At 55.2% G+C, this 63,561-nt stretch overlaps 5 protein-coding genes and 1 long non-coding RNA gene across 22 annotated transcripts; 3 read left to right on the top strand and 3 right to left on the bottom strand.

Moving 5' to 3' along the window:
- The first annotated feature begins 8,685 nt into the window (after window positions 1-8,685).
- CD164L2 (CD164 molecule like 2) lies at window positions 8,686-16,707 on the top strand. 8 transcript variants are annotated; one of them, XM_086330685.1, is made up of 6 exons: window positions 8,686-8,861; window positions 9,278-9,445; window positions 9,546-9,617; window positions 10,105-10,149; window positions 11,667-11,811; window positions 16,060-16,707. In XM_086330685.1, the coding sequence occupies exons 1-6, from the start codon at window positions 8,774-8,776 to the stop codon at window positions 16,208-16,210; spliced, it is 669 nt and encodes a 222-aa protein (XP_086186811.1). In that variant the 5' UTR covers window positions 8,686-8,773; the 3' UTR covers window positions 16,211-16,707. The 8 variants fall into 8 exon arrangements, with proteins under 8 accessions (XP_086186811.1, XP_086186844.1, XP_086186835.1 ...); XM_086330718.1 differs by lacking the exon at window positions 16,060-16,707 and adding an exon at window positions 12,562-12,695; XM_086330709.1 differs by lacking the exon at window positions 16,060-16,707 and adding an exon at window positions 12,370-12,695.
- Window positions 16,708-16,713: 6 nt separating this feature from the next.
- Window positions 16,714-22,192, top strand: FCN3 (ficolin 3). The gene is given in 8 exon segments (XM_086372377.1): window positions 16,714-17,264; window positions 17,571-17,666; window positions 17,994-18,037; window positions 18,728-18,853; window positions 20,534-20,642; window positions 20,755-20,788; window positions 20,790-20,887; window positions 21,716-22,192. Coding segments are annotated over 8 exon segments (1,134 nt in total). The 5' UTR covers window positions 16,714-16,855; the 3' UTR covers window positions 21,934-22,192.
- Window positions 22,193-23,193: 1,001 nt separating this feature from the next.
- On the top strand, window positions 23,194-36,736 carry MAP3K6 (mitogen-activated protein kinase kinase kinase 6). Of its 5 annotated transcripts, none has more exons than XM_086330617.1 (29): window positions 23,194-24,194; window positions 26,415-26,554; window positions 26,642-26,665; window positions 26,946-27,136; window positions 27,252-27,420; window positions 27,734-27,840; window positions 28,238-28,408; window positions 28,511-28,623; window positions 29,033-29,192; window positions 29,392-29,554; window positions 29,631-29,750; window positions 29,859-29,908; window positions 29,992-30,087; window positions 30,246-30,333; window positions 30,416-30,549; window positions 30,938-31,065; window positions 31,307-31,443; window positions 32,065-32,170; window positions 32,702-32,859; window positions 32,962-33,154; window positions 33,258-33,396; window positions 33,668-33,827; window positions 33,983-34,159; window positions 34,654-34,759; window positions 35,026-35,197; window positions 35,284-35,396; window positions 35,490-35,563; window positions 36,124-36,200; window positions 36,424-36,736. In XM_086330617.1, exons 1-29 carry the CDS (start codon window positions 23,852-23,854, stop codon window positions 36,512-36,514), a joined length of 3,900 nt encoding a protein of 1,299 aa, XP_086186743.1. In that variant the 5' UTR covers window positions 23,194-23,851; the 3' UTR covers window positions 36,515-36,736. The 5 variants fall into 5 exon arrangements, 4 of the variants coding, with proteins under 4 accessions (XP_086186743.1, XP_086186736.1, XP_086186725.1 ...); XM_086330610.1 differs by having other exon boundaries at window positions 23,474-24,194; window positions 36,503-36,736; XM_086330628.1 differs by lacking the exon at window positions 23,194-24,194 and adding an exon at window positions 24,311-24,414 and having other exon boundaries at window positions 36,503-36,736.
- LOC147377482 (uncharacterized) lies at window positions 33,504-34,707 on the bottom strand. The gene is made up of 2 exons (XR_015138497.1): window positions 34,579-34,707; window positions 33,504-34,227 (listed from the first exon to the last, which is right to left on the bottom strand). It is a non-coding gene; the product is annotated as an uncharacterized LOC147377482 (long non-coding RNA).
- A 153-nt stretch (window positions 36,737-36,889) lies between the features above and the next one.
- SYTL1 (synaptotagmin like 1) lies at window positions 36,890-45,768 on the bottom strand. Of its 2 annotated transcripts, none has more exons than XM_086330650.1 (15): window positions 45,611-45,768; window positions 43,279-43,507; window positions 42,108-42,307; window positions 41,887-41,959; window positions 41,766-41,811; window positions 41,256-41,340; window positions 40,550-40,635; window positions 40,274-40,387; window positions 39,897-40,063; window positions 39,534-39,630; window positions 38,822-38,980; window positions 38,467-38,545; window positions 38,249-38,348; window positions 37,329-37,534; window positions 36,890-37,119 (listed from the first exon to the last, which is right to left on the bottom strand). In XM_086330650.1, the coding sequence occupies exons 2-15, from the start codon at window positions 43,467-43,469 to the stop codon at window positions 36,980-36,982; spliced, it is 1,743 nt and encodes a 580-aa protein (XP_086186776.1). In that variant the 5' UTR covers window positions 43,470-43,507; window positions 45,611-45,768; the 3' UTR covers window positions 36,890-36,979. The 2 variants fall into 2 exon arrangements, with proteins under 2 accessions (XP_086186776.1, XP_086186786.1); XM_086330660.1 differs by lacking the exon at window positions 45,611-45,768 and adding an exon at window positions 44,582-44,739.
- A 3,079-nt stretch (window positions 45,769-48,847) lies between these two features.
- On the bottom strand, window positions 48,848-62,555 carry TMEM222 (transmembrane protein 222). 5 transcript variants are annotated; one of them, XM_086330563.1, is made up of 6 exons: window positions 59,491-62,555; window positions 54,133-54,217; window positions 52,825-52,856; window positions 51,234-51,330; window positions 51,003-51,133; window positions 48,848-49,912 (listed from the first exon to the last, which is right to left on the bottom strand). In XM_086330563.1, exons 1-6 carry the CDS (start codon window positions 59,685-59,687, stop codon window positions 49,825-49,827), a joined length of 630 nt encoding a protein of 209 aa, XP_086186689.1. In that variant the 5' UTR covers window positions 59,688-62,555; the 3' UTR covers window positions 48,848-49,824. The 5 variants fall into 5 exon arrangements, 4 of the variants coding, with proteins under 4 accessions (XP_086186689.1, XP_086186684.1, XP_086186708.1 ...); XM_086330558.1 differs by lacking the exon at window positions 52,825-52,856 and having other exon boundaries at window positions 59,491-60,429; XM_086330582.1 differs by lacking the exons at window positions 54,133-54,217; window positions 59,491-62,555 and adding an exon at window positions 53,798-53,947.
- Between the last annotated feature and the right edge of the window lie 1,006 nt (window positions 62,556-63,561).

Genomic DNA, 63,561 nt, shown 5'->3' with positions numbered 1-63,561 from the left:
AATCAACCAGGCCTGTGGGATGGGGCTAGGGGGCAGGGACCAGGTGAAGGCCCAGATCCCAGGCCCCACCACTTATCCTCCCAGCACAGAACCACTGAAGTGTCACAGGGAGAAGGAGGGGGCAGGCCAGTGGCAGGGTACATGGGGAGGTCAGGGCTGGGGAAGATACTGTACTTCAGGTTGGACATGGTGAGTTTGGGGTGGTTAGCAGGTGGTGTGGTCAGCAGTTAGATTGGGTGAATATCTTAGGCTCTTTGGGCCTGTTTTCTCTAGAGACAGGGACTTCCCAATTGGTCCAGTGGCTAAGATGCTGCATAGCCAATGCAGAGGGTTGGGGTTTGATCCCTGGTCAGGTGAACTAGATCCCACGTGCTGCAACTAAAGAGTTTGCATGCCGCAACTAACAAGACCCAGCACAGTCAAATAAATAAAAGTTAAGAAAAAGACCACGTTAGTATCTTCTGCATGGGATTGTTGGGAGGGGCCTGGCACATTGTCAGCACTGGCTGTGCTGGCTGCAGGAGGACACCCGGGAGGCTTGGGTGTGCGGCGAGGGAGCAGAGAGGAGGAGCTTCAGGGAAACCCACCAGTGAGAGTACAGACTGCGGGAAAGAAGCTTCCTGCTCCTGGGCTTTGCCTGGCTCTTCCCTCTGCCCAGAACCCCTTTACTCCATTCGAGAGCCTCTGTGGCCAAGTCAATATCTTCCAGAGCAGGCTTTCCCAACATCTACCCTAGACGACCACTCCCGCTTCCATCATTCTCTCTGTGCTTTCCTTTATTTATCATTTTTTAGAGCACTTAGCACTCCTGAAATTATAAATTTATTGTTTTAAGAGAAAAGACATGTCAGCCCCACCAGGATATAAAAGCTCCACGAGGGTACAGACTTTGTTCTGGTCTGTGCTGGAGAACAAAGCCTGGCATGCAGGAAGTGTTCAATAAATACTTGCTGACTGGATGACTGGACAAAAAGCAACATCCAAGAAAGGGAAGGAAAACACGGAGGGAGTAGTAATATGCACAGTGTCGAGGAAAGTGGGGCATCAAAGAGAATATAAGGACATCTGCCCCCAGGAACCCAGATGTTCACTTTCTCCCCTGTCAGAGCCAGGTCCCAACAACTGTCCAATTGGTCTCAGAGAGGCTGCTGGGAGGTTGGCATGAGACGGTGTATGAGAGGGAATCCCTTTGTGGTCCGGTGGTTAGGACTCCACATTTCCACTGCAGGGGGCATAAGTTCGATTCCTGGTCAGGGAACTAAGATCCTGCAAGCCATGTGGCTCACACACACACACACACACACACACACACACAAATAGAGAGGGGAGATGTATGAGAGACCATCTTCTCTTTTGAGTGGCAGTGGTCTTTTTTTATTTTGCATAGTTTATTAATCCTCTCATGAAACATCTGTACAATCACCACAAATCAAGTCACTGCAGGATCTTTAATCCTTCCTTCTGCCAGCACCTACATTGGTCTTTGTGATCCCCCAAGCTCCTTCATTCTGTCCTTCAGTTCTTTTTCTTCTCGGGCAGCCCATGTCTTGCAAGGTGGTGTTGGTTTATTTTTCTTTGCATAACCCAAGGAATCATAAATCACATCCAAGCCAGTTGTCACCACCAAAATGGGTTCTGACTCCAAATATAAAGATGACATCTGGTGTGGTCTTGTATACTTTGGCTGCTGCTGCTGCTGCTGCTAAGTCGCTTCAGTCGTGTCCGACTCTGTGCAACCCCATAGATGGCAGCCCACCAGGCTCCCCTGTCCCTGGGATTCTCCAGGCAAGAACACTGGAGTGGGTTGCCATTTCCTTCTCCAATGCATGAAAGTGAAAAGTGAAAGTGAAGTTGCTCAGTCGTGTCTGACTCTTAGCAACCCCATGGACTGCAGCCCATCAGGCTCCTCCGTCCATGGGATTTTCCAGGCAAGAGTACTGGAGTGGGGTGCCATTGCCTTCTCCATACTTTGGCTAGTTTTCCCCAAATTTCTGTCTTGGATACGGTTGCCCTTCCAGGGTGAAGAACATCAGTGACCACCTTTCCCCTGAAGTAGCTGGTTGGTCAGAATTTCCTGATCCAGAGAATCATGGTGTTGGTTCATGATGGAGGCGATCCTCAGCGAGCCAAAGAGGAAAAGAGTGGAGTGATATTTCTAACCATGAGGAACCCTGGAGACCTAAGAGACTCAAGTGAGGCTGTGGAGTTTCTTTTTTGCTTGTTTTGGGTTTTTGGCTGTGCCATGCAGCACGTAGGATCTCAGTTCCCCGACCAGGGACTGAACCTGCGTCCCCTGTAGTGGAAACACAGAGTCTTAACCACTGGACTGCCAGGGAAGTCTTAAGCTATGGATTTTCATGTGAGTACACTCTCTCGTGCTCCAAAACTGCCCCATGTCAACAGGACAATTGAGGCCATCACTGCCAACCAGGTCTGTTCCCCAAAGATCTGCTATCTAGAGGAAAAGGCAACCCTTTCTCTTCTCTCATCCTCAGGCCCACTTCCCTGTCTCCTTAATTCTGCTCGTCACTGACTTTCCCCTCCAGCCCTTCCCACCTACCAGGTGCCAGACCAGAGCCCAGTACGTACCATAATCCTACACCCCTATCTCATAGGTGAAGCCCAGAGAAGCCAGACGACTTGCCCAAATCACAGTGTCAATGGCAGAGCTGGGATCTGAAGCCACTCTATTTGGAACCAAATCCAGTGTGCCTTCATTCTAGCCTAGCTCTCTCCCCAGAAGGGGCTGGGGGTGAAATTTGACTAAGGTGGACAATACTTGTAGTTCCCCAGGTGACCACCAGATGGCTGTGAGCACTCACCTCCAGGTTACACTTCTTTCTTTCTTTCCCTCTACCAACCCTGTGGGCCTAGACTCTGGAGGGAAGTGTGTGAGAGAGACACAGACAGAAGCCCCCTGTCCAAGCTCCAAGAATCTGGCCATCATCAGTGTACACATTCTTAGCACAGACCCATTCATTCAGCCAATATTCACTGACACTTCCCCTGGGCTTGGGTTTGAGAGGGTGCTACAGACAGAGACGATGTGGCCATATCCCTGCATTTTCAACATTCAGTAAATATTTATCGAGTTTATTTACTATTTGCCAGGCATAGTTCTAGGCACAGAATATAGCAATGAACAGATATCTCCTCTTCATGGTGTTTCCATTCTAATGGGGAAATGGACAATCTACAAATAAACACTTAATATGATATTAAGTAGGGAACCCTTGAGGGTCTCACAGGCCAGTGAGACAGGCAAACATGTACACAGTCACAACATGGTACAGTGTGGTTATTTAATAAGCACCTGCTTAGCTTTTACGGGTGCAGGGAGTTAACTGTAGATGAAGGCAAACATGGTTTCTGCCTTCCTGGAACTTAATTATAGACTAGGAAACAACTGAGTAATTAAGTACATAGCTGATACATGTTCTGAAGGGAAAAGGAGACATCGTGATGTAGAATAACCAGGAGACCTGTTTTTAGTAGGGAGGTCAGGGGCAAGTCAATTGAAAAGAGAATAGAAGAGTTTCAAAGAGAGTAGAGCAGGTGCAAAGTCTTTCAAATCTTAAGAGATGCTGCTGTGAAAGTGCTGCACTTAATGTGCCAGCAAATTTGGAAAACTCAGCAGTGGCCACAGGAGTGGAGAAGGTCAATTTTCATTCCAATCCCAAAGAAGAGCAATGCCAAAGAATGTTCAAACTACTGGACAATTGCACTCATCTCACACGCTAACAAAGTAATGCTCAAACTTCTCCAAGCCAGGCTTCAACAGTACATGAACTGTGAACTTCCAGATGTTTAAGCTGGATTTAGAAAAGGCAGATGAACCAGAGATCAAACTGCCATCTGTTGGATCATCAAAAAAGCAAGAGAATTCCAGAAACACATCTACTTCTGCTTTATTGACTACACCAAAGCCTTTGACTGTGTAGATCACAACAAACTGTGGAAAATTCTTCAAGAGATGAGGATACCAGACCACCTGACCTGCCTCCTGAGAAATCTGTATGCAGATCAAGAAGCAATCGTTAGAACCGGACATGGAACAACAGACTGGTTCCAAATTGGGGAAGAAGTATGTCAAGGCTGTATATTATCACCCTGCTCATTTAACTTATATACAGAGTACATCATGCGAAATACCAGGTTGGATGAAGCACAAGCTGGAATCAACATTGCTGGGAGAAATATCAATAACCTCAGATACGCAGATGACACCACCCTTATGGCAGAAAGTGAAGAAGAACTAAACAGCCTCTTGATGAAAGTGAAAGAGAGTGAAAAACTTGGCTTGAAACTCAACATTCAAAAAACTAAAATCATGGTATCCAATCCCATCACTCATGGCAAATAGATGGGGAAACAATGGAAATAGTAACAGACTTTATTTTCCTGGACTCCAAAATCACTGCAGATGGTGACTGCAGCCATGAAATTAAAAGATACTTGCTCCTTGGAAGAAAAGTTATGACCAACCTAGACATCATATTAAAAAGCAGAGACATTACTTTGTCAACAAAGGTCCATCTAGTCAAGGCTATGGTTTTTCCAGTAGTCGTGTATGGATGTGAGAGTTGGACTATAAAGAAAGCTGAGCGGAGAAGAATTGATGCTTTTGAACTGTAGTGTTGGAGAAGACGCGTGAGAGTCCTTGGACTGCAAAGAGATCCAACCAGTCCATCCTAAAGGAGATCAGTCCTGGATGTTCATTGGAAGCACTGATGCTGAAGCTGAAACTCCAGTACTTTGGCCACCTGATGCAAAGAACTGACACCTTGGAAAAGACCTTGATGCTGGGAAAGATTGAAGGTGGGAGGAAAAGGGGACGACAGAGGATGAGATGGTTGGATGGCATCACTGACTTGATGGACATGAGTTTGAGCAAGCTCTGGGAGTTGGTGATGGACAGGGAAGCCTGGCTTGCTTCAGTCCATTGGGTCACAAAGCGTCAGACATGATTGAGTGACTGAACTGAACTGAAAGTCTTATGAGGAAAGGGTTGATTGTTTGAGGGACAGAGAAGAAGCTAGTGTGTCTGGACCAAAGGAGCCAAGGGGAGAGGTAGGAGTTGAGCTCAGAGAGGCAGGCCGGGGAAAGATCATGTAAGTCTTGGAAAGTGGTTAGATGGAAGCCATCGGTGAGCTTAAACATGGAATAATATGATTTGATTCACATTTTCAAAGGATTGCTCTGGCTGCTGAGTGGAGAACAGACTATGGCAGAAGCAGAAGCCCTACCAGGAGGCCACTGCAGTCACCAAGGCAAGAGATTGGTGAGGCCTTGGGTGCAGGAGGACAGATGGGTTCGGATCTTCCAGCTGGGACAAGTGCCACAGCAGTTCAGCCTTGCTCCGTGACAGTCACCGAGGGCTTCCTGCAGGCAGTGGCCATTTAGTGTTGTCATGAAGGATTAGTTTGCCAGACACATGTAGTCTGGAGAGGAGGAGGACCCTCCAAGAGAGAAAACCACTACCAGATGAAGGCAAGGAGGTACAAACGATGCATGCTAGGGGGAAAGCTATTCTATTTTCTCAGAGGGTAAGATGTTGGGGTGAGCACAAGACTTCTGAGGCTTCCAGAGCTAGGAATCAAAGGGCTGTGAAAGCCAAGTTGAGTTGAAATTTGTTTCATGGTCAAATCCATGTTTTCAGGACAGCTCTGCACTGTGAGGGGTGAGCTGGGGAGAGGCCTGGAGACTGAGAGGAAGTGTGAGATCAGCAAAGGAAAGCTGAGGGAGCAGGACCCAGGAGCAGGATTTGCAGGACTTTAGTCTGGGGGCAAGACAGAGGGAGGGGGTGAGGATGAGACCAGGGTTTCCAATCAGCTGCCTGGTAAGATGAAAGGAGCCTCCCTGAGGGGAAAAGAGGGACTGGGCAATTTCCAGGGCCTGAGGCACAAACTCAAGTGGAGATGCCCTAGAAGCAGATGAACCCTCAGGAGGCACAGTGGAGGGCAGAGTAGCCTCTGGCCTCACTAGACCCTGGTCCACATCCTGACCCCCTCCATTATAACTGTGTGCCCCTGGGAAAGTGATTTTACCAGAGGCCTGCACATGGGAGATTACAAAACCCATGTTTAGAGGGTAGTTGTGGACATCAGAAAAGACCTGATAAGTTAAGCTGCTTCAGTTCAGTTCAGTTCAGTTCAGTCGCTCAGTTGTGTCCGACTCTTTGCTACCCCATGAATCGCAGCATGCCAGGCCTCCCTGTCCATTACCAACTCGTGGAGTTCACTCAGACTCACGTCCATCGAGTCAGTGATGCCATCCAGACATCTCATCCTCTGTTGTCCCCTTCTCCTCCTGCCCCCAATCCCTCCCAGCATCAGAGTCTTTTCCGCTTAGTAGAATGTAAATTCCGCTAGTAGTAAGTCATTAATAGTTGCTTTGTTGCTGTTCAGTCCCTAAGTCATGTCTGACTCTTTGAGACCCCACAGACTGTAGCCTGCCAGGCTCCTCTGTCCATGGGATTTATCCTGGCAGGAATACTGGAGTGGGTTGCCATTTCCTTCTCCAGGGGATCTTTCTGACCCAGGGATCGAACCTGGATCTCCTACATTGCAGGCAGATTCTTTACCACTGAACCACCTAACGATATATTATTACAGGTGTGGCAGCTGGGGAGCGAGCATTGGGCTGGAGATAGAGATATGGTACTTGTTGACTGAGATGACCCAGAAGAGGAGAGGAATAGGGCTCAGGACTGAACTGGGCCAGCAGTGATGAAGAGGGAGAAAGAAGAAAAGGAGAAGTAGAGAAGGGAGAGGGGAGGAGAGGGGAGAGGTGGGGAGGGGAAAGGGAAGAATGGAGGATGGGGCAGAGTGGAAGAGGAGCTGTCTTCTAAGGGACCTGAGAAGTGGCTGCAGAGGGAGAAAAGCCAGAAGACGGAGAGGGGAAGGTTGCAGAAAGACCACTTATCCCAGTACCAGTGAGATGGCTGGCTTGGCCAAAGTGTGTGGTGGGTCAGAGATAGATGCAGTGTATTGAGGGGCAGAAGAGAAGAAGATGCAACAGGTGAAGCGATACAGGCTGCCAGAGTCTGGGGGCCTGTTCTTCCCTCCTGGTTAAAGGATGAACTCTACAGAACCTCAGAAATCAGGAAATTTACCTCTCTTCAAATCTAGATTTTGCCACTAACTCTGTGACCTCTGACTCAGTTTAGTTCAGTTGCTCAGTTGTGTCTGACTCTTTGTGACCCCATGGACTACAGCACACCAGGCTTCCTGTCCATCACCAACCCCTGGAGCTTACTCAAACTCATGTCCATAGAGTCGGAGATGCCATCCAACCATCCAATGCTCTGTCAGCCCCTTCTCCTCCGGCCTTCAATCTTTCCCAGTATCAAGGTCTTTTCCAAGGAGTCAGTTCTTCCCATCAGGTGGCCAAAGTGTTGGAGTTTGAGCTTCAGCAACAGTCCTTCCAATGACTATTCAGGATTGATTTCCTTTAGGATGGACTGGTTGGATCTCCTTGCAGTCCAAGGGACTCTCAAGAGTCCTCTCCAACACCACAGTTCAAAAGCATCAGTTCTTCAGCACTCAGCTTTCTTTATAGTCCAACTCTCATGACTACTGGAAAAACCATAGCTTTGACTAGACAGACCTTTGTCAGTAAAGTAATGTCTCTGCTTTTTAATATGCTGTCTAGGTTGGTCATAACTTTTCTTCCAAGGAGCAAGTGTCTTTTAATCTCATGGCTGCAGTCACCATCTGCAGTGATGTTGGAGCCCAGAAAAATAGTTTGCCACTGTTTCCACTGTTTCTCCATCTATTTGCCATGAAGTGATGGGACTGGATGCCATGATCTTAGTTTTCTGAGTATGGAGCTTTAAGCCAACTTTTTCACTCTCCTCTTTCACTTTCATCAAGACCTTTTTAGTTCTTCACTTTCTGCTATAAGGGTGGTGTCATCTGCGTATCTGAGGTTATTGATATTTCTCCCATCAATATTGATTCCAGCTTGTGCTTCATCCAGCCCAGCATTTCTCATGATGTGCTCTGCATATAAGTTAAATAAGCAGGGTGACAATATACAGCCTTGACATACTCCTTCCCAATTTGGAACCAGTCTATTGTTCCATGTCCAGTTCTAACGATTGCTTCTTGACCTGCATACAGATTTCTTGGGAGACAGGTCAGGTGGTCTGGTATCCCCATCTCTTGAAAAATTTTCCACAGTTTGTTGTGATCCACACAAAGGCTTTGGCATAGTCAATAAAGCAGAAGTAGATGCTTTTCTGGAACTCTCTTGCTTTTTCGATGATCCAACGGATGTTGGCAATTTGATCTCTGGTTCCTCTGCCTTTTCTAAATCCAGCTTGAACATCTGTAAGTTCACAGTTCACGTACTGTTCAAGCCTGGCTTGGAGAATTTTGACCTCCGACTAGTCACACACCTTTTCTGAGCCTCAGTTTCCTCACCTGTGAAGTAGGGATAATAACGCAACAGAGTGTTCATGATCCAGCGAGGGAAGGGGACATCCAGGGACCTGGTCGGGTACTCGGAATAGTTCTGGACTCCGTCTTTTTTGCCAGAGCCCCGCCCCAGACCCCCACAAACCACGCCCCATCGGACCCCGCCCCAGACAACAAAGCCACGCCCTCTCACCGCGTCACTAGCCCCGCCCTGTCTGGGCCACGCCCACCTACCCTAGCGCAGGTTGCCCTGGTCTCGTTACCTACACCCCGGCGGAGCCGAATCCAGAGGGGCCACGCCACACCCGCTCTCCGCCGACCCCGACACCCCTCCAGGCCCCGCCTCCGAGCCCATGGCCGCGCCGGGACCCCGCGCCTTACGGGCTGCGCTCTGTGGCGGCTGCTGCTGCCTCCTCCTGTGTGCCCAGCTTGCTGTGGCTGGTAACGCGTGCCCTTCACCCAACTGCTTGCCAGGAGCAGTCTGGGCTTGGGGAGGGGGCGCGGGAGGGGACTTCTCACTTGTGTGCGGGGCTCCTGGGGTGGGTAGAAGGAGGCTCCGACTGTCTGTGGAGCCGTATATAAGGTTCCGGGTGTGAGGCAACTTCAGGTGTAGGGAAGTGAAGCGGCCCCAGGTGAATGGGATGGGGGTGGCTCCTGATATATGCAAAGGGAGGGTGCTCTGGTGAATGTCAGGGAGCTTCTAGGCGTGTGTGCCCATGTGTTTGTGGAAACTCCAGGCGTGCGGTGGGGCTTAGGGGATCCAGGTGAGTGTATGTGTGCAGGGGGGTGAGATCCGTAGTAGTGGGGAAGGGGAACGGTAACTTGGGTTCCAAGTGTTGCACCCACCTCACGCCCAGGTAAAGGTGCTCGAGGCTTTGGGCGGGGAGCCCTGCTCCGTGTGAACATCTGGCCAGCTGTCCGAGTGGCCTGCAAACAGCTGAAGCCCTGTGAACATTGTGTGGAGGGGAACCGAGCACACAACCTCTCCAGCTGTGTGTGGGAGCAGTGTCGGCCAGAGGAGCCAGGTATGGAGTTAGGCCCTCCCCAAGGTTAGTGCCCCCATTTCTGAACATCAGAGCCTTGGCCCCACTCCCTAAACCGCTTCCCTGCTCCTTCTCCCATCAGGACACTGCGTGGCTCAATCAGAGGTGGTCAAGGAAGGTTGCTCCATCTACAACCGCTCAGAGTCATGTCCAGGTAAGGGGGCTCCCTCTGGCCTAAGTCAAGCTGCGGGGAGGGGGCCGAGGGGTCCTCAGCCAGAGCCCGCCTCCAGTAGGGAATCGGCCTCTCCCCGAGAGAAGACTGTGCCCACAAGCACTGGGTCCAGCGTCAGTTCTGCCTTTAGCTCACTGAGATGTGGCTTCCCCTCTCTGGCCCGTTTCCTCCTCTGAAAATTGGTGCAGCTAGAGGATCTAGGACAAGCATGCAGAGGAACTGGAGGAACTAGCTCTTCTATTTTAAACCACAGTGAGGACTTTGGAAGCTCAGAAGGGAATGGGGGGAGGGCTTCCTGAAGGAGGCAGCGTCACAGATGATGATTAACGTAGAGATGGAGAGAGAGGGCTCCGCTGGTGGAAGGAACTGTATAAACTAAGGCTTAAGAGTGTGCCAGGTGGGCCTGAGATGGGGTCTTGATGGGAAGTGGCAGGGGTCTGGTTTAATTATGGATTTCCTGTCTCTTCAGCTGTGCACCACCACCCAACTCATGAACCGAAGACAGTCACAACAGGTAGGTACTATCTGGGGTAATGGAAGGATAAGAGGTGCATGGAAAAACAGCTGGGGTCAGGCACTGACGTGCTCTGTGACCTCAACCCTGTGATTTCTCCCTCTGAGCCTGTGTCCAACATCTGTAAAATGGGTTGAAGAATATCTCACAAAGTGAGGATTTTATGAGAGGGTGTATAGCACCTCATTCAGTTTCCAATGTATAGAAGGTGATCAAGAAATGATGGTTCCCATCCCTTTTCCCCAACCCCGGTTCTGAGAACTCAGGATGGCCCCCCTCAGGACCTGCTTGGTGCTGAGGGTGTATGTCAGGTTGCCAAGGAGATGTCCTCAGTGACTACCTACTGCAACCTCCAGGCCCAGAGAGGGTCACAAAGCAGGGTCCCAGCCGAACAGAGGCAAGAACCCCACCCTTTGGTTCCCACTGCCCCTCAGGGTCTGGAGGTCAGCAGGCTTGGCAAGGATGGCTGAAGAGGCTCTTGGTTAATTAAAGCCAGAAACATGATCTCAGGGGCTGAATTATTGATGGCTCCTCCTCCAGCTTGAGCCCCAGCTGGGTCTTGTGCAGCTTATTTCTTCCTTCTTCTGCTCCTCTTTCCCTAGTCCCCTTCTCTGGGGCTCCCTGAGCTGCTGCTGGGACCACCCTTCACATTCTCAGATTCCCCTTCTGGGGAAGTGGGATCCAGCCTCTGGGAAGTGGATCCAGCACCCAACTGGGCCCCTCTCACTGCCCTAGAATGCTCTTCTACCACCAGTCCTGCCCTGCTCTGGGCACCTGGCCCAGGGCCTGAAATCAAATCCCTGGTGGGAGTGGATGGCTAACGTGGCACAGCTGGGAGCCACCTAGATGTCCTGGCAACTGTGGGCCCTGAGGCGGGGGTGGGGGAAAGGGTTGGGGATGCCATGTAAGTCTGGCTCTGCCCTAACGGAGAGGTGACTGTCAGGCCTGGCATTCAGAGCCTGGTTAGTCCCTCCGACACATGTCATCGAGTCTTCATTTATCCCCTTGGTCGAGGGTGGGCCGCCACGTCTTCCTCTCCTCCTTCCCTCTCTCTGGACCCTGGGTGACTCCAGGGTCTCGGGACTTGGGAGTCCTGAAAGGAGACCACGGCATCTACACCTGGGCTTCGAAGCTCAAGACCCAAGGCGGAGAGGGACTGTGAGCTGAAAGTGGTGTGGACGCCCAAGTTCTGGGTCCATCGTCACCCTGTGGGGTCCTGGTGGAAGAGGGAGGCAGGCAGGGAGCTCACTCACCATCTGGGACCTGTAGTCAGGAAGCCCAGAAAGGGTGTGAGAGGCATCAAGCCACAGAGCAACTCAGGAGCGGAGCCAGGGCCGGATGCTATCCGTCCTTCCAGGCACTTTCCAGCCACCCGTAGAATCTGGGTGGAACTTCTGAGCCCTCTGTCCAAGGCTCCCCTAATGAGGACTGGGGGCCTCCCAGATGACCTGTGCCGGGTTTTGGGGTGGGGCTGGGCCCCTGGCCTACAGTGGCCTGCTGTGGCCTCCACCCTGCAGAGAGCCCCTTGGTCCCTGAGGCCCACAGCCCCGGCTTTGACGGGGCCAGCTTCATCGGAGGCGTGGTGATGGTGCTGAGTCTGCAGGCGGTGGCCTTCTTCGTCTTGCGCTTCCTCAAGGCCAAGGACAGCACCTACCAGACACTGTGAGTACCTGGCCCACCGACCCCCTGCACCTGCTTCCCTGTGGCCCCTCAGGTGGCCCTCACTGCCCGTGTGCCGTCTCCTGCATGGGGCAGCCTCAGGGGCCCTGAGGCCCTCTTGGCCTCCTCCATGTAGGTCGCACCACGTCTCCCCGCTCCAGTTGTGGGGTTCTCTCGGCTGGGTGTTGGCCCATGTGGGACTCGGCCCGGGCGCGGCGTCTGAGAGCCCAGCTGAGCCCCTCTGTCTTTGTCCCCTCATGCTGTCAGCAGGGAGGAGAACCAGTAGGTGACAGCCCAGGCCGCCTTCCGCCTGCAGCTCTGTGGCTGCGGGCAGGAGCCCAGGCCACGTGTGCGGTTTGGTTTTCCTCTGAGAAGGGGAGCTGCTCTGAGGCTCCCGTGTGCTCTGGCCCCCAAGTGTGCTGTGGGGTGGATCGCTGCAACCTCCATTAAAGTGTTTGCTCTTCTGCCCGCTGCCTGCTCTCTGCGGGGTGCAGGGGGGGTCCTCAGCCCAACTGAGGTGGGACCACCACCCTGAGTGCCTTCTTTGTCTGGCCTCTGCAGAATCTGACCCCCTTCAGGCCCAGATTCCACAATCAGGGGAAAGAGAATGAAGAGGCTGCCCGCTCTTGGCTTCCTTAAGGGCACTCAGGGTGGGAAAAACTTTGGTCACCAAATTGTGGCCCCTGTGGACACTGAGCAGACTCAGAGCCCCATAGTTGACATCCCTTCTTGTCCTGGGCCTGGTTCGTGCAGATGAGAGCATCCTTCAACCACCTTCTGCCTCATCGTCATCCCTGTGGCCCCCCGCCTGGTACTCGGTCTGGGCCTGGCCTCTTCCCATGGACCCGGCTTGGACACTGCCCCCAATAAAGGAGCTCTTTCCAGCACTGTGCTTTATGTCCCATGTCTTGGGCTGTGTGTGGATTGGATGGGGTGGGAGGTATGGTCCACTGCCCTCTCTTTCATGGAAATTCAGCCTTAAATTAACACTGTCACCTTTTAAAGTATTTTTATTTGCAGGAATTCCCTGGAAGTCCAGTGGTTAAGACTTGGTGCTTTCACTGCCGGAGCCTGGGTTCAATCCCAGGCCGGGAAATTTAAGATCCCACTAGCCTCACGGCCTGGCCAAAAAAATAGTTGTTGTTGTTATGTGTTTAACCCCCTCCTCCACTGCATTATAGAGAAGGGTGCAGAGACTCAGAAAGGGAAACACGCCGGCTTAAGATCACACAGAGTGGAATGGGGCAGGGCTGGGAATTTAATCCAGGTTTTTCTGACTCCAGAATGAACAGAACTTCAGAACTCCTCTGCAGAGGCATCTCCAGGTTTTTTTTTGCTCCTAAATTGGATCTCTGCCCTTGTTCCAAGGTGGAGGTACCCCCGGGACCCTCCCCAGGGTACTTCTGGCCTTCCTTGAATGGGCCCTCCTAGAAAGCACCACCCATGCCCACCTCCCTCTCTTCACCCCCTCAAACCTGGGCCCAGAAGTCTTCTCTAATAACATCTCCCACCCATGGGGCACTTGCTGGAAACCCGGCATGTGGCTGAGAGTCTGGCATCAGTGTCTGATTTAGTCTCATGATTGTCCTAGAAAGCTGAGAGGCAGTAGAGAGTCACAGGCAAGAGTTTAGCCTGTGGAACCCGACTGCTTTGTGCGACTGGAAGTTAATGGAGCAGCTCTGGGCCTCGGTTTCCTCATCTGTAAAGTCCAGTAACAGCTGTTGCATCTCAGTGGGATGTAGGGCAGGTTCAGAGCAGGAACATGTGCCCCGTCTGCTTCACTCCAGGGCACCCATTCACCCTTCCAGCTGCCCAAATGCCTGCATCTCTTCCTCCCCTCAAGGCCTCCTCTCCTTGCAGGATCTCTGGCTGCAGCTGGAAAGGCTTTAGGGCCCCTGGGCTGCACAGGGAGTTTCAGCTACTCCTTGGCCTCACAGAGGGCTCACCTGCCTACCCATCAATGCCAAACGCAGTCCACCCCCTCCTACCCCCAACACAGACTCACTTCTATCAACACCCACCCTCCTCTCAGACATCAGCCTCCCCTCCAGGTCCCTGCATCTGGGTCATGTGACCCAGCCTGCCTTGTTCTCTCTTCTCCAAGCCTCTGCACACACGGTTTCTCCTGCCTGGGTCGCCCTCCCCTGGCTGGGACGATGCCCGTTCTCTCCCAGGCCAAGGAAAGAATGCCCCCCCTCACCCCTGGCTTTTCGCCCAGTTAAGGACATTTCTCTAGTGGATGTTTTCTTTTTCAAATGTAGTAAATGCCTGCAAGGAACAAAAGGACCACACGGACATTTATGTATGTAAAGAACGAGAATCACTCTCCCCAGCGTCCCACTCCCCAGAAATAACTATGCTTAACAGGATGGGTCAGACCTTTTTCTATGAATTTACAAAATACATACCTACACACCCTTCAGATCAGATCAGATCAGTCGCTCAGTCGTGTCCGACTCTTCGCGACCCCATGAATCGCAGCATGCAACACTCCCTGTCCATCACCAACTCCCGGAGTTCACTGAGACTCACATCCATCGAGTCAGTGATGCCATCCAGCCATCTCATCCTCTGTCGTCCCCTTCTCCTCCTGCCCCCAATCCCTCCCAGGATCAGAGTCTTTTCCAATGAGTCAACTCTTCGCATGAGGTGGCCAAAGTACTGGAGTTTCAGCTTCAGCATCATTCCCTCCAAAGAAATCCCAGGGCTGATCTCCTTCAGAATGGACTGGTTGGATCTCCTTGCAGTCCAAGGGACTCTCAAGAGTCTTCTCCAACACCACAGTTCAAAAGCATCAATTCTTCGGCGCTCAGCCTTCTTCACAGTCCAACTCTCACATCCATACATGACCACAGGAAAAACCATAGCCTTGACTAGACGAACCTTTGTTGGCAAATTAATGTCTCTGCTTTTGAATATGCTATCTAGGTTGGTCATCACTTTCCTTCCAAGGAGTAAGCGTCTTTTAATGTCATGGCTGCAGTTACCATCTGCAGTGATTTTGGAGCCCAGAAAAATAAAGTCTGACACTGTTTCCACTGTTTCCCCATCTATTTCCCATGAAGTGGTGGGACCGGATGCCATGATCTTTGTTTTCTGAATGTTGAGCTTTAAGCCAGCTTTTTCACTCTCCACTTTCACTTTCATCAAGAGGCTTTTGAGTTCCTCTTCACTTTCTGTCATAAGAGTGGTGTCATCTGCATATCTGAGGTTATTGATATTTCTCCTGGCAATCTTGATTCCAGCTTGTGTTTCTTCCAGTCCAGCGTTTCTTATGATGTACTCTGCATATAAGTTAAATAAACAGGGTGACGATATACATCCTTGACATACTCCTTTTCCTATTTGGAACCAGTCTGTTGTTCCATGTCCAGTTCTAACTGTTGTTTCCTGATCTGCATACAATTTTCTCAAGAGGCAGATCAGGTGGTCTGGTATTCCCATCTCTTTCAGAATTCTCCACAGTTTATTGTGATCCACACAGTCAAAGGCTTTGGCATAGTCAATAAAGCAGAAATAGATATTTTTCTGGAACTCTCTTGCTTTTTCCATGATCCAGCGGATGTTGGCAATTTGATCTCTGGTTCCTCTGCCTTTTCTAAAACCAGCTTGAACATCAGGAAGTTCACGGTTCACATATTGCTGAAGCCTGGTTTGGAGAATTTTGGGCATTACTTTACTAGCGTGTGAGATGAGTGCAATTGTGCGGTAGTTTGAGCATTCTTTGGCATTGCCTTTCTTTGGGATTGGAATGAAAACTGACCTTTTACACACCCTTAGTTTTTTTTAAATACAAAATGACAACTTCTCTGGTGGCGCAGGGGTTAAGAATCCGTCTGCCAGTGCAGGGCATGTGGGTTCGATCCCTGGTCCATGAAGATTCTACCAGCAACTAAGCCCGTGTGCCACAACTACTGAAACCCACATGCCTAAGGGCTGTGCTCTGCAATAAGAGAAGCCACTGCAATGGGAGACCCATGCATGGCAATGAAGAGTAGTAGCCCATGCTCGCTGCAAGTAAAGACCGCACAAAGCAATGAAGACCCAGTCAGCCAAAAATAAAACTATTTTTTAAAGTTTTTCATTACAAAAAAAAAATACGAAATGGGAGCATACTTTACATTTTGTTCTGCAACTTTGCCCCTTTCGTTAGAGATCAGATTTGCCCCATGACTTATTCAGACGGTGATGGTTGATTTGCCTGCATCCTATCAAAGTCCAACAGGGTTATTTCCATTTTATCGTAAACAGCATCATGATAAACGGGCTTGTCTTCAGATCTTGGCACACCTGCAGCAGAGCGTGTGTGGTGGGACATATTCCTAGAACTGGAATTGGAGCTTCTCAGCGTTCATCTCATGGATCCATCCTGTCTGGCAAGCTTGGCCTCCACCTTCCTTGACACTTTCATGAACCTGGTCTTCTCTGCCCCCACAAGAACTGGGCCTGGTATAGAGAAGGCCCTCAGAGACGGTTTGATGAATGAATGACCAATGTTTTCCTTTCCTCTGTCACCAGAGGTCCCTCTCCAGCTCAGACCTCACCCCTCACATCTGGACCAAGGCTGCTGCCTCTTCCTCACTGGCCTCCACGCTTGCCCTGCATGGTCTGCCCATGTGACAGCCTGTATTACCAGCTGTTTTCTAGCCTCTGCCAGGGATTCCTCAGTGGACCTTAGGGTGGGCATGAAGTCACCTTGCTAACAATGCTTCTCTCTGGTTGGGGACATGGTTAGGGGCTTGGGCAAAATCTCTGGCAGAGAGAACACAAATCATGTCCTGTCTCTGAGCCTGTTTCTCCTTGTTTATTCACTTATTTAACAAACATTAATGGAGCACCTGCTATGTACCAGCCTATAACCCAGTTTCAATAATATTAATAACAACCATCAGTGGGACTGTGTAAGGATGGGAGGCGATATACAAATAGCACCCAGCATGACTTGGGGGGCCTGCTGCCCACCAGATGGTGTCCGTGGTCATTCCTGATATGGTGACAAGGATCAGGGAAGAATTCCTAGTGGAGATGACATGAGAGCTGGACCTTCATGCCCAGGGGGAGCTTCACAGGGAGAGACGAGGAGGGGATTCCAGATGAGCTAAGGTACAAAAGTAGAAAGATCCTATGTGAACGCAGAAGTCTGAAGAGATGGCTGCAGAGTCTTGGTGGCCAGGATCAGAAGTTGGACTCCATCCTGGTTGGACCGGGCAGGAATAATGCCCATTCTCTCAAAGGTGAAGGAGGAAAAGCCCCCACCTTCTGCTGGTTCCAGCCTGGGTGGGGTATCCCTGGGGAAAGACAATGGAGGAAGTCTTGCTTCATGTCCTCCCACCAGCCTGGAATCTTTTCTCAGGGCCCCAGCAATATGGGCCTGCTGCGGACCCCACCTCCCCTTTTCCTCCTCTTGTTTGGGGAGCCTGCCCCTCTGAGGACCCAGGACTACCCCAGCTGCCCAGGTAGGGGCCCCGGGTCCCCTCCCCACTCACCCGCTCACCCTCCCATCCTCATCCTCTCCCTAGGTATCCTTCTCCCACCCAGCTCACTAGCCTCAAGGGGCAGGGTGGGAGTTTGATAATCTGGGCTCTACACACACACACACACACACACACACACACACAATGTATGCAAATAGATGCAAATGATGAAAAACCTGACAGCTAGAATCTGGGGGATGGAAAGAAAAGTGCAGAGGGGTCTGGAAGAGACATACCCACTATCCCCATGCCCATCCTGTGCCCACCTGGCCCTGTGTCTCCCTGCAGAACCCAGGAAACTGGAAGCCAGTAAAGTTGTCCTCTTGCCCAGTTGTCCTGGAGCCCCAGGAAGTCCTGGGGAGAAGGGAGCACCAGGTCCTCAAGGTAAGAGATGCTAGGGATCAGGCAGGGGCCTGCGGAGGTGGCAATTACAGTCTGTGCTAAGAGATCATGGCAAAGGGGCAAGGAACCTACTGTGTGCCAGGCTCCAGGCTGGATGCCCAGCATCCTAAGATTAACCCTGTGGGGTAGGTAGTATCATCCCCATCTCGCTGGGCTTGGGGGGAAGGGAGGCTCAGAGAGGATCAGTCATTCGCCCAAGTACACAGAGCCAGGAGCCAGGAAAGGCTGCAGCTGGGATCTGACTTCATTGCTTTCTGGCCCCTGACATGGGGCAGGATGTAAGGCATCTCTCTGATTCTGGGATGTCAGGGCAACCTGGACCACCGGGCAAGATGGGTGAGCCTGGGGAGTGTGTGGAGCTAGAGGTCTCTTCTTTCTTTGCTCTGTCCCTGAACCAGAGAGGGGGCTGCTTGGCTGCTGCTCAGGAATTGGCTGTGATTGATCTCTTGTAGAGGGGGTGGAAAGCTGGTGGCGCTAGTGGTAAAGAACCTATCTTCCATTGCAGGAGACATAAGAGATGCACGTTTGATCCCTGGATTGGGAAGATTGCCCTGGAGGAGGACATGGCAACCCACCCCAGTATTCTTGACTGGAGAATCCCATGGACAGAGGAGCCTGGCAGGCTACAGTCCACAGGGTCGCAAAGAGTCGGACATGACTGAAGTGACTTAGCACACGTGCAGTGGGGGTGGAAAGCTGGGAGGAGTGGGGAAAATCAGGAGAAGGGCCTGGGCACCCTCCCCTCTGGTGGTTCCTAAGCCTTCTCTTGGGAGTACTCGGACTTCAGAGCCAACATTCATCTTTTCTTGGGGCTGGAGATTCAGTGAACTTGCTGTGGGGACAGGAAGGTTGAGGCCACCTTCACTGGAGCCCTGGCACCTAGAATCAGATGGTGCTGGAGTGTTGGTGGGTCAGCAGGTGTGGCCCAGCCCACCCCGGAGCTCCTCTTCAGGGGTCCAAAGGAATTGAGAGGGCTCCTGGAGTCCAACACATGGCCTTTTCCATTGCTGGGGCTTGAGAAATAACTTGGGGGCCCCCATCAGCTCATCTCCCCTTCCCCAGGCCCTGGGAGCTGCCAGGAGCTGCTGAGCCGGAATACCACTTTGAGTGACTGGCAGCATCTGTGCCTACCTGAGGGCTGAGCCCTCCCAGTCTTTTGTGACAGTTCAGTTCAGTTGCTCAGTCGTGGCTGACTCTTTGCGACCCCATGGACTGCAGCATGCCAGGCCTCCCTGTCCATCACCAACTGCCCGAGTTTACTCAAACTCATGTCCATTGAATCAGTGTTGTCATCCAACCATCTCATCCTCTGTTGCCCCCTTCCTCTCCTGCCTTCAATCTTTCCCAGCATCAGGGTCTTTTCAAATGAATCAGTTCTTTGCATCAGGTGGCCAAAGTATTGGAGTTTCAGCTTCAGCATCAGTTCTTCCAATGACTATTCAGGACTGATTTCCTTTAGGATGGACTGGTTGGAACTCCTTGCAGTCCAAGGGACTCTCAAGAGTCTTCTCCAACACCACAGTTCAAAAGCATCAATTCTTTGGCGCTCAGCTTTCTTTATAGTCCAACTCTCACATCCATACCTGACTACTGGAAAAACCATAGCTTTGATTAGACGGACCTTTGTTGGCAAAGCAATGTCTCTGCTTTTTAATATGATATCTAGGTTGGTCATAGCTTTTCTTCCAAGGAGCAAGCGTCTTTTAATTTTGTCTTTTGTGACAAGGACACCGCAAATGGTGGCTGGCTGGTGAAGGAGTGTCAGGGAGAGAAAGGACTGGAACAAGTCAGACCCAATGGGCACTTCTACCCCTTGGCCCCTAGGGGGAGCCAGAGCCCACTGGAGCCAAGACATCCCTTCGCTGATTCACTAACAAATGCTTACTGAGCTCCCAGAGGGCCTGAAGAAGTCTGAGAAGGCTTCACAGAGGAGATGCCATTCGAAAGGGCCCTGAAGGCTGTGTAGAAGTTCTCGAAATAGGTGAGGTGCAGAAGGGCATTCCAGGTAGAGGGAAAGACAAATGCAGGGAGGCCGGAGAGCATGAGGGGGTGGGGGAGACCGTGCAAGTGAGCTGAGAGCAGGTGGAGTGCTCGATTGAGGTCTACTGGTGTGGGTCAAGCATGGAGGAGGGCCCAGACTGCAGAGACCCATTCACAAAGGGCGCTGAGTGACTGACTCTGAGAGTGGGGAGCCTTGGAAGAGTTTCAAGCAGAGGAGGGACCAGGTCAGACATGTTTTCGAAAGAAGATTCAGGCTACACTGTGGAGAATGCATTGAATGGGGACCAGAGTGCAGGTAGGGACACAGTTTAGGATGACTGCAGGGGTCTGGGCAGGAGAAGAGGGTGGGCAGGGGCAGGAACGGAGGTAGAGGCTCTTAGACTGAAAGATATTTAGGAGAGAAACTCTACAGGACCTGGGACTGCTTGGCATGAAGAGGAAACTGGGGTTGAGAGGGAGTATCAGGGTAAGACTGAATGGACCTCTGCTCTAAAACCTTGGTTCTTAGCGTAAATGAAAGCAGGGTTATTTTGAATCCGACTCCCAACTGGACTGACCATCTCCTGAAGGCAGGGACAACGTTTCTACTATTTCAGTCCATCCAGGGACTGTGGTGTGAAGTTGAGAGTCAGTAAAAGGTGTGTAGAGTTGACTGGTATATTCACAGGCAAGTCTCACTTGGACTCACACTTTATCAACAAGCCCCCAAACCAAAGAGGGGGGCGTCTGCCCGCCCACCCCTCGCAGCACCTCTGCCCCTTGCATCTCCTCATCCCAGGCTCAGCCTGGAGTGATGACTCCCATCGTCACCTTCTCTGCCTCCCTAGGTGCTCCAGGGGTGACGGGATGGTCCCGTGGATTCCTTCTGCTCTCGGTCACCCTACACAGCAGGTGTGGGGAGCCAGGAGTCTGAATTCTGGCCAGGGAATGAGAATTTGCACCAGCTTACTCTCCAATGTAGGTTTCTCAGTAGGGTCCAGGGAGTCTGAGGGGCCTTTCCTGGGCATTCTGACTTCCCACCTGGGATCTGAGGATTCCTCCATCTCTGCCTCCCCGTCCCCTCCCCCAGGCACCCAGGAGCTGTGGATGGAGCTGGAGGACTTTAGGCAACCACACCTTTGTTCCCCGCAGGTCCTTCCTCCTCCTAGTGGAGGCAGACCATCACCAGCTGGTGCTGGGCAGGTTCTCAGAGGGCAGGGCAGGTGAGGGAGCCTACGGTGGGGCCCTGGAGCAGGCCAAGAAATCTAGGGAGGCTGGATTTTTCCCCAGAGCTGCGATGGCCTCCATGAATGACCCAGGACAACTCTTTCCCCTGCTGTGGGTCTCAGTTTCCTCATTGGAAAAATGGCAGTGATGAGACAGGGTGGTGCAGGAGTGAACAAATTAGGCTCTGGAGGCAATCGATCCTGAGTGTAAAATCCAGCTCTGTCGTTTACTAACTGTGTGACCTTGGGCAAGTCCCTTCTGGGTTAGAGCCTCAATTTCCTCTCCTGTAAAATGGGTAAGGAGGCAGGGAGGGGGGATGTGAGAGCCAGCTGAGGCTCTGTTGAGTGTTATCATTATCTGCTTTGGAAGAGGAACCAAGAAAGGCTTTGTTTTTTTAAAAGAAATACCAACAGTTGAGAAGAAATTTGAAAGAGGGAAGTGGTTACAAGGAGTGCCTCAGCAGAGCCCCCTTTCCTGCCTAAGCGTCTAAGAAGTCCCTCCTAGCTCCCCCCTGGCACAGTAGCTCAGGCTGCAGCTGGGAGCTATGAGGAGACAGACGAGCAAGAGGGAAGCCGGAGATTCTGGGAGGGGACAAGGCAAAGGGAGGCGTCAGTGGCTTTGGAGCCACAGTCCTGAGCTCAAGTCCCAATGCCTCTGTGATTAGCTGCCTGGGCCAACGCCCTGGCTCCATGACACTGCTGTTTTTCCCACGGGGCCAGACAAAACCCACCTCACAGTTGCTCTGAGGCTCCTGTGAGATGATCTCTTCAAGGGTGCCAGGCATGGTGCCAGGACCGAGGCGCCTCCCACCCTCTTCCTGCCAGGGGCCTCCCAGAGTTTCCACGGCGGGAAACCCTTTCCCACCGACCACGATACAAGTGGGAGAAACTGCACAGTGACTCTTCCCGGCGCCTGGTGGTATGGATCCTGCTATCAGACCAATCTCAATGGGCACTACTCGATGTTCAAAGCCCCTGCCCATAATTATGGCATCAACTGGGCCTCACACCAAGGCGTGGGCCACCCTTACCACAGGGATTAAATGGTGCCTCGCTAGGGCACCCTGGTAGCCAGCACCCTTATCTCTATCACACAGCTTCCGGACTCTCAGCGATTGTTCAGTTGCTCGGTCGTATTCGACACTTCATGACCCCATGGACTGCAGCATGTCAGGCTTCCCTGACTTTCACTGTCTCCCAGAGTTGGCTCAAACTCATGCCCAGTGAGTCGATGATGCCATCCAACCATCTCATCCCTGCTCCTCTTACTTTTTATTAAAAAATAAAATCATTTTAACTCTTCCCCAACTGGCAGACGTCTTCCAGCTATTGGGAAAAATGCAAGAGGGCAGAGCAGGGACACAAGTTTCAGTTCCATTCAAGGAAGATCTTCTTTCCAGTCAGGAAGATTGACAAGTTGACCTCAAAAGGTAGTGAGGCTTCCGTCCCTAGAGGTGTGCAAGTCGAGGCCAGAGGCACATGGAATGGCAGACTTGGAAGGATTCAAGCATCAACTGACCACATTCTTGGGTCCCCTGGGTCCTACGAGTGGATGGTTTTGTGGTGGAAATTGCACCGCCATCTCACCCTGTTATCCCCTGCCTGTCCCTTCAAAGTTGTCTGTTTTCCAGGCTCTGTTGTAAGTCACGTTTTCATCCTCTGCTACTTCCTGCCTGTTCCATTAGGGGTTAGTTCGAACTCAGTCAAAACAAGGCAGGTACATTTTTCTCCCATGGGGCAACAGGGCAGTGAAACAGCAGTTCCTGAACTGGCATTTATTAAGCAGTTAGATAATTTGCCAGAGTCACATTCAAGAAAGTGTTAGAACAATAGTTAAGAGTCTGATCTCTGAGTCTGACAGGGACTCCTGGCCTTGCATCCTGCTTTGTTATGAAGCTGAGTGATTTTGGACAAGTTACTCAACCTCAGAGTTCCCAGTTCCTGATTTCAGAGTCCACTGAAGTTTATGCCAGGCTGTGGCCTCACTAATTCCCACTAGAAGGTTAGGGATTCTTGGGAACTGGAGCTGGGAAGCCATTGTAACCCAAGGGCTGAGGTTCCTGGGGTTCTCCAGGGAGATGGAGAAACGTTTGCACTAAGATTCTTCTCAGATGTTTCATGGTCATGTCCTGGTTGGAGGTCAGGGGTCAGAAGGACTCCAAAGCAGATTGAATTCTGGGGAAAGCAGAGAAAAGGCAAAGGACCCAGCTCTGATGCCAAGACCCATGCTCCTGACAGGCTGGGGAGCAGGCTTCCCCAGTCCAGTCCCTCCCAGCCTGCCCAGCAAGGACGTCGAGGGACGGGCTCTCTCCGCCGTGTTTGTTCTACACACCCTGACATCTCTGAAGATCCTTTCTTCCAACAGATCCCTGCAGGGCAGAGCCTGCAATGCACTTGGGTCTTTGCTCTGGCCTGGGCACCCATCTCACGAGTGCCTGCTCTGTGCAGTCCACAGTGGTTGCCTGCCCAGGGGCACAGGGTGTTCCGGAAGCGGCCTGTCTCAGAGGTTCTGGCGGGAGAGGAGGGAGGGAAGAGGCCGTGTCCCGGGCCGCTAGGGAGCGGTGCTGCCCCAAGGCCGAGGGTGGAGCTTTCCCGATCGGCCGGGAAAGGGCTGGGCCCGGCCTACATGTGGGGGCAGGAGAGAGCGACGGCCGGCGTTCTGCGGCGGATCCTGGGTGGTGGGCACTGCTGGCCCGATGCCTGGGACCTTCCACGTGACTCTGAACCGCGGATCACTGGATGCCCAAGATTCCCAGGACCCAATCCCCGAAGTCTGATCTTCAGGACCTTGCAAGTCAGAGGCCGGATTTTCGCCCTGCACACCAGATTCCCAAACGGGATCTCTGGCCAGACTCCTGACCTCCAGATCCTGCAGGAAATTCTCGATCCCAGGATCTGTTCCCGGCTCCCGTCCCGCCCCGGGTGCCCAAAGCCGGGCGCCCGACACCCGAGCGCCCCCGCATGGCAGGGCCGAGCCCGCGGTCCGGAGCTCTGGAGCGCGCCGGCAGCTGCTGGCAGGACCCGCTGGCCGAGGCGCTGAGCCGGGGCCGGCCGCTCGCGGCGTCCCCGGGTCGGGGCTGTGCGCGAAGCCGGCCGCTCAGCGTGGTCTACGTGCTGACCCGGGAGCCGCTGCCAGAGGTAGAACCCGAGACGGGAGCCGAGGCGGAGCCGCTGCCTCTGCGCTGCCTGCGTGAGGCCTGCGCGCAGCTCCCCGGACCGCGGCCGCGACCTCAGTTGCACAGCCTGCCTTTTGGAACCCTGGCGCTGGGAGACACCGCAGCTCTCGATTCGTTCTACAACGCGGGTGAGCGCGCCCGCGGGGCGGAGCGCTGGGTGGGGCTTAGAGTCTGGGGGCGGGGCCGAGGGGCGGGGCTCAGCGACTCCCGGGAGACCCCCCGAGGTCCGGAGTCGTGGGGGCATAAAGTGAACTAAAGCAGAGGGGCTCGCGGAGGGACCAGTGATAAAAGCGGAGTTTAGGGGATCTGGAGCGTGGCCAGATTTGGGCAGAGACCTCGCGGATCCAGGTCTGGCTCGGGGTTCAGAGTGGGAGCTTAGGCACTCTGGAGTTGGCACCGTGCCTAGGGAGTGGGGCTAGAATTAGGGAGAGGCTGGGAGCGGGGCAGGGTGTGGTATCTCAGGAATGGGATCGGAGAACTCAGCCTCAGGATGATCTCTCACGGAGCTCATGACGGAGGATCCTGGAGGTGGAACTTGGACTGGGAAAGGGGCCCCTAACACGTGAGGCTAGAGTTCAGGGGTCCTAGCATACTACTTCCGGGGATCCGGCTGCAAAGGGAAGCGAAGGGCACCAACGGCACTGGATTCTAGAGGAGGAAGCTTGGTTTATGAGGCCCCAATAGTTCTGAGAAAAGTGAAAACTGTGGTGCTGGGGAAAACCGTCCCCTGGACGGCAAGGAGATCAAACAAATCAATCCTAAAAGAAATCAACCTTGAATTTTCATGGGGGGAGGGGTCGCTGATGCTAATGCTGAAGCTGAAGCTCCAGTACTTTGGCCACCTGATGCGAAGACCCGACTCATTTGGAAAACACCCTGATGCTGGGGAAGATTAAAGACAAAAGGAGAAGGCAGGCAGAGGATGAGATGGCTGGATAGCAACACTGACTCAATGCATATGAATTTGAGCAAACTCCGGGAAATAGAAAAGGACAGGAGCCTGGCCGTTCTGCAGTCCACGGGGTCGCAAAGAGCCGGACGCAACGGAGCGACTGAACAAGTAGCTCTAGGAGAATCGGCAGAGCTGGGGCGGAAACTGGAGGCGGAGAAGGGTCGTCCGGAGGCGGGGCCAGAAAGCGGGTATTCCAGAGGGGGATCACCCCGCCCTCTCGCCAACCCGGATGCCCCGCCCCGCTACTAATTTGTTTATCCAAGAGTTCAGGAACCCTGCTTGCAGGATGTCCATAAAACGTCAGTCTAACAATGAAGGCTGGAGGTCCCTGGTGGTCCAGTGGTTAAGAATCCACCTGCGGGGCGTGCTTACTCGTTCAGTCGGTCCGACTCTTTGGGACCTCGTGGACTGTAGCCTGCCAGGCTCCTCTGTCCACGGGATTTCCCAGGCAAGAATACTGGAGCAGGTTGCCATTTCCTACTCCAGGGAATCTTCCTGACCCAGGGACAGAACCCACGTCTCTGGCGTCTCCTGCATTGGCAGGTGGATTCTTTACCACACTGCTGCCACCTGGGAAACGGGACATGGGTTTGGTCCTTGGTCCGGGGAAGATTCTACCACCTGTGGCGGGAAAACTAAGCCTGTGTGCCACAACTACTGAGCCCGTGTCAGCCTGCAAGCAGCAACAAAGACCCGTCACAGCCAAAAATAAATAGAGAGATAAAAATGAAGGCTGACTCGACCTTGAGGTCACAAAGACACACACACACACAATCATAGACGGACTCACAAATCGTGCATATCTTGCTTCACAAAGGCTGTCGCAGACACTGTCCCACACAGAGATACAGACAGCAAGCGACACACTCACAGAGGCACAGTGTTGTACACACACTAGGCAAGTATGTATATACATGTGTATATACCCAGCACACTGCTGGTGCCAGCCCCTTTCAAGAGACTGTGTTGAGGACCCAGGGAAGGGCACGTCTCTCTTTGCACAACTCTTGCCTCTCAAAAGGCCCAGAACAGGCTCCGGGTTTAGTGCACAGCCTCCCCTTCTCTGTGCCCAATGCCCGTAGGCGCTGAACAGTGGGATACAAGCAGTGGGGCCTGGGGAGCTCCACCCCTCTCCTTTCAATACCATAGGCATAATTTGTGTATGATCCAGAGGGACCCTAAAAGGGGGAAACTGAGGCCCAGAGCAAAACTGGATTCTGAGGAGTTACATGGGAAGGCAGACCCAGCCAGGATGGATCCCCAGGCTTCTTCCCCACAAGCTGGGTTCGGGACTTGAGGTTTGGGGCTCAGGGCTCAGGGCTCGGGGCTCCAGGCTCTGGGTACCAAGCTTGGGGTTCAGGCTCAGAGCTCAGGGCCTCCACTTGTGTGTCCACAGATGTGGTGGTGCTTGAGGTGAGCAGCTCCCTGGCACAGCCCTCCCTGTTCTACCACCTGGGTGTGAGGGAGAGCTTCAGCATGACCAACAACGTGCTCCTCTGCTCCCAGGCCGACCTCCCTGACCTGCAGGCCCTGCGGGTAGGTGGCCCGGGGGCTGGTGGGGACCAGCCCAGGGCGGGAGTGGCCTACCCAGAATGCCAGTATCTGAATGTCTCTCTCTTGCAGGAGGACATTTTCCAGAAGAACTCGGTGAGCCGAATCCACCCCTCCTCCGTGGTTTCCCTTTGACCTCCATTATAACCTCTGCTCTCCACCATGTTTCCAGGCCTCCTCATTCACCTCTGACCTCCCTAGTGCCCCCCTGACATCCATGTGACCTTTGGCCCCCTATTGCCTCCCTTTGTGAAGTGGGCCCCTTCCCGGCTATTCTAATCCCCATGGGGGTGGACCTCTGACCCCTTCACTGCCCCTCTCTAATCTATTCCTGACCTCTGACCTCCTCTGATTCCTGGCCTCTCTCCCACCCTAGGATTGCATTGGCAGCTACACGCTGATCCCCTACGTGGTGACAGCCACCGGTCGGGTGCTATGTGGTGATGCGGGCCTCCTGAGGGGCCTGGCTGACGGGCTGCTCCAGGCTGGGGTGGGCACAGAGGCCCTGCTCACACCCCTGGTGGGCCGGCTGGCCCACCTGCTGGAGGCCACGCCCACGGACTCTTGGTAATGGGGGCCCCCCAGAGCGGGAGTGCCAGGAGGAGCTGGTGAGGACAAGGGGGGCCTGGAGCTGAGGGGCAGACCCTGCCATTCTCTCTCTCTCCCCTTCCCTGGGCGTTAGTGGCTACTTCCGGGAGACCATTCGGCAGGACATCCGGAGGGCTCGGGAGCGGTTCAGTGGGCTACAGCTGCGGCAGGAGCTGGCTCGCCTGCAGCGGAGACTGGACAGTGTGGAGCTGCTGAGCCCCGACATCATCATGAACCTGCTGCTCTCCTACCGGGACGTGCAGGTGTGCGGGGCTCGGAGAGGCAGGCAGGCCCGTCCAACAAGCCCCAGGCCAGACCCACCAGAGGCTCTGAATGAATTATCTGACATCTTCAAGCCTTGGTTTCCTGGGAGAAAACCAGGAAAGGCTGGGCACCCAGTGGGGTCTCCGCGTACGGTGCAGTGTCTGCACTTCCTGGAAGTGTGCAGAGGATGGTGGGTGGGAAGGTGGGGGGTCAGGTGGGAGGGGACTCCCGCTCAAGGTTTGCCTCAGGGTCCGTGAGCCGATGAGACCCACCGGAGGCCATGAGGCCAGTGCATGCTGTTCCCTCCTGCAGGACTATTCAGCCATCATTGACCTGGTGGAGACCCTGCAGGCCTTGCCCACCTGTGACGTGGCTGAGCAGCATAATGTCTGCTTCCACTACACCTTTGCCCTCAACCGGTGGGTTGGCAGAACAAGGCTCAGGTCACAGCCACATGGGGACATGGGTCTCTGCTGTGCAAAGTCTCTGCGGTCCACAATCACGGCTGTTCAGGGAATTTGCCGACCAGGATCACCCTGGTGTAAAATCGTCCCTATGATTCTGTGTCTGCTGCCCAGGGTGGGGTGGGGTGGTGGTGCTGACCTTGGAGTGGTCACAGCCGTCTAAGGCCACGGCTCCGCAGCCACTGCAGTCACTTCCATCTGGGATTCCCACCTCTCGGAAGGTCAGCGCTGACCAGAGGCACTGCTCTTGTGGGTTCATGATGGTCAGGCCCTTGGAAAGGTCCCTGCTGTTCAGGGTCTTGGGGTTCCTGGACAGAGAGTGGTCCCCAGCCTATCTTCCCCTTCCCCCTAGGAGGAACAGGCCTGGGGACCGGGAGAAGGCACTGGCTGTGCTGCTGCCACTGGTACAGGTAGAGGGCCCCGTGGCACCTGATCTGTACTGCATGTGTGGCCGTATCTACAAGGACATGTTCTTCAGCTCTGGCTTCCAGGATGCTGGGCACCGGGAGCAGGCATATCACTGGTAAGTGGCCCAAACAAGTGGACAGTGGGCTGAGCTAGTGGGCTGAGGGATGGGGCTATGGGCATTAGTCCCTCCCTGCATCACCCCCCACCCTCACCCCAGGTATCGCAAGGCTTTTGACATAGAGCCCAGCCTTCACTCGGGCATCAATGCCGCTGTGCTCCTCATTGCTGACGGGCAGCGCTTTGAGGACTCCGAGGAGCTCCGGCTCATAGGTGAGCCGCAATCCTGCATCCCTATCCCTTACTTACAGGCGCCCTGAAGGGCCTGGGGGCAGGGCAGGGAGAGAGGACACTGGGCTAGAGCTGGGGCTGACCCATCACGTCTGGGACCTGTTCTGCCTGAACTCACACCTGGGTCCTCATGCCTAACCTGGACCCTCATGAGCCCCTGAGGCCACAACTGTTCCTAAGCTCACACCTGTGCTCTTTACACACCGAATGCCACGTACACTTGTTCCCACACCCTCACCTGTGCCTGAGCTTCTACTCCCACCTGAGATATGGCCACACCTAAGTTTTCACCCATTTCTATCTTCCTGCCCATGTGACTTTGGTGGCCTACACCTGGGCTTTGCCGAAATTCGCAACCACATTCATTACAACCCAGGCCCCTCTCTCCCAGGCATGAAGCTGGGCTGCCTGCTGGCCCGAAAAGGCTGCGTGGAGAAGATGCAGTATTACTGGGATGTGGGCTTCTACCTGGGAGCTCAGATCCTTGCCAATGACCTCACTCAGGTGGCACTGGCCGCAGAGCAGCTGTACAAGCTCAACGCCCCCATATGGTAAGCAGCCCCCTCTGGGGTCCTGGGCCGGCCTGGGCTATCAGCTTCTGCACCTGTATCCCCTGGCATCTAGTCTGAACCTCTTCCAGACCAGTACCCATCGCACCCAATGGCCTGATTCTGGCTGCAACCAAGCCAGTCTAATCCCCCTGGCAGTGCCAGCTGGTGCCTGGACTGAAGACATGCCTATTGTCTGCAGGTACCTGGTGTCCGTGATGGAAACCTTCCTGCTGTATCAGCACTTCAGACCCACACTAGAGCTTCCTGGAGAAGCCCCCCACGGCGCCCACTTCTGGCTCCACTTCTTGCTACAGTCCTGCCAGCCACTCAAGACAGCTTGTCCCCAAGGGGACCAGTGCTTGGTGAGGCCGGTGGGGTGTGGGACCCGGGAGAGGTGCCAGCCCCTTCTGACCAACCCCTCTCCCCTGTCATCTGAAGGTGCTGGTCCTGGAGATGAATAAGGTGCTGCTGCCCGCCAGGCTGGAGGTTCAGGGTACAAACCCGGTGAGCGCGGTGACCCTGAGCCTGCTGGAGCCGGAGAAGCAGGTGAAGTCGCCGGTGAGCCACCCCATTGACATCTATGCACCTCTTCTGTCCGGCCTTTCCCCATCCCCAGACCCCTCTCGCTGTCTCCAGCACCCCTCTGGGACCCCTTTCTTCTCACAGGACGTTCCCTCCAGCTGGACCTTCCAGGTGGCCTCCATCAGCGGCGTCAGGTAAGAGGGGGCCCTGGGGGAGGTGAGCGGGGGAGGCAGCGCGGCTGGGAGGCCGGCTCACCCGGGTTCTTCATCCCTTCCAGCGTCTCCAAGCGGGACGAGCGCTGCTGCTTCCTCTACGCGCCTCCTCCGGCTCAGGACGTCCAGCTGTGCTTCCCCAGCGCCGGGCACTGCCAGTGGTGCGCGCAGCCCCGCGGGGTCGGGGTGCTCCGAGGGCCAGGAGGACCAGGGCATCGCGGGAGAGGAAGGGACCATGTTCCCTGGGTGCTCTGGGCAGAGAGGGGAACAGTTTCTGCCCCAGGTTGCCCCTCCCGTCAGTCTTGACCTCCGCCCTCAGGTTCTGCGGCCTGATCCAGGCCTTGGTGAAGAGTCCAGACTCCGGGGCGCCCGCAGAGGAGACGGAGGGCGCTGGGGAGGTGTTGGAGGTAAGGGGGCGGGTGCTGGGAGATGGAGGAGGAGGTTGGGCCGAGGGCCCCACTGAACCCCTCATCTCACCCGCCCTCGCAGTTTGATTACGAGTACACGGAGTCGGGTGAGCGGCTGGTGCTGGGCAAGGGCACGTACGGGGTGGTGTACGCTGGCCGCGATCGACACACTCGCGTGCGCATCGCCATCAAGGAGATCCCGGAGCGGGACAGCAGGTTTGGGGGCTGGCGCGGGGGGCGGGGGTGGCCAGGGCTCCAGGGAACAAGAGGGCGGGTCACATGGGTGGGACCCCAAGTTGAGAGGCTCCTGTGGGCCCGACTGTAGGCCGGGGCGACTCAGAGGCCCACATGGGCGGGACTGAGTGCCTGAGCAGCGAGAGTTCGAGCCCCCGGGGCCCAGCCAGGCCTGTGCGCAGAACCGCAGGGACCCAGCGGCAGGGCTAGGGTCCGGAGGGGCGTGTGGGCTGGGTGATAAAGTGAGGAAGGACGAGGCGGGGGTCTGGGATGAGGGAGGAGAATCTATAGGCCTGTCCTGCTGGCACCGGAGTGGGGTAAGCACCCCTGCCTCAAGCAGGCCTGTTAGTCACTCCCTACCGGCCCCCAGGTTCTCTCAGCCGCTGCATGAAGAGATCGCTCTGCACAAACGCCTACGCCACAAGAACATTGTGCGCTATCTGGGCTCCGTCAGCCAGGGCGGCTACCTCAAGATTTTCATGGAGGAAGTGCCTGGAGGTATCTGCCCTGCGTGGGAGGCAAATGGAACTGGAGTTGTGGGGCCTGGGGATGGAGCCAAGCAAGGGGTGGAGAACCCTCCGGGGAAAATGACCCCTAGCCTGTGTGGGTGGTGTAGCCCAGAATTAGCTGAGGCACTGCGATTAGGTGATGGAAGCTGGGCCATGGCCTGGCCTTCAAGCAGACAGCTGTGGGCTGGACTAAGTGGGTGCCAATTATGACCCTGTACTGCACCTTCCAGGCAGCCTGTCTTCCTTGCTGCGATCGGTGTGGGGACCCCTGCAGGACAACGAGAGCACCATCAGTTTCTACACCCGCCAGATCCTGCAGGGACTCAGCTACCTGCACGACAACCACATTGTGCATCGAGATATCAAGGTCAGCCTGTTGCTGGCTCACCTTGGTGGGGGGTGGGGCTGGCGAGAGGGAGGAGCAGAGAGGGCTCCAGACATAGGCTGGCGGTTGAAGTGGACAGACCCTTTGCAAAAGCTTGGGAAATTCATCAAGAAGTTTCCCTAGGGAGGGAAAGAAGTTCAGATCTGAAGCCAACTTCCAGGATTTCCCTGATTCTTCCAGTGGTTAAGAATCCACCTGCCAACACAGGGGACATGGGTTCCATCCCTGGGTCGGGAAGATCCCAGATGCTGTGGGGCAACTAAGCCTGTGCGCCACAACTACTGAGTCCGTGCTCCCTAGAGCCCATGCTCTGCAAAGGAGAAGGCACTGCAGTGAGAAGCCCATGCACCGTAACTAGAGAGTAGCCCCACTCGACGCAACTAGAGAAAACCAGCACACAGCCACAAAGATCAGCACAGCCAAAAATAAATCAGTAAAATGCAGCCAACTTCCAGGGGGACATAAATGGGATGGCAGGGGGTGGGGGTTGAGAGAGGCAGGGTCAGGCTGGGAGTCTTGGGAGATGGGGTCTGGGATAGAGTCAAGTTCTGGCATCAGGAGCCCAGTCCAATGTCTGCTGAGCACAATGTCCACTCTGCTCAGGGGGACAACGTGCTGATCAACACCTTCAGCGGGTTGCTCAAGATTTCTGACTTTGGCACCTCCAAGCGACTAGCAGGCATCACACCCTGCACTGAGACCTTCACAGGTAACAGCCAACATACCCTGCACTGAGACCTTCACAGGGAACAGGGTGTGGGGTGGCGAAGGAAGCTTGCTGATGTGGGGCAGAGAACTCATGGGACATTCCAGGGAGTGACGTTTCTCCTGGGCACAGAGTTAGAGTCTTAATGGGAGATGGAACCCAGGGCAGGTCGCTGAGCCAGGGGGCAATGATACAATCTAGAACTGGAGCTTGGAAAGCTGATAACTGAGCTGATTGAGTTCAGTCCCTGAAATGGAGCCCAAAAGTGTGGATGGGGACCAAAGTTCAGAGCGGACAGTGCAGTCTAGGATAAATGATGGCACCTCCTGTGGGTGATGGAGGCCATGAATGTGATGGAGCCTGAGATGAGTGAGGAGACTCAGGATAGAGGTTTGATGACCAGGGTAGGTGATGGGATGTTTTGGATGATAGAGTTCAGGGTGAAAGCAGGTGGCCAGAAAATGATAGAGCCCCCTGCCACCCTCCATGGTGATACAGCCTAGGTGAGCATTACTGCTACTGCTCCTGTCCTAGGGACCCTACAATATATGGCCCCAGAAATCATTGACCAGGGCCCACGAGGGTATGGGAAGGCAGCAGACATCTGGTCACTGGGCTGCACAGTCATCGAGATGGCCACAGGTCACCCACCCTTCCACGAGCTAGGGAGCCCGCAGGCTGCCATGTTTCAGGTGAGATCCTCAGGGCCTGGCTTATGAGGTGGGGTGGGGGCAGACTGAGTCCTGAACACTTTTAAATGTGTCCCTTGTTCCCCGTCCCTGCTCCCTTCCCAGGTGGGCATGTACAAGGTGCATCCGCCAATGCCCGGTTCTCTGTCAGCTGAGGCTCAAGCCTTCCTCCTCCGAACTTTTGAGCCCGACCCCCGTCTCCGAGCCAGTGCTCAAGCGCTGCTGGCAGACCCCTTCCTGCAGCCCGGGAAGAGGAGCCGCAGCCCGGGCTCCCCCAGACAGGCTCTAAGGTCCTCAGGTACTAAGTGGGTGGAGGGAGTGAGCACCCTGGGGTGAGGGCAGCGGAGGTTTGGAGGGAGAGGGCTCAGGGGCCCAGGCCGACGGCTTTGTCCCTCCCTTAGAGGCGCCATCCGCAAGCCCTGCTCCTTCAGCAGACTCCACCTCCCAGTCCCAGACATTCCCGCGCCCTCAGGCACCCTCTCAGCACCCTCCCAGTCCCCCCAAGCGCTGCCTCAGTTATGGGGACACCAGCCAGCTCCGGTGAGCACCCAGGGTCCCAGGGTGGGTTCGCTTCATCTGGTTTTGTCCCTGGGGGACTCCCTTCAGCAAAAGCCCTTCTTGGGGACCCAGACACTTGGACCACGTGCAAGGATGGCATTAAGTTTATTGTGCCCTCTCAATGCTGAGTTCATCTCTTTTATCCCTGTGAGGTGGGGGATAAAAGTAAAGGCCAGGATTCAGTCTCTGGGGTGGAGGTGGCTTGAATGGTATTGCTACCCATCCTCCATCGGCCACTCTTCACTGCACCCAGGGTGCCCGAGGAGCCTGGGGCTGACGAGCCCGCGTCCCCTGAGGAGAGTTCGGGGCTGAGCCTCTTGCATCAAGAGAGTAGGCGCCGGGCCACGCTGGCCACGGTTCTGGAGCAGGAGCTGCCGGCGCTGGCGGAGAGCCTGCGCCTGGAGCAGGAACAGGTGGGAGGCTCGCCCCGGCGCCCCCTGCTGGTCGAGCCCCGACAGGACGCCTGCTTTTCCAGCTGACGGCCTACCGCCCACCCAGCACATCCTCCCACGGGCATCTCTCCTGGCTCATCCGTATACTCGCTGAGGACCCTTCTTTTCCTTCCCAGGGTCCCCGTCTGGAGAGGAGTCACGTGGAACAGCTACTGCTCTGCCTCAGGGCGCACATCCATACTCCCAACCGTCGGCAGCTGGCCCAGGAGCTGCGGGGACTCCAAGGGCAGCTTCGGGCCCAGGGCCTTGAGCCCGAGCTTCTGCAAGGACCGCTCTTCGCCTTCCCGGATGAGGTGAGGGAGCCCTCTCACAGTAAGGGGTACCCAACTTCCCAGGTGGTGCTTGGTGGTAAAGAACCCGCCTGCCAATACAGAAGGCATAAGAAACGGGGGTTCGATCCCTGGGTTGGGAAGATCCCCCGGAGGAGGGCATGGCAACCCACTCCAGTATTCTTGCCTGGAGAACCCCACGGACAGAGGAGCCTGGTACGCTACAGTCTATGGGGTCACAAAGAGTCGGACACGGAATGAAACGACTTAGCACACATGCACGCAGTAAGAGGTAGGGCGCTCCCAATACTTAGGCATGTGCAAGGTGATATCGCAAGATTCCGCGTCTTCCCCGTGAAGATAGAGCCTCTGGGAATGGGACGCCTGCCCAGTCCTAGCTGCTCTGACCCTCCTTTGATCCCAAGCCCGCCCACCCTACTTGCCTTGGCCTTTCCAACTTAAGCTCCACTCCTCCTTGAGGCTCAGCCGTCTTAGCCGCGCCCTCCCTCCCTCTCCAGGTGAAGCAGGTCCTCCGCAGGCGCCAGATCCGCCCACACTGGATGTTCGTGCTGGACTCGCTGCTCAGCCGCGCTGTGCGGGCAGCCCTGGCCGTGCTGGCCCCAGGTGGGCGGAAGGGCGGAGCCTACCTGCCCGCCTGCGCGTGGGGAGAGGGTGTGATCCTTGGGGCGTGGCGAACACCAATAGGGCAGGTGGGGGCGTGGTCAGTGAGGCCCAGCCTAGACTCGGCGCCAAGGAGGGGGATGTGGCCAAAGGATACCTCCCAGGCTAACGCTGCCTGGCCGGTGCCGAGTCCCGCGTCTTCTGCCAATGTTGGGGTCCTAAATGGGCATTCTCGCCCTGCCTGAGTTCAATCCCCCTCGGATTGGCAGAGGTGGAGGAGGAGGCGGTCCTACCGAAGTCGGAAGAGGCCAGTAACGCAGAGGAGTCCGAGCCCAAGCAGCAGGAGACCCCAGCCGAGCCGAGCCCTCTCCTGGGGGAACCGGAGCAGGGTACCCCTTCTCTGATGGTGCAGCTGGGCCTCTTGCGAGCAGAGACCGATAGGTACAGCTCCGGGGACTTGCCCATAATCTCTGCACAAGCTTTACTGCTACTCCCCCTCCATTCTGTGGGCTTCTGCCTTCCAACAGGCTTCGAGATGTTCTGGCTGAGAAGGAAAGGGAATGCCAGGCCTTGGTGCAACTAGCCCTCCAGCGGGTCAGTGGGGAGGCCAGGACCTGTGCCCTGGCTTCAGAGCCCCCAGGTGAGCAGGACCAGGCTGGTGAACATGAATGGTGGGTGGGGGCAGCTTCTTGGCCAAGGCACCCTTGGGTTCAACACATGACCTCCCTGACAGCGGCTCTCGCGGTGGACCAGGGCCTGGTGCAGTGGTTACAGGAACTGAATGTGGATTCAGGCACCATCCAGACGGTGAGAGGAAATGCGCTGGTTGCCCCTGACACCCACCAACCAAAGACTCCTCTTATGCCCATCTTTCAGCTCTTCTCTCTTTCTCCGTCTAATGCAGAGAATCTCAATACTGAATGAGCACTTTGTATACCCCTGGTGGCTCAGATAGTAAAGAATCTGCCTGCAACGCAGGAGACCCAGATTCGATCCCTGAGTTGGGAAGATCCCCTGGAGAAGGGAATGGCTACCCACTCCAGTATTCTTGCCTGGAGAATTTCATGGACAGAGCAGCCTGGCGGACTACAGTCCGTGGGGTTGCAAAGAGTCAGACATGACTGAGCGCCTAACACTTTCACTTTACTTTTCCCCCCATCGTACAGATGAGAAAACTGAGGTGCAGAAAGGACAGCCCTAGCATGTTGGTAGTACTGGGTTGGCCAAAAATTCATTCAGGTTTTTCTTACTCGAATGAACTTTTGGCCAACCCAGTAACCCAGAGCTAGTTCTTGGATCTTTGGATCTAGCTTTGTCTGATTTTTACCTCTCCCTGTTTCTGTGTGGGGGTCTCTGTCCACAACCAGCTACTGAACCACAGCTTCACCCTCCATGCCCTACTGACCTGTGCCACTAGAGATGACCTCATCTACACAGGCATCAGGTATGTCCTGGCCCTCGAAGGATAACCCACACACATGGCCTCATGCTGGCCAGATCCTGATATCACCTCACCCTGCCGTTACAAAACTGCCTGGGTTCCTCCCTGAAAAATACAGGGACACCAGTGTCCTTTGGGGACAGAGGGGGCATCAGGCAGACAGTGGGTACCAGAGAGTACCCAGGGCCTTCTTCTGGCTGAGCCTCACTGAGCCTGGTACCCCCAGGGGGGGGATGATATGCCGCATCTGGAGAGCCATCTTGGCACAGCGAACAAGATCCACGCCAGTTACCCCTGGCCCCCAGGAGGCTGAATGAGGACATCCGAGGCAGGAGGCCAGACCCAAGGATGGATGAATGGAGGAAACACAAGAGGCTTCTGACATACCTGCCCCAGGACCCAGCAGCAACTGGAGGAGGCCAGGTGGGAGGGCGTCAGGGTAGGGGCCAGGCCTCTAGCCCCAGTGGGGAGAACCAATCACAGATGTGCCTCAAGCTCATGAGGGCCACAGGCAAAGACTATTAAACAATACTTTTGTACCCCTGGGCCTTGGCAATGTCTGAAGTATGGAGAGGGGTCCTAGGACCAGCTCCCTGAGGTCTTTATGTCTTGAGTTTAAAATTCTTTCCTCTGGTCCCCTTCACTTTCACCACCAACCCCCTCCCCCATCCCAGGCAGACATCAGCCCCTTGTTACCCTCAGAATAAACTTTATTTTTTAGCCAAGGGCAGGCCCTGAAATGGGGATCCCAAAAGAAGGGTTTTGTAGAGCATGTAAGGCAGCTATGTCCTGGGGGCCAGGTTGGTTCTGAGGGGCAGAAGGCCATCCACCCACTCACATGGCCGCTCCAGGAGGGTTTGCCACAGCTGCCTCTCCTCACGTGTGGAGTCCATCCAGGGCACCTGGAGCCCGTAGCTGCTGCCTGGATGCAGTGGGCGGGGGAAAGGGGTGGAAGGCATGGTCATGTTGGACACCCCAGATCCCAAGGAACACTGGTCCCTGGTCATGCACCGTCACCCCCCCAGTTCTCAGTGGACACCAAGCTCAGGAAAGGACAGAGACCTGCCCGAGGCCACATGCTGAGCCCCGGCCTCTTAGCATCAGGTCCCCTCGGGGCTCTGCCCCACTCACCGGTGCCCAGGCTGAGGCGTGTGCCCCCCAGCTGGCGGCTGCCCAGGACCCCATGGTCCCAGAGGGAGAGCTCCGCACAGGCCTGGCGCAGGTCAGCAGGCCCGAAGCCATCATAGACCATGGTGTGATTGAACATGGGGTTGAGGCTGCGTCGCACCACCCTTGTCCGCTGGCGGCTGGCCCGGCTGTCATCAGGCAGCACTGAGCTGTGAGGGAGGTGGGCTGACGTCAAGTGGCCACCCCCTCACACTCCCCAGTACCCACCAGTCACCGAGTCCTACCCACACTCCCTTGCGATGTCCATGTCCTCTGGTTCCTGCCTGAGAACCAGCCTCAAACCCTTGCTGGGACCTTTACTTCCATCTCCTGCCTTTAAAAATTACAACTCCTATCCATAGGACCCCAGAGTAAAGTCCCTGAAATGCCCGTCTGCTGCTCCTCAGCTCAGTCACCTTCAAGACCACCCAGAAGTGATTTCCACACTTTTCTAAAGCAGGCGCTTGGAGCTCTTTCTGTAAGACAAAATATTACTCAGAAGTACAAAACCTAAAGGGAAACCAAAGCTTCTGGTTAAATCAGGGCTGGGAGCTCAGAACCTCACTGGGGCCTGCCTCTGTTTTACTCTCTGAGGGTGGGACAGCAGATGCAGGCACCCCTAGAATTCCTCCAGTGCTTACTTTGAAAACCACTGAACTGCAAGGACCAAGCCTCACAACCTGGTTTTCCAGGTCTTCCATAGGTTGGCCCTTGAGACCTGCTAGGTCTCAGTCTCAGCTCTCCAACAAGTCCTATAAGCGCCAGTCACTGGAATGCAGCTGCTGGAAAGAGTCCTCACTCTCCTGACTCCAGGCGTTTGCGCAAGCAGTCCCCTCCACCGCTGGAGAAAGGAAGGGAAGCCGGGAAGTGGCGATGCCCCTCACCATTGTACGAAAGTATCCGGGGACCCTGAGCGCAAAGGGATGAGATCCTGAACCTCCTTCACCCAGAAGTGCAGCTCCCCGCTCGGGGGCAGTCCCGGGCCTGCGGAGAGACTCTGCTCAGACCCTGCCCCGGGAACAGCGTCCCCTCACCCTTGCGGGACCCGGGTTCCCCGCTTCTCAAGGCCCTTCTGGCTTGACCCTCGGGGGCGGTCACTCACCCTCGGAACCAGCGGGGAGGTACTTGAGGGACAGAGAGAGCAGCCCGCGGCTGGGAAGGTCGTCGGGAGAGGGCGGGACCTGCGAGAGGTGGGCTTGTCAGGGGCTGGGGACCAGGACCTAGGGAAAGACGGGTCCCCAGACATTGGTGGGGCGTGTCTATGGAGCGGGGTCTCGGGGCGGGGCTCCGAGAGAACCGCCTAGGGAATTCGAGAGCCACCCAGGCACCAGCGGTCGGAGACCAGACCTCTGCCTGGGGCCTTAAGGTTTCGAGGGCGAAGGGGACTGGGGGAAAGCCCGGTGGGGTAAAGGCGCGAGATCTGGGCCGGGGTCTCCCCACGCGGGCCAGCTGCTCACTCGGGGCTGCAGGGGGAGCCAGGTGGGCTCGGAGTCCCAGTCCCACGTGTCCAGGGGCACTTCGACTTCTCCCAGAAAGATGTTGCGACCCAGGCTTTCGCGGTGCCACACGGACAGGCTCAACACGCGGCCCCGGAGCTCCGTCTGCGGGACAGAGTACTGGGGACAGGAAAGAAAGAAAGCGAAGTCGCTCAATCGTGTCCGACTCTTGCGATCCCATGAACTGTGCCCTCCAGGCTCATCTGCCCATGGGATTCTCCAGGAAAGAATACTGGAGTGGATTGCCATTTCCTTCTCCCAGGGGATCTTCCCGACCCAGGAATCGAACCCTGGTCTCCTGCACTGCAGGCAGATGATTTACCAACTGAGCTATGAGGGAAAGCGGTGCACTGAAATGGAGCAGCGTCGAGACCGCGGCCTCAGTGCTGTAGGAGTGTTCGCTGGGCCTTATCCTACCACGCTCCTTGCTGGAAGGAATCCCGGGGAGCCCCAGACCGGGTAAATGTGGGTCTGGACTAGCGCCGTGCCCACCTCTAGACCGAAATGCCGGAGGGTGAGTTAATGCGAGGGCCTCCTAGCCGTTCCTCCCGCAGAATAGAGGATTGGAGCGACCAGGAGTGACAGTACCATGTCTGCCCCTGCCCCCTACCCCTGCAGAAAGGGGCGGGGGTTCGGTTCATTAATGGGGCCCGCCCCGTCGCCGAAACCTCACCCGGAGAATCTCGTTGAAGACCGGGTTCAGATTCCTTTTCTTCACTGTTGTCTTGCGCTTGCTCTGCTTATCCGGGAGGAGGTAGCTTTTGACGTAGCTGGAGCGGAGGAGGTGAGGAACGAAGGTAAAGGGAGGGGGCACTTTGCCCTTCCAGCTCCTTGCAGCACCTGCTCCAGCCACAGCCTGGAACGCGTGGCAGGCCTCGTGCCGCACTTTATAGGAGTTAAATCACCCAACGCCTGCGTCTCCCAAGAAGGTTATTCCCATTTTGCAGATGAGGAAACTGAGGCCAAGAAAAGCGGCGTGGTTGGGCGGAGAGCGCGGCCCCCTTAGTCCCCCAGCCTCGCGGGGTCGGGCACTCACGGGTCGGAGCGGCGGCGGCGTGCAGCGGCCAGGCCTTGGCACTGGATCACGTGCACGCGCAACTCGGCGGCTCCCGGCTCGTAGCGCAGGGCGAAGTGCACGGAGCCGCGCACCTGCACCGCGCCCGCCTCCGGTTCCCCGGACAGGCTCATCTGGCTGCCGCTCAGCTGCGGACCGAGGGTGGGAGGTCAGAGCGGGGGACCAGGGCTCACGTCGGGGCTGGGGAAGCGGAGGGAGCGCCGAGGGTTCAGATCGCGGGAATGGTGGGGGATGGGGGGAAGTGAGGTCGAGGGAGGGGTTATGCAGGGGTTGTGTGTTGGGATGCGGGGAAAGGTGTCCCCACCCCCACCCCCAGACCCTTTCCCTCACCCCCTCACCGTGGAGGAGTTGAGGCTGGACATGGAGGAGCTGCTGCTGAGCATGCGGTCGAACGAGGAGTCGGGCCCCGGGTTCTCCTCCCCATTCTCCAGCATCTCAGACGCCGCCTGAGTCTCAGGAGGGGAGTAAGTGACTAAGTGACCGGGGCGCCCCCGTACCCCTTGCTCCTCCCGCGGCTTTTCCTGGTCCCGCACACTCGCAGCCTCGGGCAGAGGCGCTCCCCGCCCGGAATCCGCTCCGGGTCTTGAGAGCAGCCGCGGGCGGCTCCCGCCTACCTGGGCAGCCTCTCCCATCGACGGCGGCTGCATCTCCGGGTCCGCCTCCTCTCCGGCGATGACCAGAGGGTGCTCCAGGTCAGGGGCTGGGAGGGGCACAAGCTGCTCAGCGAGCCCCTCCCCTGCCCGCCCGCCAGCCCGCCCCTGAGCAAATTTGGAGGGACTGGTTTACCAGCCAGGTTCAGGCCCAGGGCTGCCCTGCGGTCACCTGTGGAGACCACGCCTCCCCGCCCCCAAAACAAGAGGAGAAAGGTGAAAACAGGTGTTTGGGGGTCACTTATAGCTGTCTCTGGGCTTCCCTGGACTGTAGCCTGCCAGACTCCCTGTCCATGGGTTTTCCAGGCAAGAATATTGGAGTGGGTTACCATTCTTCTCCAGGGGATCTTCCTGACCCAGGGATCGAACCCATGTCTCCTGCATTGCAGGCAAACTCTTTACCATCTGAGCCACCAGGGAAGCTCACATGGTAAAGAACCCGCCTGCAATGCAGGAGACCAGGGTTTGATCCTTGGGTTGGGAAGATCCCCTGGAGGAGGGCATGGCAACCCACTCCAGGATTCTTGCCTGGAGAACTCCCATGGACAGAAGAGCCTGGTGGGCTACAGTCCATGGGGTCGCAAGGGTCAGACACGACTGGGCGACTAAGCACACAGCACACACAGAGCTGTTTCTGATCCCCCAGCCTCCTGGTGCTTTGAACACACACCTTCCCGCTCATCTTCTTCGGCTTGGGGCTCCTCCTCCTGCTCTGAAGGCTTTGTGGAGACACGTGGTGAGGGGACATCCGGTCCCTGAAAGAAGCAAGGGGTAGAAGTCACAGTGGGGACTGGTGGTGAAGGGGTCAGAGGTTATGATGGGGTCAGAGGTCAGAGGCTTCAGCTCCAGATTTTACACCGCCCTCAGGGCCGAGCCAGTAACCAGCTGCAGGACTAGTCTGGCCCTTTTACTTCACGCCCCTTCACACTTCAGGGCCTGCTCTGCTTGACTCCCAGGGTCCCCACTGGTGGCATCTGAGTCTTGGACCTTGCCCAGCTCTGTCCCCCACCCCATCCCTTGGAGGCTGGGTCCACAGCCCCATGTGACAGAGGAGGACAGAGGCCTAGCCCAGGGTCTCCCAATTAATTTGCAGGCTGGGTTCTTTCCCTAGTACACTCCACCTCCCCTCCAGAGACTCTGTACATGCACTCGTTAGCCCGCTGAGTCACTCATTGCTCACCTCGGCCTCAATGAACCTCTCTTGGGGGCCCTCGTCTACGGAGAGCCTGGGAGGAGGGAGAGGTGTAGTCAGGGATGGACCGACTGGGAAGTACCCGCCACTGCCCGCCACGCCTCCTCACCTGGGCTCCAGGGCCTCTTCAGTCTCTTTCCCTGCAGCCTCGGCCTCCACATCGCTGCCTCCAGCCTGGTCTCCTGCACCCAGGTGAGACGTTCTGTGAACCCCTGCTCCTGGGATGTCTGGTCCTTGGAGATACCCACCCACTCCCCACAGCCCATGGAGGGGTGGTGCCCACACAGAGTCACATAGTACCAGGGGCCCCATCTCCTTGTCCGCACATACCCAGTGAGCTGGGCTGCACAAGACCTGCCCCCTCTGGGGAGCTCCTCTCACTCCTGCAGCCCTTCTTTCTGCGGATAGAAGCTCGGACCAGGTCAGAGCCGAAGTGGGCGTGGTGGTGCCGCTGGGAGCGTGCTTCCTGGAACCAGTCCCCAGTTAGGATCTTCAGCTGCCCAGGGTCTGCCAGTGATGCCCGGAGCTTGCTGGAGGATGGGGGAGGACATGGCGGTCACCGCTTATGCAACCAAACATTCTCGCCACCCACTCTGTGTGGCAGGCCCTGTACCTGGGGCCAGGGATATAACAGTAAATCAGACTTGATCCCTGCTTTGGAGGTGCTCAGGTTGGTGGGGAACTGAGTCTGGAATAAACCAGGACACTACAGTGAGGTAGGAGTCATATATATGTAAGAAGATCAGCTTTGCCTTTGAGAATCCTGGAGAGCTTCCCAGAGGAAGTGACATTTGAATTTCTTACCCAGGACAAATTCAGTTCTCCAGGTAGAGAAGGAAAATATTTATTCTTCATTAAATGACTGTGTATAACCCTTCCTAACTCTATGAAGTAGGCTCCTTAACCCCATTTTACAGATGAGGAGAGCGGTGCTGGGGAGGTCCAAGTTACAAGCTAGTAGGTGTCTGTGCATCCCCAGACACTACTGATGGTGCTCCTCTTCACTGCTTCTTCCAGGCACGAGGAACAGCCCAGAAGTGAACGGTGTGTCCAGGGACTGTGGAGCAACTGAGTGGCTGCAGCGCTACACTTTGAGTCTGTGCATCGGGGGGTGGGGTTTCCTGGTGGAAGGTGAGATGCGAGAGGCTGACAGAGACCAACCAGGGGGGCCTTGTGGACCGCAGTGCGGAGCTGATGGGACGCTGAGGAACCGTGTGAGGTTTCAGGAGTGGATACCAAGAGTAGATCTGGAGAGTTCTGGCTGCAGCATGGCGGTGGGCCCGAAAGGGCGAGCCTGCAGGCAGGGAGGCTGGCAAGGGAGCGGGTGCAGCCACGTTGGGAGAGGTGATGAGCTGAGCGGGCCAAGGGCCAAGTAGACCAGGGGGCAAAAGCAAAGCCTACTGAGATATCTGACAAGCTGCACCTTGAAGGGACAGGGTGGGGGCCACCTGAGCCTCCCAAGGCCGGAGCCCCTTCCCGGGCTCCCCTTGTTCTGCCTTACCTGATCCGTCCCTCCTCCAGCTGGCGCAGGCGGGCATCTCGCTTCAGGACCTCAGCAATGGCCTCCTGCTCCTCCTCTGTCAGGAAGCTGAGATCCAGGAGCCCGTCGGCCTCAGGCTCTGGCTCACGTGCCATGAGGAGGCCAGGCAGGGACCAGGGCCCCTCTGGAGCTGGATGGCCCCTCTGGGGCATCAGCCGGGCCAGCGCCCAGGCTGGGCACACGTGACTCCCTGGGGGCAGACCAAGGGTCAGGTCAGGCCTTGCCCCTGTACAGGGCACATCCTGGAGCCAGATGCCCTTTTCTGCCCAAATATACACCCCTGTGGTGGGCAGGGTACAAGCCCAGGAAGGCTGAGATCAAGGTGGCATGACAGGCACTCATGGACACACACTTACAGAGGCCCATGAACATACTCAGGGACACACTCCAAGACATGTACAGAGACATATGTGTACTCACTGATACATGTAGATACACTTACCCCCACTGAGAAGTACACCTGGTCACACATGCACACTGACCCTTGTATAAAAACAGGCACACGATACCTGGTCCCACATTAAGGGCCCTAGGCAGTCATAGACCCAGATCTATGTGCAGACCAAGAGCTGTACCTCACACATTCTTACACCTGCACACAGGCAAGAGCACACAAGGGCGACAAGGACCACAGATGGCTTCACTTGCACAAGGGTAAGTCTGGGGACAAAGGCGTGTCCCTAGATACTTACAAATCACACAGACTTTTGCACACACATACTGCACCCCTGAAACTGGATTGTGGCCTTGAAGCTAGAGAGACCAGGGCCTCACCCCTAAAGCCAGAATTGTGCACACAACAGATAGTCAGTAAGTGTTTGACTAGTTAAATGCAGAAATGCAGCTGCACACACATGGGGAATATACACACACACACACACACACACACACACACAGCCAGACACATATCTGGCTTGGGAAACACAGGCTCACACACATATCTGCTTGGCCCCCTGCCCTGGGAATCCCCCTACCTGGGTCCCTCCCCTCCACCCTTCACCCCCACCCTGCCCTGGCCCAGTGGGCCTTCCTGTCTGAGGCAACCTCCTCCCCAGCCCACAGCCCAACTTCCTCCCCGGAGGTAACCGCGGCACCCACTCCCCCTGCGGTCTCCAGCCCAGGGATGCCCCTGCTGCCAGCCCTGCACCCTGACCCAGAGGCCCTAGGCCCCTCTACTCTGACCGCATGGGATCCCCACGCCCCAGCCTGGATCTGGCTGGGGTCCTGGCCGTGGAGGCTGAGTGCTGCAAAGCAGCTCGGGTACCATGGTGACTCCGGAAGGAAAACACCTGGGCAGCCCCAGGGGGTGTGTGGACGTGGCAAGGGGCCCGCGGCCGGGCCTGAGCCCACGGGCCGGGGTGGTCTCTGCTGCCCCTGCCCTGCCAGTCCCTTCCCTCCCGGGGCACCAGGCAGGGCCAGGGTGGGGAGAGGGCGCTCAGTAGGCAGGCCCTGGCTTTGCCGCAATCTGTGCCCTCCCAGCTGAGTCAGCGAGCCCGTCGAGCAAGCCCCTGCCCCACCCTCCCGGGGGGGTGGACGGGTGTCTCAGTCAGGTGTCCTGTATGACGCTGTGGAAATGCCTGTGCCCACGCTAACAGCATTTCCTGAACGTCTACTGTGTGCAGGTCCGGGGTATTGCAGATGCAGGGTTCGGGGTGCTTCTGGGGCCTGGTGTGGGAGCCCCTGTGTTGCCTGGTGTTGCTGTGAGTCTCTGCTCTTGGCAGGTGTCTGCATACCGTGGATCTGGGAGCCTGTATGTTTTGTGGGTGTGAGTGTTGTAGCTGTGTGTGTCTCTGGGCATCATGTCACTGTGTGCTGCTGCACAGGAGACTGTGTGTTCTGTGACTTTCTGGTGACAGCGTGGTGGGATGTGCGCCTGTGTGTGTATGACGGGGCTGTGTGTGGCGGTGTGTACCCTGGTGCCCTGGGGCTACCCAGTGTGTGTATGAGCGTGGAGGCGGAGGGACGGTCTGCGGAATTGACTCTACCCTGGTCCTGAGGTTGAGGGCTGGGCTGTGGGCTTCTGAGTTCAGGGTCCCAAGCAGTGCCCCCTCCCTGCAGTCCCTTCTGGTCCCAGAGGCAGAATCCAGCGTCCAGCCCTCCCCATGGTTCTGACCCTCATGGGACAGATCCATTGGTCAGCTTAAGCGTCTGTCCATTTGTCTGGTTGCTCCAGTCCCAGACGCGTTCCACCTCCCTCCTACACCCCGAGATCCTAGAGGGGACTCAGGATGCCAGGTGGAAGTGCCCGCCCCTCTGGGCACAGGCAGGGGACCCCCGGCCCAAGGTGTATTACCTGTAGGGGTCCAGAATGGAGGGGACGCCTTTGTGGGGTAACCCCGGCTCCCTGGCAGTCAAGTTCAGGGACCAGGAGAGCAGTGAGGGCCTAAGGCTGACTCAACCGCAGCCCAGCAAGGCGGCTGCCCCACTGAGGAGGAGGAAACACCTTCTCACAGGGCCCGATGCAAAACCGGGCCTGGACTCCTGGCTCCCCAGGGGTGCAGCTGTGGCTTTCAGCAAACCCAGAGCTGATCTGGTCAGTGGGATAGGCCCAGGGCTTGGCTCCAGCTCCTAGGCAGACTTCCTCTGTGGCTCCTGTAACCCGAGCTGGCTCTCACCCCTCAAAGCCTCTGCTGCGCCTTCCACAGAATGGGTTGCAGCCCCATCCCGCCCACTAAGGAGCTGATAGAAACTTGCTTTGAAAGCAAAGTTAGAAACCTTTCTGAGAACAAGGGCAGTGGAAGGATTGCACACGGCAGCCAGATAACCCCGAAGAGTTCCTGCTCTGCTGCTGTGTGACCTTTAGCAGGTCTCAACCATTCTGAGCTGCAATTTCCTCCTATGCAAAGTACAGGCTGCAGAGCCTGAAGAGCCTCTAAGGGAGATGGAAGTGCTTGGAACCAGTTGGCACGGTTACCAGGTGTCCTCTGGCCAACATAAGCCCCAACCGCTGTCCCTCAGTGTCCACACATGCTTCCCAGGAAGTGCTGTTACCCGTATCTATTAAATGGGGATAATAATCCCTCCTCAGATGGGTCTCACTAGAGTGCAATGAGATCCCTACAGGCCCTTAATAAGCATGTATATGCAAGGGTAGATGCGACAGCCATTGAATGTCCACTATGGGAGCCGTCACTTTGATGCCAGCCTCCTCTGCCAAGTCTCCCCAAATGGAAGGCGAGTGGCCAGCAGCACCCTCAACCTTGCCCATTATTCTGTCCTGGCTCCACCCAAGGATGCTTCTCTAACACCCCACCTGTCGGCTATCACCCTGGAAGGCATCAAACTTTGCTGTCTATTCTGGCTTCTATACTCTCTTCCTCTTTCTGATCTCCTATCCTAGTATCTGTGACTCTCCTTTCTTCCCAGCCCCAACTCCTCTGTACCCTCCCCATCTCTAACCTCCCGTTTCCAAGTTTCCACTTCTGTGGCCGGCTCTCCTGTCCTGGCCCCCAGGCCTCCTGACGCTTGCTGCCATTCCCCGGCTGCCCCCTCTGCCATCTGTCCCCCACCTCCACTGCTGTCCCACTGGCCAGGTTTCCGTTTCTGTCCGGTCTCTTTCGGAAGCCTCCTCCCCCTTGCCTCCTGGCCTCCACCCTCAGCACTACCCCCAGCCCTTTAACGCCCAGCTGTCAGAGGGCCCTTTTTTGTGTCATTCCTCAGCTTTGGAAGGTGCCAGCAGACAGCCAGGGGAACCCTCTGACCCTTGTAACAAATCTGCTCCAAGCCTGCCCAGCCGAGTCTTATCATCTCCCAAGACGGTCCATCCTCCTTTGGGCTGCCCGGCCCCTCGGCCTGACCCTCAGGACCCCTGCCTGGCTTTGAGTGGTCCTACACCCTTAGAGCCTACCTACAGGCGCTGTTTCCTGTCCTTCAACACCCCCCGCCCGCCCCCCACCTGGTCCACGCGTGCTCCCAGCTCAACTGCAGAATTCTTGCCCCACCCTCCGCCACTCAGCGCCTCTGCACTGCGGCTGGTCTCCAGGCAACTCCTGGCTAAGAGGCCCCGGACCTCGGTTAAAATTCTGGCTCTGCCGCATGGCTCCCGTGGCCTTGGATCAATGACAATCTCTGTAAGCGTCTCTCTATCCCTTTATGAAACGGACAATGGCAGCCGTCTCATTGGACTGTCTTAAGGAGGTCCCTTTCTCTTGCCTCCAGAGTCCATTCTCCCTTTTTGTCAGGGACAGCCCCTCCTCACCTGCCCTCCTGTGCTCCAGTGGGGCCACCTCGCGGGGTGGTTCCAAATGGGGGGCTCTGGAGCCCAGTTGCTGCCTTTGAACGTGGTTCCATGCTTCCTACCTTTGTGACCTTGAGCAAATCACATCACTTCTCTGTGCTTTTTAAAAAATATATATTTTAAATTTTATTTTGGCTGCCTCGGGTCTTAGTTGGGGCACACGGGATCGTTCCTTGGGGTGCACGGGCTCCAGAGCACACGGGCTTAGTTGCCCTGCGGCACATGGGATCTTAGTTCCCTGACCAGGGATCAAACCCACGTCCCCTGCATTACAAGGCAGAGTCTTAACCACTGGACCACCAGGGAATCCCTTCTCTTTTTAATCTTCAGATGGGGATGACAGCATGTACCCTCATGGGGCTGAGGTGAGGGTAGATGACATACTTTACCAGCACTTAGTAACTGTCAGTGATTTTTATGACACCTGTTTAGGTCCATCACCACATGGCCTGTGTGAGCAGGCCCGAAAACGTTCCTGTCCATTCTGCTGTTGTGTCCTCTGCATCAGAACCTAACCCCAAACCTTAGGTGGACCCCAGCGTGCAAAACAGATTTTTGAAAATGGAATAGCTCCTAAGAGGGGAGGTGGTACTACCTTAACCCGGGGAACCCCCAGGCTTGCAAACCGCAACACTGTAGGGTCTGGGGTGAGCTGACGGACACCCGATCCAGGGCCTGGAGGGCCATCCTTGGGATTTCAGGATTCAGAGACCAATCTTTTGCTAGCTCAACTAAAGTGACACCTGGCATAGCACAAGATTAGGAAAGACTTTGCCAAGGAGTGGCTTTCAAGCTGGGAAGGGCATGACTTCAACAGGTGGAAAGCAGAGGACCAGAAGCAGGCAGGTGTCAAGAGTGGGCGCTACCCTTTCTCAGTGGAGGCCAGGATGCAGAGTTAGACTGCAGGGCCCCGAAGGCCATGACAAGCAGAGGCGCCACGGAGCAGGGCAGCGGCCTGGCCCCTGGGGTCATCCCTGCGCTGACCTCCAATCCCACTGCCAAGTTCCTTCCAAAAGGGAATGTGGGAGGGGTTTCACTATCCGCCTGCCTCAGGGAGACAGCTTCGGGGCGGTGGATGAGGCGTGATGAGGAACCTCCATAGCTCAGGCTCCGAGCGGGATACACCCGAGGGACGCTGACTCTAAGCTCCAGACACAGCCATGTCTTCTGTAACCAGACCCCTTGCTGGGGGCAGAGGAACCCAAGTTCACCCAGAAGACGAGCTGAAGGGACCTCACATCTCCAGTGAACCCAGGGACCACCAAAGGGAGAAAACAAGGACGAGGCCTGGTCTGGAGTTAAAATTCTTTATTGTCCTGTCCAGGGAGGCTCGCACAAAGGAATCTGTGGAGCAGAGGTGAGGGGGGGCGGCACGGGCCCGTCCACATCTTGGAGAGAAGGGGGAGCCGTGGGAGGCGGGCAGAAGCAGCTCCCCTTCAGCCCTCTGATGGCGCTGGCTGCACCAGCCACCCCCGCAATGTCTTGGAGGTCGTCCAGTCACCAGTGTCAAGTCCACACCTGGGGCTGAGGCCAAGTTTTGTGACACTGCTCTGATCTGCAGGGGTCACCCTGGATATATCACTCCTTTCTCCAGCCTGGTTGGGGGAGCCCAGGCCCCAAACTGCAGGGGAAGATAGGCCCAAGGGCTTGCAGGCCCTGGGAGAGTGGGAAGAGAGTGCTGCATGGGCTGGAGGCTGTCCGCAGTGGGGCCCAAAGCACCCCGAGCGCAGCTTCTGACAAACACCAGGGGGGGGGCGTCAGTCCTGCTGGGCCATTCCAGTGGCCAGTGGAGAAGGCAGGCCCTGGGGCACCGAGCTCACGGAGACTTCTCAGGGTGCCCTCGTCCCGAGACCAGAGCCCTGGCAGGAGAATGGGCTTCAAGCGCAGCTCTGGCCCCAGGGCTGCCCTGGCTGGTGAGTCCAAATGCCCTTCTCCCCCCAGCCAGGCACTGGGCTGAGAGGGAGCCCAGCTCCAGAGGGAAACTAAGGCTTTTCCGACAGATGAACAAAGGGTGCCTCGAGGATGGGGGTCACGAGCCTGGGATGGAGGGGTCCGGGAGCTTCGGAGCGACCGGTTAGGCACAAAATGCAAATGCCTCTGCCCCAAGCGCACCCTCAGCCTTTTACTCCATCCCACCTAGCCCAGACCCCGGGTCAAACCCACCAGGCCCATCCCTGCCTTTCGGGGCGAGGACAAACAATCTGGGGTGAAAAGGGGGGTGGCGGCTGCCTCCTCAGGAGCTGGGTGGGCCCAGGGCCACGGAGCGGCCATCACCGCAGGTTGAAGACCAAGCTGATGGTCAGGATGATGCCCAGAAGAAGGACAAAAGGCAGCCAGGTCTTCACGAAGGCGCCGACGCTGGTGGAGAGAGAGGAGCGCGTGGGCCGCAGGGGCCTGGGGAGTGGGTGTGCGGCTCAGAACACCGTCCACCTGCACACCCAGATGGGGCTGCTCCCCCCAGGAAGCTCCCAGACCCACCCTCTCAGCCCCGAACTCGGTCAACTGAGGGACTGGTCCACTACGGAGGCCCACCAGCTCCCGTCCCAGGCTGCCGCCGTTCCAGGCGCCTGGAGATGGGACACCTTACTGGGTGGGTACGGGAAGACAGGCCCACCCTCTGGGCCTTCCTGACTCCATCCACAATGGCTCCTGTGTCTGGGGAGGGGTCTCTGGCAAGAGAACCAGGGAGTCTTTAGTCTGTGTGGTGCAGACAGCCTAAGAGGTGGGGAGGGGCTAGCGAGAGTCAGCACAGGGCTGTGGCTGAAGTCAGGGTCCCGGGTTCAACTCTGGCTCTGTCTCAGCCTCTGTGTGACCACAGTTAAGGGCTTCCCAGGGGACCTCTAAAACCCTTTGGACCAAAAGATTCTTCTGAAAAGAACCTCCTTTTCAGAAGCTCTGTACCATGAGCACAGCTGGAGGGAAGCCTGGAGGGGCGGTCAGGCTAGCCCAGGTGTGTGCTGGGGCCCTGTGGGTGGGTCACTCTACCTCTCCAAGCTCCCTCTACCTGTGAATCGTGACTATGGCCTGTGCTACCTCACAAGTCATGGGGTCGTGGCTTCAAAGGGCTTCCCAGGCCACCACGGGGGGCCCAATCGCCCAGAACCCTGCCTCTGGCAAGAGAAGCTGGGAGGGGACGAAGGTCTACCTGGTTCCCTTGACCTGAGCACAGGGCTCTGCACACGCGCAGCATCCCCAAGGAGTCAGCATCTTTATCTCCGTTATATCAAAAGGCAGCTGCCGCTTAAGAGAGGCCAGGGCCGAGATCTCACCGTGGGCAGGGGACAGAGCCGGCCTCAGATGGCACGCCCTCTCGGCCAGCTCAGCTAGTTGTTTCAGAACCTCCGCGGCTCCCATCAGCGCCTGCTTGGCCCTGCTGGGCCCCAGAAGCTGCCCTGCTGGGATGCGTGGCCCTGGTGGGATCTGTGGACGCGCAGCCCCGGGGGCTTACCTGACGTACTTCCCATAGAGCAGGCAGAAGAAGCAGAGCGTCACCATGTTCCAGTTGGTGCTGTTGTTGTAGCGCATCAGGTTCAGGGCCAAGGCCACGTGCGAGTGGCAGTTGTCACAGCAGAGATTGTGCTGGAGATGCGGGGAGGGCTGGGTCAGGCCGGGCTGTGGGCGTGAGGGGCAGGGGGTGCCCTCCCACCCTGCTTCCCACCCCCAGGGGTGGCCCACCTACCATGCGGTGCTTGTACTCCTCAGAGGCGTCGTGCACAGCGGTGTCCCACGCGTTGGGCCCGCTGGCGTAGACCTGAGCGGGGTCCAGCTTCCAGTACCTGAGAGGGGGGAAGAGGGCGTTCTGGGCACTGGCTCAGCTCCACGAGTATCCCCTGACGCCTGCTCCGTGTGGGGCCCTGAGCGGGCGCGGAGGCTACAGGGGTGAGCCAGGTCCAGGGAGAGAGCCACGCAGCTGGCAGCTGAACAGTGTGACATGCCGCAGCCTCGCAGATCCTGCGGAGGACACGGGCTCACTCAGTGGGGGTGTGAGAGGCTTCCTTGTGGGGAGTGGGGTGGGAACACTTGAGTCCGGTGTGAAACAGGAGGCAGCAGCCAGGCACGGAGTGGGGAGTGGACGTTCCAGGCAGAGGGAACAGTCTGAAGGGAGGAAGGGGCATGACACTCGCAGCACATACAGGAATGAAGACACTGGGCACTGCTGGAGGGTTCGGAGGGAGGAACAGGGTGAGGGAGGCTGGACGCCGAGGGTGGGGAGGCAGGGGGCCATGTCTGGGGACCTGAATGTCCTCCTGAGGCGTTTATCCGTCTTTCCCCTCATCGCCTCACTGGGGAGGCTAGGGTGAGTAGGAGAACAGCTGGTGGAGCTTAAAGCTCAGGACCCTCAAGCTGGGGGTCGGCCCACAGGGTCTCTCAGGCGGGGGCACTGGGAGCTCAAGCGCCCTCTGGCTGCTGTGTGGGGAGTGGCTTGACAGAGCCTACAGACTGGACCAGAGAGAAACCGCCACCGTCTGGGGACGTGGTCTGGGGACTTGGGCTGCTCGGTGCTTCCTGCTTGGAAACGGGTGCCCGGTGCCCTTCCGACTCCTGCTGAAGAGTGGGCTAGCAGCAGACACCCAGGCCAGAGGCCCCTGAGGACGCCAGCAGGGCTTGGGAGCCCCGCTCCTGGCTGCCAGTGCTGTGCAGGACACCCACTCCTCCAGGGCTCCACCCTCCTGGACGCTGCCTCGGGCAACAGGGCACCTGACGCTCTCCTGAGCAGACCGATGACTGAAGCGCTGTCTCCAGGCCACAAGAGACAGGCCCCCAGACAGAAGAACTGAGGTCCCCAAACCCCATGCAAACTAGCAATACTCCAGGAGGGCCTGAATTTGCTTTCATTCTCTCCAACCAAAACTTTCCAGCAGAGTTCTAAACAACGCCTCCCTTACACCTTAAATGGTGTGTTTGTTCCCTGAGGGGCAGGAGAAAGGGTCTAGGTTTGGAGGGAGACAGACCTGCGTGCAAGTTCCAGTTCTGCCACCTCCTTTCCATTTCTCACCTTTTCCTTCTTTCCCTCACCTTTCCGACGCAGCTGAGAACACGACCTTGCAGGGCTGAGGCAAGGCCTAGAAGGCCTGTGGGTAAAGGACCCGGCCAGGGACCGGAGCAGGAGATGTGTGGTACAAGGCCAGACCCTCTGGTGGACCCTGGCTGCGCCCCCCTCAACCCCTCCTCAGGCTCCTGGCTCCTGCTGTGCCCCAGAAGGCCTGGCCTGCTGCTCCAGGCAGAGGAACCTGGCTCCAGGGCCAGTCACACGCATGTTCGTCACTTACTTGGCAGGCTTCCCAAAGGCCATGTTGTCTTCCTGTTGGGGGACAAGAGCTGAGGTCAGTGGGGAGCCTGCATCCAGCCAGAAAGACAGACCTGGGTTGGTGGTGGAAGTGTTGCGACTTAGAAGGAAGTATGTGGGGTGGGCACGAGGTGGGGCGTGGGCCCTGCTCTGGGGCTGGTGGGGTATCTCAAGTGCTTGCAGCAGCTTTCCTGCGTGAAGAAGGCGATGCGGCAGGAGTGCACAGAGCCCTGTGCCCAGAGGCCAGACACTCGGGGTACAGGCATGACTGCCCCTCCCTGTGGCTCCCAGGTAATTCTCTCACCCTCTCTGGGCCTGGTTTTCTCCAGGTTCTCTGGGCAGTCTCTGGTCTTTGCCCACAGGGAGGTGGTTTCCTTGATAGTATGAATGAAGACACCCTCTGACCTCCTGACCCGACAGTGGTGGCCCACACGGAGTCTGGCAGTGTGACTGCAGTCGGAGCAGGACGCGGGGTGGGTTGTGGGGGGACAGAGGTTGGGTCTCAAGAGGCCTCCTTTGAGGGAGATGTTATAGCCGAGTCCTAGACCTGCCGCACAAGATGCGGAGTGCAGGAGTTGCACAGGGACAGAGTCTGGGTTTAGCATCTGCTCACAGAGCTGGTCAGAGATGAATTCTCATCAACGTGTATGACACTGAAAGTAAGGGTTAGGAAAGACCTCTGTGGTGTTAGAGATCATGGTAAGTATGAATCAGACAGGTTGGTACTGTCACACTCGTTCGTTTAGTTTCTGATGGAGAGGAAGCTGCAACCTTGAAATAGGCAGGATGCTGCCTGCTTATCTGGAGCAAGCCCACTGCCCCTAACATGGGCCCAGCCCCGGGGAGCAGACCTGAGAACACAGCTGGTTCCTCTAGAAGGCCTGCCCCTTCTTCTCCATGGCCACACCCAGGGGACCAGGTCAGCCTCCCATGTGCCCCCACCTTGTGACTCCCACCTTCTGAAGGTCCAGAGATGTAGTTCCAGGATGGTCTGACTCTCCACTCTTGCCTCTAACCCCTACCCATGTCTTGGTACCCCCGGGTGGGCCAAGGGCTGGGTCAGTTACTTAAGACTCCTTCTGGCCACACTGCCCTCCCGGCCTGTCCTGGAGGCAAGAGAAGGGGAAACGGGGTCAAAATACTGGTGGGGAGCAGAGGGCCAGGGCCAGGACTGCGGGGCAGCTGCACTCTCTGGATATTGGGGACACAGGAAGGCTGCCTGCTGGCAAGATAGGCCAGCATTCCACGGGAGCCTCAGAGCCCTCCAGAGCGGGCAGAACGGGGAACTCACCGACACAAAGTAGGGGCCAGCAAAGTCCCGAATGACTCCTGTGGATGTGCAGATGCCCATGTGGCCGATGATGGGGAAAAACCACCTGTGAGAAAAAAGGACATGGAAGGGCAGAGCTCAGGGGAGTCTTTCGGCTGGTCAGACAGAGCTGGGACACTCCATCCGGCTGAGAGCAGATGAGTATAATACATGTGACGAGTGCCCATGAGGGTGGTGTGAGGGGCGGGGGAGTAGGGAAGAGAGGCTAGTGCAGACAACTAACAGAGCGGGGAATCCGCGTGCCCACAACACAGCTAAACTCAAGGACAGTAACACTGAGTGAGGTGCGGACGTGGAGCAACAGGAATGCTCCTTCACTGCTGCTGGGAGTATAAGCCGTTTCTACAGCTTTCGCATACGGGCACTATACCCTCTACCTCAGCAACTCCACTCCAGAGTATACACCCCACAAAAGCAAACCTTTGGTGCCAGTGTCCACCAAAGCTGTGGACAAGAACATTCACGGCACCTTTATTAAAAAATAGCAGGAAAAAAGAAAAAGAAAATTTTTAAAAGAAGAAAAACACATAGCTAGAAAAAACATCTGTCAATCCTCACTGAACTGCACACTTACAAGTCCATGCACGTTACCGTATGTGATTATACCACAGTAAAGTTGATTAAAAACCAGAAATAAGCTAAATGTCCAACAATAATAAAACGGGCACGTAGACTGGGGTATAGTCACACAGTGGAATAGCAGGTAACAACGAGAAAGAATCAACTGTTACATACAACACAGATCTTCACAGGCATAAGCAGAGTAAACGAAATCTCACACAAAAATGCATGCATAGTATTCTGTTTATGTAAAGTTCAAGAAAAGGCAAAACTAATCTATTGTGCTGGAGGGAGAAGATGGGTTATTTCTGCAGAACTGACAGGCACAAGGGAGCTCCCCTGGATACTAAAAATGTCCTTTCTTGACCTGGGTGACGTGAGCACACACATATGGGGACTTCACTGACCCATACACTTAAGATTTGTACCCTTTATGCTATATCTTATATCTCAATAAAAAGTTATTTTTAGAAAAGTAGGGGGGAGCATTTCAACCAATATATATGTGTGTGTGTATGTGTGTTGGGTGGGGGTAGTTCAGAAGCTTCCTCTGAGGAACTGATGAAGAATGTGGTAGAGATCCAGACAAAAGCACAGTGTATCACAGGAATTGAGAGTTCAAACTTTTCCAAGTCACAGGCATTTACAAAAACCCAAATCTCAGTAGGACTCCTATATGCAAAACACATAGGAACTCCAGATCTGTCTGCAGTCTGAGAACCATGGCTCCACAGGAACTAGGTGGTAGAGAGACTGATCAGTTTAAGAAGGACTCACAGGGGGCAAAAAAACGGCCTCACAGGGCCAGCAGGCAAGTGTGATTTTAAGGCTGCCTGCTGGAGAGGTGGAGAAAAGCCTAGAGATGCAGCCCCAGGAAAACAATTATGTGGGGCTAGGACGTTACACAGGAGGTGACCTTTAACCCAGACCTGTGAAAGGACAGGATGTCAAGAAGAAGAAAGCAGAACTCCAAAGGAAGCAAAGCGCTGCCTGTGCCTGGAGAATGGGAGGACAGGAGTTCAGAGGCTCTTCTGGAACACTGGCAAGAGGTGACAGTGATCCCAAGCAGAGTACTGGTGGTGGGGTGGTGAGAAGCAGATGGCTTCACAAGATCTCTCAAAGGAAACTGGGTGGTTTTATGACGACAGAATGGAGCACTTCTGGGCTGCAGCTTGAGGACCTGAAAGGACGGTGGGGACCGAGTGGTCTGTTTTAAATTTTTTTGCTGTCACATGGCTTGAGGGATCTTAGTTCCCACACCAGAGATTGAACCCAGGCCCCCACAGTGAAAAGCCTAAATCCTAGCCACTGGACCACCAGGGAATTCTCAAGTGGTCTTTTAAGAACGTAATCCAGATCCCGTCATTCCCTTGCTTTGACATTCATTGAAGGCTTCCTGTTACACTTATACTCCAAACTCCTTCCAGAATAGTCTCGTCTTGCTTATCCTCTGATGCCACCTCACTCTTTTCTCTAGCTACACTGCCCACTTCTGGTTCATCAAACACAGCAAGTCCTCCCACCTCAATGCTTTTTTTGTTTTTTGCTTTGGCTTTCATCCCAAACTGTCTTCTAGAGCTTCGAATAGCTGGTTGCTTCTTATCATTGATGCCTCAGCTCAAGCATCAACTTTGGAGGTTTTCCTTGATGATGCCATCTAAAGTGGCCACACACAACCCCAGGTACCCCAGATCCCATTACTCTGCTTTAATTTCTTCATAGCATCTACTACAATCTCAGATTACCTTGTTCACTGATATGGTCACTGTCTTTCCCCGTGCCTGCGTGCTAAGTTGCCTCAGTTATGTCTAACAGTCGTGTCTGCGATGCTATGGACTGTAGCCTGCCAGGCTCCTCTGTCCATGGGATTCTCCAGGCAAGAATATGGAGTGGGTTATCTCCTACTCCAGGAGATCTTCCAGACCCAGGGATCGAACCCACATCTCTGTCTTCTGCAATGGGAAGCAGGGTCTTTACCACTAGTGCCACCTGGAAAGCCCCCGTCTTTCCCCACTAGCACGTAAACTCCAAGAGAGCAGGGATTTTCTCTTCAGTATTAGAGTAGCCCACAGGCAGTGCCTGGCACATGACTGGAGCCAAGCAGTCATTGACTAAATGCTGAATGAGTGAATGTCCTGCATTTAAGAGTGGAGTCAGGCTCTGAAGTCAGACCTGGGTGGAGTCTGGACTGTGTTTTGGGCAGGCGCTCACTCCCATCTCTCAGTGAGAGGCAAACGCTAATGACAGTGCCTCAGTGTGGCCTAATCGTGAGGATCAAATAGGATATGCTTGCAAAATGCCTGACACTTCCTTGTACTTGGTAGTTGCTCAATGTAGTTATCATGAGGTGTATAATAAATACTTGCTATATGACTGGTTGGACTGGTATATAAGTTGCTGAAGATTCATAGTGGCCACAGCACAGACATTCAGGATTATGGGAAAGGCCTCGGACCTCTCAGACCCTAATCTCAAGATCCCTCTCCCCCTCTTCCCCTCAATTTCTTTCATCTGGTTGGGGCAAAGGTATGGCTTTGACCAGTACTCCACATACCATGGCTGCGCTGGAGGTCAGAATAAAGACTAGAGACAGTGACAGCGCCTGCGCCTGGGGAAGCCCAGAGAAGAAACTCTCAAAGTGTGTGTCAGTCTGGAAGCTCTGTGAAGGCAAGCTCCAAAGCTGCTTTGTGGACTACCGTATATTCAGACCTAGCGTGCAAAAGGGCCTCAAGATCTGCTTGTTGAATGAATGAGTTACTGCCCCTGGACCTCTACCTAGTAAGGTAGAGTATTTCAGTGGAAAAAGCCCTATGCTGGCTTCAAAGCCTTTGTTTCCTCATCTAGAAAATGGGGGTGATAGTATTTGTTTCCTTAGGTTGATGTGAGGACTGAATGAGACAGTGAATATAAATGTTTAGAACAGAGCCCAGAACAGAGTAAGTATCTACTCTTTGCTGTTTTCTGTAGCAGCCGTAGCTGTTATCAGGCTTTTCACGCAGAATCATCAACAGTTCTGAGGGGACAGACAGATCTCTGGGTTCAGTTGCCTCCTCTCTGATACTGCCTCTCCAAAATCAATGACAGTCCCTTGTGCCCCATCCGTCCCTAGCTCTGCACCTGACGTCAGCAATCACCATAAGGCACACACTGGTCCACCTCTCTCTCCTGCTGGAGGGCGAGTCCTGTGATGGGAACATGAGCCCTCTGACAGGGGCACTAGATTCATCTTATGAACACCTGTACACAGATCTACATAGAAACGGAGTGTGCGCTGCTTCTGGCCCCGATGACTGGGGACTGTGGTGCTTCCACTCAACATTGCTACCAGAGGTCTGAAGGGCAGAGGACTCAGCAAAAGTGTTTTTGAGAACAGGGGAAAACCAGAGAGATCTTGGGATAACAACACAATTTTTAGCAAAATCAATACATTCCCTCCCACTTATTCTCACATTAACATTTTACTTTCTTCATAGCACTAATCACTATCAGTTCTTTTATAGTTCGCCTGTTTACTGTCTATCTTCTTCCACCATGATTTAACTGAGAGCCAGGGTCATACCTGCTTTACTCACCACTGTATATTCTTATCACCTAGAACTATTCTAGGCACACAGGAGTCACTGAGCAGGTGTGTTAAAAGGAATATTGAGTTAATCAATGAAAATACTTTCTTAAATATTTTTATTTTTAAAGGACTCAGACTTGGACATTCTTAAACAAATGCAAAAGCATTTGAAACAGAAACAACAGAAGTATTTTAACATGATGCAAGACTTAAGAAAAAGAGCTCATTTTAGAATCAGAAACATATAAGGACAAAAATGATCTCCATACCACCTGGCTGTTTTTGATACAGGGAACAAATAAGTCTATTCCATCAGGTGAGAGGGAACAGGTTGTGGTCAAAAGAGAGCAAGTCAGAAAACGGTGTTGGGCATGGCTTTGCTTACTTTCGTGTGAACCTGATCAAGACATTTAATGGTAGAGATCCATCATCTGAGACTATAATTCCTACCTCAGAAAGTGGCTGTGAAATTCAGAGAAAATGAGTGTAAAAGAGCTTAGCCAAGTGTCCAGCACGGGGGGGTAATGGTTATCATCAATTGTCAGGGCTGAAGCACCAGGGCAAACCAGCTCCCTACCTCCCTAACCCCGCGGCTCCTTGCTACAAGGCGCCAGCACTTTCTGGAGCACTTGCTTTCTTTTCTGACAAAGGCTGATCTGATGCTATAGAAATAACTTTGGTCTGATGGGCAGACTGCCTGACGCGCTTTGCAACAGAGATGGTGTGGTGATATTTCTGGGGGCCCTTCCAATGACGACATCCCAGGAGTCAGTGTGGTTCCAACCAAACTTCCATTCTGGGCCTCCGGACCCAGCAGGATGTCTTGCGTACAGGAAGTGACCAGTAATCGGCTGTTTAATGAATGAATAAGCCAGTGAATGAATGAAGATGTCTCTCTCACACTAAGTCAAGGGGCCCCTTTTCTGTACGCCCACAGGTCCTGAGCTTCCCAGCCTCTGAACCTCTCCACGGTCAACAACTGTCTCTCAGATCAGACCAGGTGTAACGAGAGCGAGGAGCCGGTCCCATCCGTCAGCACCACTGGCAACACGCGGGTGGCGGGGTACCGATGAACCCCGGCCCCTCGGGAAGGCTTTGCTGCGCGCTGGGCCCGGAGGCTGGCCCGGGGCCGCCGGAGGACAACGCGCCGGCCCATCTCTCCCTGTCCCGGCCGAATGCCAGAGAAGACTCACGTGAGCACCGGGATGGGCGTCCACACCACGCAGTAGGGGAAGCGGCTCCGCTCCACGTCCATGGCGCCGCTGCCAGCACCGCTAAGTTGCTTCTTGTCCGTCTCGGCCGCCGTCGGCGCCTCCACTTCCGCCATCCCGAGCGGGGGAGGCAGCGGCGGCGGCAACAGGAGCGGCGAACTCCCTTCCGCTTCCGCCATGCTGCGTGCGCCCTACCCGCCCAGCCCCTGCTCCAGTGCCGCTCGCTGGGTGGCGGCGTCACTTCCCGAAGATGGGGTCCGCCCGGCTTGGGTTTCCCCCCGGGAATAGGAGCCGCGTCCCTCTGGGCCCGACGCCCACCAGCGCCGCGCCGTTGCGCGGGCGGCGAGGCGCTGCCTGAGGGCATTCCCGCAGTCTAGTGCTAGAGCTTCATTAAGCACTCAGTAATTCAGTACGCTGAGGGTTTCTGAGAGGTGTGGTGCAGTCTCTACTTATTGGGCGCTCCTTAGGTGCGACGCGCCTGACATACATTGTTTTTAATCCCCACAAACTGGTTAGACATGCGAGAATTGTTGCCATGCCCTCCTCCAGAGGCTCTTCCCGACCAGGGGATCGAACCCACGTCTCATGTCTCCTGCATTGGCAGGCGGGTTCTTTACCTCTAGCGCCACCTGGGAAGCCCCTAGACAGGCGAACAAAAGTTCAGTCAGTTTAGTCCCTCAGTCCTGTCCGATTCTTTGCGACCCTATGGTCTGCAGCAAGCCAGGCCTCCCTGGTCATCATGAACTCCTGGAGTTTATTCAAACTCATGTCCATCGAGTTGGTGATGCCATCCAACCATCTCATCCTCTGTTGTCCCCTTCTACGGCCTTCAATCTTTCCCAGCATCAGGGTCTTTGCCAGTGAGTCAGCTCTTCGCATCAGGTGGCCAAAGTATTGGAGTTCCAGCTTCAGCATCAGTCCTGCCAATGAATATTCAGGACTGATTTCCTTTAGGATGGACTGGTTGGATCTCCTTGCTGTCCAAGGGACTTTCAAGAGTCTTCTCCAACACCGCAGTTCAAAAGCATCAATTCTTTGGTGCTCAGCTTTCTTTATAGTCCAACTCTCACATCCATACATGACCACTGGAAAACCCATAGCCTTGACTAGACGGACCTTTGTTGGCAAAGTAATGTCTCTGCTTTTTAATATGCTGTCTAGGTTGGTCATAACTTTCCTTCTAAGGAGCAAGTCTTTTAATTTCATGGCTGAAGTCACCATCTGTGGTGATTTTGGAGCCTCCCCAAATAAAGTCTGTCACTGTTTCCATTTCCCGCACGTTACCAGTGAGAAACTGAGGCTTAAGAGGTGAGGTAAGTGGCCAGGACTCAACTCCAAGTCTGTTTCCCTCTCTTTTTCATTCTGTGGTCTTTCATGAGGTAGTGGTAGCATAAAGGAAGGATAAGCTAAAATAATGTGTGGCATATGTGTAGAAGTAGGGAAAACTTGCCTGGAGATATTTGAACCGAGTCCTGATGTTTGCCAGGTGGCTCCAGGATGGGTGCGTGCAGTGGTGCAAAGAAAGGAAGGCCTTGCAGAGCAATGCGCAGGAGTGTGAATATCACCTTGGCTGGAGTAAATCACAAGCCTTAGATGTGATCCCATCCCTTCATTGTACAATTGGCAAAAATGAGACTCAGGGAAGTTAAGTAATTGTCTGAGATCACACAGTATCATATGAAGAAGCCAGGCTCAAATCCTGAATTCTTTGGGCTTTTTAAACAGATGCCAAGATAGACAAAGGAAATGGAATCTGCTGGAGTGGGAAGGGGAAATGGGAGGACAAAGAAGGAAGGCAGCAGCTCACAATTAAGCTGGTGAGAGGTATGGCTACAGCCACTCAGAAAGGTGGGAGCTGTGCATTTTGGGGAAGATTTTTTTCCATTGAATTACCCTCTTTCGATGCTGGTCTATTTTTGGCGCCTAATATTTTAATGCATTTTTGGGGTGTACGTCTACCTCTGTTCTGGAACTCTAAGGTCCTTAATTTCAGTAGCTCGCACTGTTCTGGTGCAGAGCAGATGCCCACTAGATAGTTCCTGATTTACAGAGTGACTAAATGGATGTTTTTATAAAGGCCTCACAGATATCACAGCTGAAAATGATTCTCACCCACTCAAAATCCTTTTGAGTATGTTTGTGCCTCTCCTGTGGCCCATGTGTGTGATCTGTGAAGGGCAACAGCCAGCACCTGGCACAGATATAGAAGAGGTGTACAGTATATGTTTGTGGAATGAGGGAACTGCGTCTTGATTCATTGACTATACCTGTCTCATCTCTTCTGGAGGAAGGTCTCCAAGGAAAATCTATACCTTAGACATGCCTCTTCTATCACTGTCAACCCGTAATTCTAGCAAAGGGCCAGTGGGTGCTCTTTAAACATTTATTGTGTATATGGATGAATAAACAACCAAAGTCAGCCTTTCTCAGAGTCTGCCACAAATCTGCAAGGACTAACACAAGCACCACATTTACTCTACGGCCTTCAGTGGCTTCCCATGGCACTTTAGATAAAACGCAAATACGCCGTGGCTCACAAGGCCCTGCATCATGCCCTTCCGCTTACTTGTTCACCATCCTACAGCCTGTTTCAGTTCCGCTCATGGGCCATGCTGTTTCATACCCCACGGACTTGGCACATATTGTTCTCTTTCACCTGAAATGCCCCTACTGCCTCCAAAACTGGCTAACTTCCATTCATCCTGCAAGTCACAGATTAAAGTCGCTTTCTCAGAGAGCTCTTCCCTGGCCTCCCAATCTGAATGAGAAAGCTCCTGGAATGCCTTGTTCTTTTCCTTTGCAGCACGTTTGTGGCTATGTCTTGTTGGACTCCCCGACTAGGCTGGAAACTCCTTGAAGGAAGACACTGTATTTGTCTTATTCGCTTTTGTAAAACCAATGCCTATTAGTGTCTGCTGCTGCTGCTGCTGCTAAGTCACTTCAGTCGTGTCCGACTCTGTGCGACCCCACAGACAGCAGCCCACCAGACTCCCACATCCCTGGGATTCTCCAGGCAAGAACACTGGAGTGGGTTGCCATTTCCTTCTCCAATGCATGAAAGTGAAAAGTGAAAGTGAAGTCACTCAGTCGTGTCCGACCCTCAGCGACCCCATGGACTGCAGCCCACCAGGCTCCTCCGTCCATAGCACAGAGCATTTCCTTAATCAGTATTTGCTAAACTGAATGAATGACAAATACTTATAAGCTTAGTATGACAGCTACAGCCAGTCTGAGGGCAGGAACCTAGCTTGTTAGCTGCTACCTGACAGTGCCCCAAGAGTTTTAAGGGCCCCATGGATGTTGGTAGGCACAGTGCTGAGCAGGGTCTGACTAGAGAGCCCCAGCCCCTTTCCCCATGGCCTGCATCCTCCTACCCTTGGTCTAAGCAGCTGCAGAAGCAGGGACATGAGAAGAGGCAGGTACCTGAAGGGGTCCATGTGCTGTGCTAAGTTGCTTCTGTCATGTCTGACTCTTTGTGACCCTATGGACCATAGCCTGCCAGGCTCCTCTGTCCACGCGATTCTCCAGGCAAGAATACTGGAGTGGGTTGCCATGCCCCGGGTCAGGAAAATCCCCTGGGGGAAGGCATGGCAACCCACTTCAGTATTCTTGCCTGGAGAATTGCACGGACAGAGGACCCTGGCAGGCTATAGTCCATAGGGTCTCAAAGAGTCACTATTCTTGCCTGGAGAATTCCAGGTACCTGGAGGGAGAAGCCAGCTCCTTCTCTGACTCCTCTGGAGCCTCTGTCCTAGGCTTGTTCCCCATCACAGCCTGTTCACAGGGCCGCCTTCCACTTGTACACGTCACCTTGGTTCTCTTACCCAATGTGAAAGCCTCCGTGGCCCGTGTCCTTGCCTCCTCTGCTGCTGCCACCCCTATCACGCACAGACAGATGGGGTATCTCCACCAAGGCCTAACACTCCCTTCCAGGCTCAGAGGATCACAGCAGTGTCCTGGAAGAAGCTCCTCTAACAGACAGCTCAGGAGAGGATTGATAGAGCTCATAGCTACCCCTCCCCCAACACACACCCCGACCTAAAATAGGAATGA

This window comes from Bos grunniens, chromosome 2 (genome assembly GCF_055505025.1).
Source record: "Bos grunniens cultivar Pamir isolate PY7600 chromosome 2, Bosgru_T2T1.0, whole genome shotgun sequence".
Taxonomy (NCBI): Eukaryota; Metazoa; Chordata; class Mammalia; order Artiodactyla; family Bovidae; genus Bos; species Bos grunniens.
This window is presented reverse-complemented; position numbering and strand designations above follow the sequence as displayed.

What these genes read in the sequence shown, in the direction of transcription:
- TMEM222 (XM_086330558.1), bottom strand. Translation starts at nt 59,872, where the DNA reads ATGCCCTCAGGCAGCGCCTCGCCGCCCGCGCAACGGCGCGGCGCTGGT. An exon ending in AGGAGTACAAGCACCGCATG is followed by an intron (nt 51,134 to 51,233) that starts GTAGGTGGGCCA and finishes CCGCATCTCCAG; the next exon opens with CACAATCTCTGCTGTGACAA. An exon ending in CTCTATGGGAAGTACGTCAG is followed by an intron (nt 49,913 to 51,002) that starts GTAAGCCCCCGG and finishes TCTCTCCACCAG; the next exon opens with CGTCGGCGCCTTCGTGAAGA.
- CD164L2 (XM_086330674.1), top strand. Translation starts at nt 9,082, where the DNA reads ATGCAAAGGGAGGGTGCTCTGGTGAATGTCAGGGAGCTTCTAGGCGTG. An exon ending in GTGGGGCTTAGGGGATCCAG is followed by an intron (nt 9,185 to 9,277) that starts GTGAGTGTATGT and finishes CCTCACGCCCAG; the next exon opens with GTAAAGGTGCTCGAGGCTTT. An exon ending in CCGCTCAGAGTCATGTCCAG is followed by an intron (nt 9,618 to 10,104) that starts GTAAGGGGGCTC and finishes CTGTCTCTTCAG; the next exon opens with CTGTGCACCACCACCCAACT.
- MAP3K6 (XM_086330599.1), top strand. Translation starts at nt 23,852, where the DNA reads ATGGCAGGGCCGAGCCCGCGGTCCGGAGCTCTGGAGCGCGCCGGCAGC. An exon ending in CGGGAGCAGGCATATCACTG is followed by an intron (nt 28,409 to 28,510) that starts GTAAGTGGCCCA and finishes CCCTCACCCCAG; the next exon opens with GTATCGCAAGGCTTTTGACA. An exon ending in AAGCTCAACGCCCCCATATG is followed by an intron (nt 29,193 to 29,391) that starts GTAAGCAGCCCC and finishes TATTGTCTGCAG; the next exon opens with GTACCTGGTGTCCGTGATGG.
- SYTL1 (XM_086330650.1), bottom strand. Translation starts at nt 43,469, where the DNA reads ATGCCCCAGAGGGGCCATCCAGCTCCAGAGGGGCCCTGGTCCCTGCCT. An exon ending in CGCCGCCGCCGCTCCGACCC is followed by an intron (nt 39,631 to 39,896) that starts GTGAGTGCCCGA and finishes CCTCCGCTCCAG; the next exon opens with CTACGTCAAAAGCTACCTCC. An exon ending in ACGCCTCAGCCTGGGCACCG is followed by an intron (nt 37,120 to 37,328) that starts GTGAGTGGGGCA and finishes CACTGCATCCAG; the next exon opens with GCAGCAGCTACGGGCTCCAG.